The sequence below is a fragment of the Syngnathoides biaculeatus genome, chromosome 13 (assembly GCF_019802595.1).
Source record: "Syngnathoides biaculeatus isolate LvHL_M chromosome 13, ASM1980259v1, whole genome shotgun sequence".
Lineage (NCBI taxonomy): Eukaryota > Metazoa > Chordata > Actinopteri > Syngnathiformes > Syngnathidae > Syngnathoides > Syngnathoides biaculeatus.
In genome coordinates, this window is record NC_084652.1 from 25737883 (window position 1) to 25798830 (window position 60948).

The 60948-nt window shown below is 43.8% G+C and overlaps 2 protein-coding genes across 15 annotated transcripts; one reads left to right on the forward strand and one right to left on the reverse strand.

Moving 5' to 3' along the window:
- Nucleotides 1–3834: 3834 nt before the first annotated feature.
- atg10 (ATG10 autophagy related 10 homolog (S. cerevisiae)) lies at nt 3835–44094 on the reverse strand. 13 transcript variants are annotated; one of them, XM_061838402.1, is made up of 10 exons: nt 41854–42573; nt 24446–24586; nt 24147–24235; nt 23736–23795; nt 20686–20824; nt 20514–20612; nt 9696–9864; nt 4929–5026; nt 4745–4842; nt 3835–4631 (listed from the first exon to the last, which is right to left on the reverse strand). In XM_061838402.1, the coding sequence occupies exons 5-10, from the start codon at nt 20788–20790 to the stop codon at nt 4496–4498; spliced, it is 705 nt and encodes a 234-aa protein (XP_061694386.1). In that variant the 5' UTR covers nt 20791–20824; nt 23736–23795; nt 24147–24235; nt 24446–24586; nt 41854–42573; the 3' UTR covers nt 3835–4495. The 13 variants fall into 13 exon arrangements, with proteins under 13 accessions (XP_061694386.1, XP_061694383.1, XP_061694387.1 ...); XM_061838399.1 differs by lacking the exons at nt 23736–23795; nt 24147–24235; nt 24446–24586 and adding exons at nt 29183–29335; nt 40785–40892 and having other exon boundaries at nt 41854–42576; XM_061838403.1 differs by lacking the exons at nt 23736–23795; nt 24147–24235 and adding an exon at nt 40785–40892 and having other exon boundaries at nt 41854–42571.
- A 36-nt stretch (nt 44095–44130) lies between these two features.
- On the forward strand, nt 44131–46474 carry LOC133510470 (uncharacterized). 2 transcript variants are annotated; one of them, XM_061838387.1, is made up of 2 exons: nt 44131–44210; nt 44362–46474. In XM_061838387.1, the coding sequence occupies exon 2, from the start codon at nt 44432–44434 to the stop codon at nt 46448–46450; it is 2019 nt and encodes a 672-aa protein (XP_061694371.1). In that variant the 5' UTR covers nt 44131–44210; nt 44362–44431; the 3' UTR covers nt 46451–46474. The 2 variants fall into 2 exon arrangements, with proteins under 2 accessions (XP_061694371.1, XP_061694372.1); XM_061838388.1 differs by lacking the exon at nt 44131–44210 and having other exon boundaries at nt 44391–44595; nt 44755–46474.
- Nucleotides 46475–60948: the final 14474 nt, after the last annotated feature.

Here is a 60948-nt window from a genome sequence, read left to right on the forward strand (position 1 = left end):
CCATTTCCTGTTTCCTAGTGAATAATGATATTTTAGGAGCAGGCTTTTTTAGTAAACAACCCTTATGTAATAAACACGTAAATTAATGCCAAGAAGACACAAAATAAGGAACGTCTTTCAATATCTATTTTTTTCTACTCGTAACAAATTTTACACGTGATTTTTCGTGCTCGACCGTGCAGATTTGCAAGCATGAAGCCGCGCGAGCGCAGTCGCGCCCGTCAAATGTGAGTGACTGACGGAATCCTCTACCCCGGGGTTCTTTTGCCCACAATTTGGACACCATTTGGGCCCCCGGGTCAGGACAATGGTTGCGTCAAGAGCGACGTCTACTTGCGATGGAGCACCATGGCAGAAGAGTCTTCCTCACTCATATTAGGACAGTATTTTGAACATTCAAATGAACACCACTGGTGACTGGATTGCCGCTTGAATGTCTGATGTTGAATCTGTGTTAATCGTGCCAGAAAAGAAAAGTAACACACCAGTTATTTCAAACTGTCAGGGGCATGGTCAAGCCACTGCCTAGGCGGAGCTGCCTCTAGCAGCAGTCCCACACCTGCGCTGCATGGACACAAATTAGACCAGCCATTAAAGCCTCGTGTCTTCTGCATTTGCCAGTTGGTTGTGTTTGTGTATGTTGAACACTGCTTTATCATGCGTGAGTACGCATGCGTTTTGTAGTGATTCCCTGCGCCATCATAGTCTTGTTAGGTTTTTGTTCATATTCCCAAAACGTTGACGTTTTCGGACCTTGCCTGTAGCCTCGCGTTTTTGTGCTTCTGCCTTCTGAGACAGCTTAGCCTTGTATGACCTCAGTTTGGACTGAAACCAATCTTACCAATATGCCTTTGCCCGGGAGGTGGTGCATTTGGGTCCAGTCCCTTGCTGCGTGCCCTTCACAGAAAGAAGTGACCATATAGGGACCCAGCGGACTCTAAGGTTCTGCCCCAGAGGGATGACGAGTTGGCTACTATTAATTCAGTAAGTTATTTTAAGGTCTTGAAATTCCATCCCTAATCACAACCGACACTTTATCTGCGAGCATGACTGACAAACCCATACATTTTTCAAATGTGAGTGATGTATCTGGTGAATCAGTCGTCGAGATTTACACAGAATTGTTTGAAAGCATATAAAGTATAGACGCATACAAATACTTTGTTGCAGATAGACACAGGCCTAATTAAAATATACAATCTCCCTTGATCTGTTCTTGATCAGGAATAAATCCCGGGAACGATGCATCCACTCAGATTGGAAAAAAAAAGGACAGGGAGTCATCTCCTCTGTAAACCACTCTGTGACAGTTTATCTTTTTTTTTAATACGAATTGTTCTCAAATCAGTCAACTTGGCATTATAAATAATAATTTGAGATTCAAAAGAATAATTCATACATGGAATGAAATGATTGCTACATAGACGTATTTCATTGGGCACCATCCATCCCATTTAATTGATGAAATCCATCGATCTTATCTGGTCTATTCAGCAGATATTTCATAGCATGATATCTTTGCAGAACTGTATCATCTACTCTGACAACCAACAGAACAACAAGTCTTGGGCATTGTGAAAAATCTGCTCCGGTTCAGCAATAGCTGTTCTGCTGAGCAGCTTTGTTTGACTGGCAATATGGTGTCGTAAAACGGTGACGTCACGCACGATCTCAACAGGTACAGTGAAGAAAACAAGTATTTGAACACTCTGCTATATTGCGAGTTCTTTCACCTAGAAATCATGGAGAGGTCTGAAATTTTTATTGTAGGTGCATGTCCAATGTGAGAGATAATCTAAAAAGAAAAATCCAGAAATCACGATAAATTATTTTTTAACCATTTATTTGTGCGATACAGCTGCAAATAAGTATTTGAACACCTGAGAAAACCAATTGTAATATTTGGTACAGTAGCTTTTGTTTGCAATTACAGAGGTCCACCGTTTCCTGTAGTTGTTCACCAGGTGTACACACACTGCAGGAGGGATTTTGGACCACTCCTCCACACAGATCTTCTCCAGATCAGACAGGTTTCTGGGTTGTTGCTGAGAAACACGGAGTTTCAGCTCCCTCCAAAGATTTTCTATTGGGTTTAGGTCTGGAGACTGGCTGGGCCACGGCAGAATCTTGACATGCATCTTACGGAGCCACTCCTTGGTTTTCCTGGATGTTTGCTTCAGGTCATTGTCATGTTAAAAGACCACTGTCCACTGTGAGAAAGATAATCTAAAAAGAAAAATCCAGAAACAACAATGTATGCTTTTTTTTAATTATTTCTGTGACCCAGCTGCAAATAAGTATGTGTACAGCTGTATATCAGCTCGAATTCTGACCCTCAAAGACCTGTTAGTCCGCCTTTAAAAGTCTACCTCCACTCCATGTATTATCTTGAATCAGATGCACCTGTGTGAGGTCGTTAGCTGCATAGAAGCCTGTCCACACCATACAATCAGTAAGACTCAAACTTGTAACATGGCCAAGACCAAAGACACCTGAGAAAAAATTGTACAACTCCACATGGCTGGAAAGGGCTATGGAGAAATTGCCAAGCAACTTGGTGAAAAAAGGTCCACTGTTGGAGCAATCATTAGAAAATGGAAGCTAAACATGACGGTCAATCTCAGTCGGAGCGGAGCTCCATGCAAGATATCACCTCATGGGGTCTCAATGATCCCTAGAAAGGTGAGGAATCAGCCCAGGACTACACGACAGAACTTGGTCAATGACTTGAAAAGAACTGGTACCACAGTTTCCCAGGTGACTGTTGGTAATACACTAAAATGTCATGGTTTGAAATCACTCATGGCACGGATAGTTCCCCTGTTTAAACCAGCACATGTGAAGGCCCGTCTTAAGTTTTCCAATGACCATTTGGATGATACAGTGGAATCATGGGAGAAAGCTTTGTGGTCAGATGAGACCAAAAATTGAACTTTTTGGTCATAATTCCACTAACCATGTTTGGAGGAAGATGAATGATGAGCTCCATGCCAAGAACACCATGCCTAGTATTTAAGAATGGGGGTGGTAGCATCATGCTTTGGGGGTGTTTTTCTGCACGTGACAGGACGACTACACTGTATTAAGGAGTGTGTGTAAACCTGGTGAACAACTATAGGAAACGTTTGACCTCTGTAATTGCAAACAAAGGCGACTGTACCAAATGTTAACATTGGCCGGCTGCGATGGCTCATCTCTGCCGCGGGAGTGGATCAGACGGGATGCGGTTTGGCCGTGATCGGATATCGTCTGAATATGGCTCGAAACAATAGTGTAACATTGCCCCGGTAACTTCATTCGATTGATTGATTCTTTTCGAAAAGAGCTTCCGCGTCAGAAGGGGCGCGTTTGTCTCCCATAGCTAGGGTGCACCGCATGTTTTCATTGGCAAATGTCCGGTTGACGTCAAGGACGGAGGACGCAGCCACTATGGCGACCACTTGGATATCGTAGAATGACACTCCTGCAACTTTGCACATGGATGACACGCTCTCCGCTTACTTTTTTTTTTTTTTTTGTATAGACATTGAAGTGAATACTGTTATGTATTTTTCAATACAATATCTATTTTAGAATGTTTATAGGGATGTCAGTCCCACTTTAACTACATCTTGATAATATTGATGAGACAACGTGGAACACCTGGACAAGACACGAGTGGGTGGAGGGAGCTGATTGGTCAACACAAGGGAGAAGAGTAAAAGTGAACAGGTGGACACTCAAAATATGACCACACGAGAGATGTCATGAAGACCATGACAATTTTGTTTTATGGGATGTTAAAAAATGTTTAATCAAATGATGTCACTCAGAAAAATAATCATCCACGATAGGTATCAGAAAAACTGACCAATTTATTATTCACCAATGGGTTACACAACTACACACTTGGAATAACAAAGAAAGTATATGTTATGATCTAATATTAAGTTAACCTTTTTCACAGTTTGAAGAATACAGTATCTGTACTGTTAAGGACACGTGGCCTGGAGGAGTTTGATTGACAATGGTCAACAGTCCCTTAGCCAATTGGGAAGCACAACACAATGCGGGTTTTCCCTAAGCTAATCAGGACACAGAACACAATGAGCATTCATACGCTGTTAAAAAAAAAGTCTGCTCCACTAAAAAAAAATATGTACACACATACACAAAAAATCTGTCTCACAGCAAGTGCTGCGTAAAGCATGCTGTAGGGGCTCCAGTGGAGCGTGGAATGGACAAACAGTGCTAAAATCTGACATTTTAGATCATCTCATCCGACCTGATACTTTGAGGAGGGGACATCAAACTGATATCCAATCTCAAAGACTGGATGAGTAATTACAGAATACAATCGCCATAGTGAGTCTTGTTTTTTTTTCCTCAATATTTTCAAGGGTTTTTTCCCTCAATATTTTCAAGGTTAACGACGGCTGACGGATGCAAAACACAGGTTTGTGCACATTGTGCTGGAACGTCACGACACGGTGATTTGCCTTTGTGGCCTCCAAAGTCATGATGGTGAAGAGTGCTGCAGAGCAGTTTCTGGCTCAGTAAGTTGAGGCTGCAGGGTGGAATATTTCAGGGAAATGTCCAAACCCACCAGAGGGCCTACCACACTGAGCCATGTCAAAATGTAATTTACTTGCCTATACATGCACACACAGAGACACACATGCATTAAAACATGAAGAATGTGAATAAAAATTAATAATGTAGAGTTTTTAATTAATTAAAAATGTAAAAACAACTCAATTCTTACCTTTGTTTCCCTTTTCCTAACTGCAGTACTGGTCTCATAAATTCCTCTGTCCTACAGGGGTGGAGCATAAAGAATGGCTGACCTAGCAGAGGATGCTCCTGACAGACACACAAACACAGAAGCATACACCTGATAAAAACAAACTAAAGTCCATGAAAAAACTGTGACTGACTGGCATGACTACCTGCTGCGTGATAGTTGTCAATGGACTGTGCTGCAGTCGCAACCTGAAATTTGGATGAACAGAACTCCATACTTCATCTAGAGAAAGACTCCTCCCTTCTAAGAAACAAACAAAAAAAAAAAAACAATGTCGTGGAACCTCTAGCTGGATTTTACTGTGGTCATACAAATAGAACAAACTCTTACACAAAAAGTATACAAACCCTGTATTTCACAAAACTGCTGACATGCATTCTCTTGGGAAATTTCAGGAGAGCATTAAAGTCATCGACGACCTCCAAATATTCTCTAATTCCTGCTCCCTCATCGTTATTTCTGTTCTCTTCCTCTGTGTTATTCTGAACACCATTCATCACTCCATCCTACTCTGTCACATAATATCCCTTGGCATCCAAACTCTGGTTCACCTTCCACCTATCTGGTATATTCTATAACTTCTCTATCAATAACTATAAATCCCCCAGCATCGTAGTATCACAGGGAGTCCTTTTTCTGTGGCGCAAAATCCCCTCTCTTCCCAACAAATGTCACTCAGCCAACCCCCTTCTTGTTTGCTCACTTGGTATTATATTTCTCTGTCACACATCAACAAGTCATTAAAATACATTTCTTTCACCTCCATAATTTTCATGCCTTAGCCCCACTCTTTCCTCCTCAACCACTGAAACATTTAACCATGCCTTCATCACTTCCAGACTAGACCACTGCAGCAGCATCCGATATGGCATCTCTTTAATTTTCCACAAAAAAATACACAGCACAACCTAGCTACCTCACTTTGCTTTTCCAGTCAAGTTCACTTGCAGCGGATACACACCAAATTAAAGTTTCTATTTATCAACTACAAAGCTCTAGATAAATTCCCCCCTTCCTACCTGACAGATGCCCTCCATTGCCAGCCTCTGAATTGCCACCTCTTCTCTGCTACATCCAACCTTCTCACCTCCATTACCAAGACCTAATAAAGCGCAGCAGGGGAGTCTTCACAATCGCTGCACAAACCCTATAAATTTAAATACTACATTCTATTGCCGTGAATTGTGGTCACGGTGCACAGCACAGGGTCCTTTGCCCTAACTTCCCCACCAGGTAGAAAACACTTTCCACTTGCACATATACAAAAGATGGGTGGATGCCACATGGACATTCTGGATAGAAGTCTTCAATGGTTTTCCAGACCCCAGGGGTGAGGTAGAAATTGTGAATTTCAGGATGATCCATGAACACCCAGTCCTTTCCAGACCTACTTGGGGTGACTATAACAATTTTGGTCTGATTCTCAAGAGAATGTTGCTTGGTGTTTATTTTTTTTCATGAACTACAAAAGTGACTGGATGAACTTATGTCCATTTGTAGACATAGCCTGTCAGGAACGAATGGTGCACGGGGGGACCAAAATGCAGGACTCCCAGACGAATGCCTGTTGGAGCAATGATTAGAAAATTGAAGAAGCTAAATATGACATCTAAATCGGAGAGGAGCCCCATGCAAGATATCATCTTGTGGGGTCTCAATGATCCTTAGAAAGGTGAGCACTCAGCCCAGGATTACACGACAGGACTTGGTCAATGACCTGAAAAGAGCTAGGACTACCGTTTCCAAGGTGACTGTTGGTAATACACTAAGACGTCATGATTTGAAATCATGCATGTCACGGAAGGTTCCCCTGCTTAAACAAGCACATGTCAAGGCCCGTCTTAAGTTTGCCGATGACCATTTGGATGATACACAGGAAACATGGGAGAAAGTTTTGTGGTCAGATGAGACAAAAATGGAACTTTTTGGTCATAATTCCACTAACCGTGTTTGGAGGAAGATGAATGATGAGTTCCATCCCAAGAACACCATAGATGAATGATGAGTTACATCCCAAGAACACCATCTCTACTGTGAAGCATGGGGGTGCTTTGAGGGTGTTTTTCTGCACATGCACATTCTCCACATGACGACTTCACTGTATTTAGGAGAAGATGACCACGGCCATGTATTGTGAGATTTTGGGGAACAACCCCTTTCCCTCGGTCAGAACATTGAAGATGGGTCGTGGCTGGGTCTTTCAACATGACCCGAAGCACACAGCCAGGAACACCAAGGAGTGGCTCCGTAAGAAGCAGATCAAGGTTCTGGCGTGGCATAGCCAGTCTCCAGACCTAAACCCAATAGAAAGTCTTTGGAGGGAGCTAAAACTCCGTGTTTCTCAGCGACAGCCCAGAAATCTCTCTGATCTAGAGAAGATTTGTGTGGAAGAGTGTGCCAAAATCCCTCCTGCAGTGTGTACAAACCTGATGAACAACTACACGAAACGTTTGACCTCTGTAATTCAAAACAAAGGCTACTGTATTAATTTTCTCAGGTGTTCAAATACTTATTTGCAGCTGTATCACACAAATTGAAAAAAAAAAAAAAAAAAAAAAAAATCACACATTGTGATTTCTGGATTTTTCTTTTTCGATTCTCTCTCTCACAGTGGACATGCATCTAACGATGAAAATTTCAGAACCCTCCATAATTCCTAACTGGGAGAAGTTGTAATATAGCAGGGTGTTCAAATACTTATTTTGTTCACTGAATGTACCAATTTGTACTTTCAAGCAATCACTGCAATGTTTTACTCATGATTGTAACTAGGCTTTACACGTTCAGGATTTTTGGGACCGATCAGGGAGTATAAAAAAAACAAAAACCAATCATCGATCCGATCACAAGATGGAGCAATGAGTCTATTGAAATGACTTATTCATTTATTGCAGACAGTCATCCCTCGTTTTTCGTGGTTAATTGGGACCAGAGCCATGCACGAAAAGAAAAAAAGTGTGAAGTACAGTATATGGGGATGTATGTTTACAGTAAATGAGCTCATGAGAGGGAAAGCCAAAGTTCGATGTTTTAGAGACAATGTTCAAGAGCGCAGACTTCGATGGTTTGTTCAGATGCAAGAGAGTGAATATATTGGTAGAAGGGTGTCAAATGTTTGAGAGGAATACCAAAGAGAAGGTTGATAGATGTTCTGAGGGAAGACATGAGGGCAGTAGTTGTAGAGATGAAGATGCAGGAGATATGCTTACATGGAAAAAGATGCGTTGTGGCGATCCCTAACGAGACAAGCCGAAAGGAAAAGACCACATTAAAGACGGGGGAAAAAACCTATAAAAATACTACTACTATATAATAATAAACTAGCTTTTGTATTCAACAAGACGTTGCATGACAGTGACGTCAAGTAAATGTCTTTTGCAGAGTCACTGATCAGATCGCCAAACTTCTCTCGAGCTGTCGCTGAAAAACATGGAGTTTCAGTTCCCTCCAAAGATTTTCTATTGGGTTTACGGCACGTCTAAACTGATTTTAAAAATTGATTTGTTAACTGTATTCTATCAATGAGTAGATCTCAAAAATAAACATTCGACGGTGAAAAATATTCCAAACAAACATAAATGAAAATTTGTACTATAAATATTTATTTCTTCAATATATTTTTGACCTTATAACATCCTCATCTTGGCTTGCGTACACTGTAACCAATTCATTTCTGGTTTTGGGCTGTGTGCTTTCTTTGGAGCTGTTCTATTATTTTTTTCTCCAGTCTCGACACAATTATTTACTTGCTAATGTGCTGTTGTAGTTGCTCTTCATTGTAATGCAGTTAAAGATGCAGTTATGTTAAATGCAGACTATACACACACTGTCAGAGCGTACTTTCTTTGGTGTTTATCTTATCTCTTGCCTGTGAATATTCTTATCATTCAGGGCATTGAATTGATCACAACTGGACTGTTCTGGTCTTTATGGTTCTTATCGCTTCTTGTTACATGCTTAGCTACTCCTCATCCACCTTTGATGCACACAGTTTGTTTCAGAAGTTTAATTTATTCACCAATAGGGAGATGACAGTTATTTAAAGGAGAGAATCTACACTATTGAAGGATAACGTTTAGCTGTGCCAGCAAGTGCTAATTGTAATTGTTTCAGACTTGGAGGGATTTGGCTTACCACACCCCACAGCAACAACTCCTTGGAGCACCCATCCTCAACCGTTGGGAATGGGTGGGAAAGGAGTGAGGATGGGCTGAGATTTTTTGTTTTTGATTGGAGCTGGTTGGTTTGCATGGCCTCTCCTCAAGTACACTGCAGTGAATGAATGGTGATCAGGGTATGATTTTGGATCAGACGGAAACACTGCTTAAAGACGCAAACACATGATCATATTGTCTGAAAGGTCAATTTCGATCTTAAAACAATAAGCCCTAACACTCTTCGTGCCCTTGTACAGCCATCTGTAGCTATGCAGCTGGACAGTTTTCCTCTTCTCCAATTTAAAGGCGCACTGCTTTCTTCTTTCTCTAGGGACACTATAATTTTTTGTTGTTGTGCCGAGGGCCTTGTTGCCCCATTGTCATCTTTACCAATGTACTGAAATGAAGGCAGGCTGGGCTGTGGGTCTGTGTCTTGCAAGTTCGGCTAGTCTCACCGACAAAAGATGGGACATTACAAATAATGCATGTGTCCTCTGTCACTGCTTCCTGTAGGTGATCGGCGTCAAAGCAGCAGTGCCAGAGATCATAGCCCTTCATGCAGCAACAATGCTGAAAGAGGCAATGAAGAAGTAATGGCGAGAAGAATGAGGAACCAAACACATGCTTGACTCCAGAAGGTATACCATCCGACTGCGGTCATGCAGGCATCATAGGTGAACTCGTAGTACTTGACACAAATTTACAAGAGCTTACAGTACTGCCTGGCAATCACTACAGGATGAAATTAAACTCACCTAGAGTGGAGGCTCTGAAATAGAGCACAGGGGCCATATAGCTGCAAGAGTATAGGATGTGATACTCATAGAAAAGCACATGACTTCTGCATCCTGAGATCAAATCTTCCCAATCATGATCACAGTCATCATTTGTGCCATACACATCCATTTTATCAGCTGCAGCACCCTGGAGAGAAGACAGGAAAATGAAGGAGACCTTATACAAAATCAACTTTTTATTAATGAAGAGACTAAAACTTGTGTGTATGTATGTATGTACGTATTCCTTTCGGCTTGATCGCCTCAAAACCTAGAGAAAAGCATCATAAAAGAAAAATGCAAAAGTTTGGTAAAATCTGTGGGTCATGGCCTTGATGCAGTTTTTGCAACCACAGAATATATGTAAATATTAAGTGTTATTTAAGCTCATCCAGAGGAGCCATAGCTCAGTGGTTAGAGCATTGGTTTGGTAAAGCAAGGGTTGAGCGTTCGTATTTCACTGGGGCCGCGTCAGGAAGGGCATCCGGCGTAAAAACTGTGCCAAACAAATATGAGCGTTTATCTAAGATGTCATGCTGTGGTGACCCCTAACAGGACAAGCCCAAAGAAACTCAATTACTTCCTATTTAAGCTCATTCATCGTTTTATCTCAAGTAGACTTGACTATTGTAATGGTCTTCTGACCGGCCTCCCAAAAAGAGCAATAAACAGGTGGAGCTCAGGTTGTGACCAAAGCGGTCAGAGCATATAACGCCAACTCTAAAGTCCTTACACTGGCTTCCAGTCAGCTTTAGAATAGATTTCAAAGTTCTGCTACTGGTCTATAAATAACTGAATGGTTTAGGTCCTGAATACATGAAAGAAATGCTTACGGAATACAAAACCAGTAGAGCTCTGACATCAAGACTCACACTCAGGTCAAATAATGGTGCGCAGATTTAATGGCAAACATGGTGAAGCAGCATTTGGCGATTGTGGTCCACACAAAACAGGTTGAAAACTCTTCTTTTTCCTCATGCTTTTAAGAGTATTTCTGATGAATGTTTCCTTCACTGTATGCCGTTTTAAATTGTACTTTTATTTTTCATTTTATATATACAGTGGTGCCTTGGTTCATGAACACAATCCATTCCAGAAGGCTGGTTGAAAACCAAAGCACGTTTTTCCATTACAATGAATAGAAAATTAAATAATGCATTTCAAGCCTAAAAAAAACGTTTAGCTTTCCTGATAATAAACTGCATAGTAGGAATACATGTGTAGTTTAAATACTTTATATAATTAAATTTAAGAAATATATTTATTTTTTGCTTAAAATGTATGCTTAAGCTGAGTAGCGTATGCTAGGCTGGGAGTGCATTGCCGTATCTGTAGCGACTAGGCCCGCAGCCTTGTCAACCTTTTTTTTTTTAACAAAAGTGCAGAATAACTTTAAAGAAGCAATAATGAGGGGGAGAAAAAACAAACTTTTTATTTTCACAGAAAGTACATAACGTTAAAAACAACTTGCAACTAGAGGTAGGGTTAATGGAACAAAAGAAAAAAGCAATGCAAAACAGTGACTCGCCTCTTTTTCACAAAGAAGGAATCTGTTTGTTTGTACCATCTTTAAAGCACTTTTCTGAAGCTCATAATCATTATAATTTTGCAGTGCTCTGCAACATTCAACTTTATTCAGGTGATGAAGTTCAACAAAATTATGGATGTTGTTCCATTTAGCGCAGATAGCTTTAATATCGGCACTTGAGACATGCTTGCTGCCTTCAGGCTCATCAGACGACATCTCCACCCTTCCTCGCCAACACTATCCCCACCTAACTGCTGCTCGTTCACGAAAATAAGAAGCAAATTTCCGACTTCCTCCAAGATCTGTAGTCTCTGCTTGGTCAACACGGTTGCTCCTTTAGCAACATCACTTGCTTTGAGACCATCCCTGTGTTTCAGAATGTTGCTGATCGTCGTTTTCACCATGCCATACTTCTTCAATAACTCAGAAACACGCACACCAGATTCGTGCTTAGCTATCAAATCCTTCTTGAAGTCAACAGTTTTACACACCACTTTCCTTATTTAAGCACCAGCAGTTCCATTTGCCTTCTTTGGAGCCATGATCGGGGGGTTAATGTTCCTGAATTTAAAGCAAAAAAAAAAAAAAAAAGTCACTACAGTACCGGGAAACGTCCGCGAGCAGAGGACTGTGTGAGTCAACTGGTTGTGCACGGTCGCGCGCGTTACGTTTTCCCAGGGATGGTGCCTTCGAAAATACACTCGGCCTGGGTCAGCTGGTTGGGGTGTTCGAATAATGATTTTCATTCAAAAACCAAAGCAAAAAAAGCTCTAACTTTTCATCCGAAAACTGATTTGTACGAAAACCAAGATGTTCGAAAACAGAGGTAACTACTGTATATACATATTTTTTTATTATTGTTTTTCCATTTTATCTGTAAAACACATTGAGTTACCTTGTGTATGAAATGTGCAGTTTGAATACATTTGCTTTTCTTTGTTATTCAAATAAAATAAAAAAGACTTTAATGTCATTATATGCTGTGCATACAATGTAATGAGTGCTTCTCCACAAAGTGCAATAAAATAGAATACAATAGAACATCTTGGGAAAAACAACAGATGAAACATCAAAGCAGTTATTGTTAAAATACATACATACATACATGCGCAAAAGTGCCGTTGCATAATATTCCATTACAGTACTGTTATGTTCACTGGTTTTGAGTTCAAGGAGTTGATGGCTCTGGGGAAAAAGTTGTCCTTGAATCTGGTTGTCCATGTTTTGTGGGACCTGTATCGCCTGCCAGAGGGCAGCAGGTTAGACAGGTGTTGACCAGGATGTGAAGACTCCTTAGAACAGACATGTCCAAAGTCCGGCCCCCGGGCCAATTGCGGCCCGTGGACAAATTTTTACCGGCCCGCAGCCTCTATCATGAAATCAATAATATGCGGCCCGCCAGCACTGTTGACCACAGTATAAAATACATGTGTACAAAAAGCTATTTTTCATATTTTTCATTTCACCAGAAGATGGCAGTAGCCCTGTGGCCGCACTCTGGCCGCCGTGACCCTTGACCTTGCGTGATCGTTTCAGCCCAGCCCATTTCTAACATGGCGTCTGTAAACAAAAAAAGGAAAGTTGACCGCGAGGGCCACCGCTTCCAGGACAAGTGGAAATTTGAGTATTTTTTCACTGAAATACGAAACAACTGTGTCTGCCCAATTTGCCAAGAGACTGTGGCTGTTTTCAAGGAATTCAACATCAAGAGGCACTACCAGACGAAACATGCTAGCTACGACAAGCTAACTGGGAACAAACGCGGTGAAAAAGTGAAGCAACTGGAAGCTGTTTTAACGGCACAGCAAAGCTTTTTCACAAGAGTCCGTGAGTAATAGTAATAGTGAATAATATGTAATGTTTCACATGAACTTAGATATCCTTTATAGTTGTCTTAATTTTTTGTGGTTTGTGATTTCGGTAAAAACCTAAATGTAAAAAAAAATTTTAAAGTAAAAGTATGCCATTTGTAATTAAATTAAAAAAAATCCCAAAAAGTTAATTTGTATTTAATGTTAATGGTTCAAAGAATGTCAGGCTAAATAGTCGGCCCCCACACATTTTCACCTTACCAAATCTGGCCCTCTTTGCAAAAAGTTTGGACACCCCTGCCTTAGAATATTAGTGGCTCTGCTGTGATAGCAGGAGTTGGCAATGTCCTCTAGGGAGGGCAGAGAGCAGCCAGTGATCTTCTGGGCAGTGTTGACCACTCTTTGCAGAGCTTTCCTGTCCGCTGCTGTGCATCCAGCATACACTGTCATGCAGTATGTGAGGATGCTCTCCACGGTGGTTCTGTAGAAGGCCTGCAGCAGCGTTGCTTCAAAATTGTTCTTCATGAGCATTCTTAGGAAGGGGAGTCTGCTGCTGTGCTATTTACAGTCCAAGTGAGTTTGTCTGTGATGCAGACTGCCAGAAATTTGAAGGAGTGGACCCTCTCCACACACTCCCCATTGATGAGGGAGTGGGACCGGGTTGACGCCGCACTTCCGGAAGTCCAGGATGATTTCCTTCGCCTTTGTGTTGTTCATTGTAAGGTTGCTTGCAGAACACCACTTTCAGAATTTACCAATTCACTTCCACTTTATTATTCACTTCTATTTTAAATCTACTGTGTCTGTACCAATACTCTTCCCCATCTAAACACCCAAAAAAATTGTCACATTACAAATGTGCTATTTTCCACAAAAATACAAAAGTTAGTTTTTGTTTTTTTCAACCTGTCCTGTCCACCAGTTGCGTAGCCTTCCAGAATGGTGTATCTGTATACCTTTGTGTTCAAACAGTTTTGCTGTGCAACAGAGTGTTTGAAATACTGCCTCTATATCCCTTAGTACTTTGTGCTTCACTTTTTGTGGCTTCAGTGCTTTGTGTTAAAAAAAAAAAAAAACGGCAGATTAGCATACAGTATTGTGGGAAGACGCATTGATACAAAGCCCATTAATGGTCCCCGGAGCGACATCGACCAATGAGAGCATGTGTGGATTTATCTCGTGAGCTGATTGGCTGCGCATCATCAAAGTCCCGCCCAGCAACTTCCGTTCCAACCCTTTCCCTTATCCTTCCTTTCCGCCATTTTCTATGCTGTTGACTGTCTGCGCGATAACCTCCTGTGTTCAAAATGCCGCCAAAGCGCTGTGCCGATGCAAAAGCTTCCTACGGAGCGCTCAAGAAGAAGACGAGGAAGACGAAGAGAATCAGCGAAAAAAGTAAAACGTTTGGATATGATCTAAGACGGCAGAGGTTACGCTTTCGTGGCACGCCACAGTATGGCGTGAATTAATCCACGGTGCTCTACATAAAATCCGTAAAACCACTTCAATAACTTTTAAAAAGGAAGCAAAACGTGGTGATGCCGCGAAATATGAGGATTGTTCGAATGGAAGCAGCGTTAGCTTTGTGGACAGCGGATTGCAGAAAATCGGCCCATAGGCGATGATGAAGAGGAAAATGACGACAATCAGCAAAAAAGTATAACTTTTGGATATGATCAAAGACGGCAGAAGTTGCGCTTTTGTGGCGCGCCATTATGGCATGAATGAATCCACGTTGCACGACATTAAATCTGTAAAACCGCTTCAATAAATTTTAGTAAGGAAGCGAAATATGTGGTGACTGAAATGAGAAAATCGTTCAAATGGAAGCTGTGTTCGCTTTGTGGACAGTGGATTGCAGAAAAACGGCCCGGTGACAATGATGAAGAAGCTGAGGAAAGTGCTGACGAACATCAAGCTGCAAGGAGGGATTCACCTCCTTGAGGATGAGGCTTTTTGGTAAGCAAAGGTTGTTTTTGAAAAATTTCAAAAGTGTTACGCCCTAACAAGTGTGCTACTGTATGGTGAGGCTTCCCTCGGCGACAATGATGCTGCTCGTCATTATGTGGAGGAAGAATTTGTGCAAGACATCGACGACAATAAGGTACAAACTGTCGAGTTTAGCAATAGTGTTGGCGGGGTTATGGCCTTGTAAGGGGGAATTTTGAACCAGAAGGAAAAACAAAGACAACACCATATTTTCCCCAAAGTTAAAAATCACACCATCAGCACTGTTGGATGAATTGGAATAATTGTACATAAATTTATCTAAGATTTCCTCCCTTGTTTTGCTTTTAATGCTTGTGATGTAACGAAGAGAGGCACATTGGTGGAATGGATGGGTCATCACAACAGTGAGACGGAGAGGACGTGACAATGGTTCTGCGCTCTACAGGAGAAGACATAACCCGTTTGCTTTGTTTGTCAAGTTTGCTTACAGTTGCTTTGTTTATCGACTCACGCTTGGTTTGTTCATCATGTTTGTTATGTTGTGGACCACCCTAAGGACATAAAAAGGAGGATTCATGGAGATGTGGCCACAACAGGCAGAAGATTGTAACTGTACACATCCCCTATGTTCTCCTCACGAGCAAAGATCACCTTGTCTTCTTTTCTTGAATATTGTACTTTAAATATCCTATGTTGCGTAAACCTGACAAGCAACTCCAGCAAAAAATTCTCAGAGTAAATGTTAATTCCGTACTGCAATAAAAATGTTATTTAATTGTAATTGTTATCTCAAGTTTCCAAAGTATAAATACTGCTGTGTTGACATTTTAAACATTCTGGTAACCCCCCCCCCCCACACACACACACATATACAGTGAAGAAAATAAGTATTTGAACACCTGCTATATTGCAAGTCCTCCCACTTAGAAATCATTGAGGGGTCTGAAATTTTCATAGTGGGCGCATGTCCGCTGTGAGAGAGATAATCTAAAAAGAAAAATCCCGAAATCACAATGTAATATTTTTTTTTAATGATTTACTTGTGTGATACAGCTGCAAATAAGTATTTGAACACCTGAGAAAACCAATGTTAATATTTGGTACAGTCGCCTTTGTTTGCAATTACAGAGGTCAAACATTTCCTGTAGTTGTTCACCAGGTTTGCACACACTGCAGGAGGGTTTTTGGCCCACTCTTCCACACAGATCTCTAGATCAGACAGGTTTCTGGCAGTTTCAGCTCCCTTGAAAGATTTTCTATTGGGTTTAGGTCTGGAGACTGGCTGGGTCACGCCAGAACCTTCATATGCTTCTTACGGAGCCACTCCTTGGTTTTCCTGGCTCTATACTTCGGGTCATTGTCATGTTAAAAGGCCAACGACCCATCTTCAATGCTCTGACTGAGGGAAACAGGTTGTTCCCCAAAAATCTCACAATACATAGCCGCGGTCATCCTCTCCTTAATACAGTCCAGTCGTCCTGTCCCATGTGCAGAAAAAAACCCCCAAAGCATCATGCTACCACCCCCATGCTTCACAGTAGGGATGGTGTTCTTGGGATGGAACTTATCATTAGTCTTCCTCCAAACACAGTTAGTGGAATTATGACCAAAAACTTCAATTTTGATCTCATCTGACCACAAAACCTCCCATGACTCCTCTGTATCATCCAAATGGTCATTGGCAAACTCAAAGGAGAAATCCAGTTCTTTGCATGAACAATGTATCCAATAGGTCATGTCATATGGACTCTATTTTGACAATGTGATCTTAAATCCTCTCTCATTTAATAGTGTTTTGAGAAGATTTTTTCTAAAATGACGAATTTCCGGAGCGCTGCCATTTTCGCGTGTCACATGACCAATGTGCCCGGATGTGACGTGTAACGTGTTGCTCTAAACAAATCCTCGCTGGTTTGTAGCATCTTCACGTGTTACCATCACGATCGGACACGGAGAAATGCCTTACTGTATCGCAAAATTTTGCCATAATTCGGATAAAAATAATCCGCGAAATGTTCGGTGGCATGTTCTGCCCAGTAAGAACAGGAAACATTCACCTGTGGTTAGCGAAGTGTGGTCGCCCTGAGCCGTACAACAAACAAGCCAGGGTATGCGGTGAACATTTTGTGCACCCGGAGGATTATTCTGAGAGTATGGTTCGGTACTCTACGGGTTTTTTGAAGGAACCTAAACTCAATCCAGGAGCAGTCCCTTCAATATTCCTTCATCGATTTGCTGAGTAAGACAAAGGGACACGACAGCCGGGAAGCACTCACGACGCTAGCAGTTCAAGTGCTATGCAACTCGAAGAAAGAGAAAGGTAAGTGATTCTAAGATCTAGCCTGTATAGTTATAGTTTTTCTTTAACCTGTACCTGCTTCCAGATGATGTTTGCCCAGAGTCAAAAGATATATTGCTAGTAATAGTGATTTGACCTAACACCGTAAAACATTGAGAAGGTTATAATAAAAAAAAAAGGCATGTGGAAAAATTGACACTTCGCATAGAGGACCCATAGTCAATGCCGAATTCTAATTTTTCACCAATAAGAAATTTTACTGTTAATTTGTTTCCACTTGTCTTGGACAACTGCATATGCAAGTGTCTGGTGAATAAATCGCTGAGGATTACAAATTAAAGTTGAAAGCGTATAAAATACGCATATAAATATTTATATTTTGTGTGTTCTCTGGCTTCTTCACAGAGCTCAATCAAAATCACTTTTGACAGCCGTGTCCAGTTTACAGCGGCCCCCGCAATAGAGAGTGTGAGCTGGACTGACCAAACAACAGAGAGAATGGTGGGTAATTATTTTGTCCATTGAAACCAATAACCTTAGTTGAACATATTTGAGCACGTATATACAGTGATACCTCGGTTTTCGAACGTCTTGGTTTTCATACAAAACATTGTCCCGAAGTCATTCACCAACGAAAAAAAATGGGTGGCTAAACCTGTCAAAATAGCCAAGGACCACCCATATCGTGAACACATGATGAGGGATGTTGTCCTAATGAGGACACATAGAATACAAAAATGTCATGGAAGCCTCCCAGAGGTGAGCAAAAAAAATCTTCAATACGTTATTACATGAGAGAGGATTTAACATCACATTGTCAAAATAGAGTACATATTACATGACCTATTGGATACATTGTTCATGCAAAGCACTGGATTTCTCCTTTAAGACGGGCCTTGACGTGCTGGTTTAAGCAGGGGAACCTTCCGTGACATGCATGATTTCAAATCATGACGTCTTAGTGTATTACCAACAGTCACCTTGGAAACTGTAGTCCTAGCTCTTTTCAGGTCATTGACCAAGTCCTGTCGTGTAATCCTGGGCTGAGTCCTCATCTTTCTAAGGATCATTGAGACCCCACAAGATGATATCTTGCATGGGGCTCCTCTCCGATTTAGATGTCATGTTTAGCTTCTTCAATTTTCTAATCATTGCTCCAACAGTGGACATTTTTTCACCAAGCTGTTTGGCAATTTCTCTGTAGCCCTGTCCAGTCGTGTGGAGTTGTACAGTTTTGTCTCTGGTATCTTTGGACAGGTCTTTGGTCTTGGCCATGGTACAAGTTTGATTTTTACTGATTGTATGAGGTGGACAGGTGTCTTTATGCAGCTAACGACCTCACACAGGTCCATCTGATTCAGGATAATACATGAAGTTGAGGTGGACTTTTAAAAGGTGGACTAACATGTATTTGAGGGTCAGAATTCTAGCTGATAGACAGGTGTTTACATACTTATTTGCAGATGTAACACAAATAAATCGTTAGAAAATCATACATTGTGATTTCTGGATTTTACTTTTTAGATTATCTCTCTCACAGTGGCCATGCACCTACGATGAAAATTTCAGACCCCTCCATGATTTCTAAGTGGGAGAACTTGCAATACAGCAGGGTGTTGAAATACTGATTTTCTTCACTGTATGTCACATCTCCATCTTTCCAAGAGGACCTTCGCCTTCGGGAGAAACTAAGGGTAGGTCCAAAGATGGATGCGGCCCATTGTATATACTCTGCTGTGGATGGAGAAACAGTCACAGATAAGAGCAGTGATACCAGTGCACACATTCCTGGTGCATTTACAACTAAACAATGAAAGTGTGAAGTCCTGCTAGGGGGGCCCAGGGGCATGCCTCCCTGGGAAATCTTTGAAAAAATGGATGGCTGTGGTGCATTCTGGGGATAACTGTGAACAAAATTCAGAAAAAAATTGAAAGTAAGATTTCTAAGTCCTGACCAAAAAAAAAAATTGGGCAGAAGTTCCCCAAGGGTGAGGGGAATCCATCCCTCTATCACTAGATAGCACAAAATCACATTTGTCATTAAAATATGCCAGTTTATTGCAAGACAAATGAATTCAGTGAACTATTCAGTAAAAAGACATCTAAAATTGTCCTTTCCCCCACAATATACATATTGTAGTATAGATATAGAATATACACTTAAATATATCCTAGAATTTCTACACCATACAGCAAAACATGTTAAAGAAGTTGATCTGTAGTAATTACTTTTAATGTTTAAGTGTCAAACTTGTTACGTCGCGTTGTACTGATACACTTGACCAGATTGCTAAAACATTCCTGTCGCCAATCATGATGTGTTGTTGTGGGGGGGAGCACGCATCGCCACGATTGCCGTAAATAGGAGGCCGGCTGCTAGAACACGCCTTTATGCGCATGCGCTCGATGTATTGGCCACACCTGAATAAAGCGACGAGGTGGATGATAGTCTGTTTTTTTTTTTTTTTTTTTTTTTATAAACGCCGTCACACTCCCTCGCGATCGACGCAATGAGCACCCCTGGTGGAACTGAATTTCCTTTGATATGGCTCATGATGTTGATGACTTTCGACGTAAATGCGCTCACAGTACGTGAAGAAGCTCTGAACATCCGCTTTTGGCCTAACTTCCGAACATGCTCAGTATGGTTAACTTGCGTTTCCTGTTTCTGGGTGAATACTAGTTGTTTTGGAGCAGGCTTGTTTAGTTAACGTTTATGAAATAAACATGTAAATTAATGTCAAGACTACACAAAATAAGCGTTGTATTGAGAAAATGCGAGGGGAGGAGCATTACTGTTACTAGTATTAGTGCCTCAACATAGCTACGCTCGTAAAAGCAAAACAACGAACTCAAACACGTTCATTCAATGTTGTCACATACACATATAACAGAAATTTCGCAATTCCTCAAAGGTGTCAGAGCATGCCACACATCTTCAGAGCATCTTTTGATGCATCTATCCATCTTCTGTACAGCTTACTTTCCTCTTCAGTGTCACAGGTGAGCTGACTTACAACAAACGGTGAACTACACCTTGGTGAAGTTGATAGTCAATTGCAGGGCACATACAGAGACAGACAACCATTCACTCTCACATTCATCGTCACGGAGTGCAAATTGAACCAACGCTCCCTGTGCCAAGTCAGGCGACTACAATACAATCAGTGAGTTCATTATACAAAAATAGTGTGGCGCAAAGTGTGTACCTCTGAGTCGGAACAAAAACTGTCATCATTCCATGTCGGTGAGGAATTGATGAAGACTGATCTGAGGGCAGTCTTTTTCATGTAGCACTCCTCTGAACCCTAATGGTAAACTCGGATTACTCACATATCTACCACATCTTTGTCGTATTGTAAGCAGTGAACAATTCCCCACCTGGATTGACTCCCAAGTCCAGCCATCTCCTAACTGATCAGAGATCATGAGGAGGGTCTGACAGCACCGGCGGAAGTTCTTCTCCCCCTGCAGAAAGGAGCTCATCTCTGCATGGAAGGAATGTCTAAGATGGTGACTTCTAAATAAGGGATGATCACAAGAAAAGCATTTTTGAATCACCAGTTCGAAAATTTTACAGTACAAGTCAGAGAACTTCTATTTTGTGGATTTAATTCATCCATCCATCCATCCATTTTCTTTTGACGCTTATCCTCATGAGGGTCGCAGGGAGTGCTAGAGCCTATCCCAGCTGTCAACGGGCAGGAGGTGGGGTACACCCTGAACTAGTTGACAGCCAATCGCAGGGTACATATAGACAAACTGTCGAAACTCACAATCACACCTAGGGGCAATTTAGTGTGTCCAATTAATGGGATTTAATTCAGATTTTGTTAAAAGATGTCTTGCTTTTACTTTGAATGACTGAAAAGACATTTTTCATTCGAAGTTTGAAGAATATAAACAATACCTCCTTTTAGAATAATAACTGCCAATAATACGAAACACTTTAATATTATTGTATTATTAATACTTTTATTGTAGCTAAAGCATACTGTGTATATATATATATATATTATATATATATATATATATATATATATACACACACACACACACACACCACACACACACACACACACATATTTGCTACTTTGTGTGGACTATGACTCTCTGAGTTCATTGTGAGGACCACCACTCCCACTATAGTTGGAATGATGCAACTCACATAGCCATCACTAGAGGGGTTTAGAAAGCCAGGATATCACTTTAGATTGCAAAACACTCCAACTAAAAACTAAACTAAAAGCCAATCTTTTTTTTATGTAGTTGTGTGGACCAGCCCTTGTTGCTAGGCAGATTTGATGACACACGTTTGATTTTAAAATTTCTCTCAATATTATTCAAACAAAAGACACTGTATTGCTCATATTTTGGAGACTTATTTCAGCATCATATAGTGCAGCTAAATTAAACACCATGTGTTTTTTTTTTTAATTCACCATTGTACGTTTCCCCTATTTTAAAATGAAATTGAGATGTAAGACTTGATAGCAGAATACCTTTTTTAATACAACTGTAGTATTTAGTATCCATTGTTGTTTAAAAAAATATATATATATCTACTTTCCCCTTTTTTTGTGACATCATTGAATTGTGAATTTGATTTTGAATATCCCTCCAATCATGATTGCAGAGAATTAGTTCTGCATCTACAGTCCCGTGAAAAACTATTTGCCCAATTTTTTTTTCGTAGGGGTGGGGGGGTAGGGTGGAATAAATCTCAAACACAAAGGTTTAAAATCATGAAACCTATTTTAATATAACTCAGAGACAACCCAAAGCAATACAAAATGCATTTGTCAAATGACATCTTAATTTATTATAACTCTATGCTCCTAGTTGTCACAATACTGCTCCATTTGCTTCATAACTACAAGGCTTCTAATGACATTTCTCTCTGGGAAAAAAATGTGATCCGGACCTGAAACAGAAATCAGAAATGAAGAAATGTACTGGCATCCTCATTGAAAATTGTTTTGTGTTATATAAACAATAAAAATATGACAATTCTGCTGTGCTATATACATAGCGAAAACAATCTTATAAAGTGAATTTATCCTAATTCTAGTGAAAATATTTTACTCCACTTTTAATCATTTTGCCATTTTACACCTAAGTTTTCTGAAAAGAAAGATCTTGGTCTCTCTTCTGTTTTATGTAGAGAAGTTAAACCTTTCTTAAAATAAGTACAGTAGCTATTTTTCCAACAAGAAATAATGAGAAATAATTCATTGAGTGAGATTTTGTGTTTTTTCAATGACTTGAAATCATGGTTTTTGACACAAATTATTTTCAGGGAGGTTCTAAAGAGACATGGTAACAGAACTATAGACACACTACTGCGATATCCTCTTGACAGTAGTACAGAAATGCCAACGTCAAAGTTCAATACAAATCACAAAATCACTGGAAAAAAAACATCTAAATGTCCAGATTTTTAAAATCATGGCAAGCTGTATTAAAGCAAAAATAAGTCTGAATACTCTTCAATTGCACAAAACTATTACAGTAAACCCTCTCGACTTTGTGCATCACCTATAGCGGATTCAGTGCATCGCGAATATCTGAGCCTCCCACCCAAAAAAGAAAAAAAATAGCCGGATCGCTGCGTACCAATGCGCCATGACATGGACCAATGAAGCCAAAAATAAATAAATGAAACAGCTTGCATACATTAGTTCAGTACTGTAGCGGGAAGCCGTATTGATAGGGTATAATGCGGCATCCCCTTTGAAACAACAAGGACCTATGAATCAAATAAATAAAACCATTTACCCCTACTTGGCGTTTTTTTATTTTTCACGGGTGGGTCTCTAACCACGAAAAACGAGGGATTACTGTACTGTAAAATCAGTCGTTCAGTTTTGCCTTTATCCTTTTAGGCCTCCTTCTCAAATTACTTTTTTTAAGCCTAGTTATCCCATGTTCATGTTTAAGAAAATGTAAATATAGGGAAAATATAACCCAAGTGGATGTTAAAATGCTGTTGGTCCAAATTCTGTACTTGAAATTTATACTTCTATTGCAGAGACTGTGATATCTACTAAAGATGACAGCTTGGAATAATCCCACCTTTTGCATGATTCCTTATGCACATATGAATTGTTGACCACATATCATTGGTATTTTCCCAGATATTGTGGTCAAAGATTCCAAAAGAGTAGCTTTTAGGGGGAGGTCTTACAAATTCAGGCATCTATAGATTAAATTGAATTTACTGTGCAGCCCCAAACATCACATTTTATGCATTATTATTTTCAGACAAATCCAACCAGGAGTTCCTGAGATACAGTATACCATCACTAGTGAAATTTTGCAATTGTGTTACAAAATGTCTGTTAACATGGCAACCAACCTGATGTTTTCAAGTTTTTAATTTTTTAAAGAACATTATGGGTTCATATATAATGTAAAAATTTCAATGTTACCTTTATTATGTCCCGGTTGAAATGTACCTGCTACTCTGGTCTCGTCTTCTTTTTCTTCATCTGTAGAGTAGAGTCATAAAAAGGACGAATTTCAAACTGCTGAGAATAAGGCAAAGATATAATTCTCAAAATCTCTCTTTACATTTATTGACACACCAACTTCTCTATTTTGTGACACTGATTTATTTTTTGTGATGCATCTAAGGACACGTTTAATTAACAATTGAAAAATTGATAAAAAACTTTAAAAACTTAAAAAAGTTCACACATTTAGCATATTTTACGTCCTCGGAATATAAGTGGGGGGAAAAAATAGGTTTGCTGACGTTAGCAACAGTATCATTCTGCCTGAAAATCACACGGACAATTAAAAACTACCCCTAGTATGATGTAATATTAAATATGTCTTACCTCGATTAGTTGTAAGTTGTTTTCATTCGTTTTTCTTCCAGATCGCCACATAAATAGCTTTTCACAAGCCTTGTTGGTTCTGCAGCAAACTAGATTGTGTTTTAGATGATACATTCACTTTCACCAAGGAAATTCAGAGCACCGCAAACCTCATGTTGAAGGGAAATTTAGATAACTCGCAAATTCGACGGTTGAGATTAAAAAATATTACCTGAGGCAAAACAATCATATATAGTTCACACCAACATCACCAACTTGAACAATCATTCATTTTAGTATAAATAAACAAGGTGACTTACATGTCAATCCATGTAGTTCTGTAACTTCGGTACTAATTAAAAGCAACGTCTCATGCAGGTGCATTCCTCTCCCCCACAAGTGTCTACCAACTTCCAAAAGCAGTCACAGCAACTCTCCCCTCCCCCACTTTGGTTTGATGACTGCACAGAAAGTAACCAACAGGTTGCATGTAACAGAAATATAGTTTGAGCAATGTACTGAACCTCACAGTTTAGTGTCACCCTCATGTGATAAAAAAATAAATAACTCTTGAAGTAGTCATGTGAATTCCCGAGAACTTTAGTTCAACATTTGAAATCACTCTGCATCATTTAATTAAAAGCAGGATTGTTAACTGTATGGCATACATCCACTGTGGTATGACTGATTGTCGTGCTTAGTACCTTTTTTTTTTTTTTTTTTGGCCAACATTCTACGGTCCTCGAGTCTGAGCTGAAAAGGGGAAAATATTGTTTGGTCAATCTGCTGCTTCTACCTCATCATAAATTATTGCCCCCACTCCCCACCCCCACCGCACAGAATAACTTTGTATTCCATACCATTTAAATAAATAAAACCTTATTGCTTTGCCTCAATGTTAAGCTTAAAATACATTAAAGTGAACACTGTTTATGTATGTAAAGTCACTCTTAACAGCATATCACAGATCTTAAGCTGATCTATTCTACCTACAAAGGTAAAACTAAGATATTTAGCTTGCGACTAAGTAGTTTTATTTTAAGTATGAGTATTTATGCTACAGGTGGAGCAGCTGTAATGCGCTGGCCTCACAGTTCTGAGGACCGTGGTTCAGATCCTGGCGTCGCCCTGTGTGGAGTCTGCATGTTCTCTCCGTGCCGGCGTGGCTTTTCTCTGGGCGTTACAGTTTCCTCACACATCCCAAAAACATGCATTATAGTAATTGGGCAGGTGTGATGAGTGCGATTGTTGTGTGTCTCAATGTGCTCTGCAATTGGCTGGAAATCAATTCAGCGTGTAACCTGCCTCCTGCCCAATGGCAGCTGGGATAGGCTCCAGCACTCCCGTGACCCTTGTGAGGATAAGTGGTGAGGAAAATGGATGGATGGATGGATATTGCTACATAGCATTAGCGGTTCAGCCACCAGACAACCTAAGCAGCAATTATTCAATTAATCTATAATGATTTTTAATATTGACCATGAGTAGTGTTATTTCCAATTTCAGTCTGCATCAATTAGTTTGCAATGGTCTTGAGAGAGTCATTTTCTCTTACATATGAAATGTGTCTTGACCTCCACCTTGGCAATGAGACCTTTTTGTAGGCCATCGTTTAAGACTTAACCAACTAATATTCATTTGCACTGACAAGGGGCTGCATTGCTGTTTGATTATTGGTGGATTTTAGGTGTTGTATTGGGTTAACATGCTTTTTTGCACCTCCTTTTCTTTATGTGTTCAATACCTTTTGCCTGCGTCATTTCACGTTATCATACACAACTTCTTTTCTGGTCTTATTCTACTTTCTTTGTATGTATGGATTACTTGGGTTGTTCCAAACGGGTAAAAAAAAAAATCTCAGGTCAATAGCACCCTTGAAAGTATATTTTGTGAAGAAAATGGTCACTTTAAATATTTCTTTCAGATGTCTTTCTTTCTCTAAACCCTCATTTATCTACCTTTTCTTAAGAGACATCAACGGACGGCCGATGAATGTACTGCTTGATCGATGGCTCGATATCTCGGATGGTTTTGCGCAACGCTCTGGGGCACGCGTCTTGCCTTGTCATCTCGTGATTAGGATGTCCACCGAGGTAGCACTGAAGCGCGTATTGTTTCTTGAGCATCACATTGTGATCGTATACCGGAAGGAGTTTCAGCTATGTTTCGGGTTTCGACTCGGCGTGTAGGTGATAGATGGAAGCCATTTTGTGGCAGCCTGATGTGGCTCGAAGGGCAGTGTTATAAGGTGCTTGGAGGGAGTCCCAGGGAGTTGGCTTCAGGTTGGGAGTCCACACAGGCGCTGCATAGTTCAGGATTCATCTTCCGATGGCCTTATGCATCGTCAGGATGGTCTCCTTAGTCTCTTAGTCACTTGGTGCCGGCAAAGTGTATTGAGCCAGCGGTGACAACGGACCTATTGGTCAATAGAACTTTCCGTCACCGACAGGTTTCCCTGGTTTGGGAAGCGGCATGACACAGCCGTGTTTTCATATGGTTGAAATGTCCAGGGTGGCCAATGAAATTTTGGAGATGTCGGTGAGGTATTGGATAGCCTTCGGTCCAAGGTGGTTCATCATCACCGGGCATATGCCATCAGGCCCCAGTGCCTTGGAGTTTTTGGACGCTTTGATGGCCGCTCGAACTTGCGGCGTTGTGAAACGAGGATGGTTTTCGCACGGCATTCCATGGAGGGAGTGCAACGTAGATCGAATGGAACGGTTGGAAGGTGGATGTTCAAAGAATTGTCGATTGAAACGTTGACATGCGTCTCTGTCGTTTTTTGATTGGACCCAGTTAAATTCGATGGCAGCGTTGTCTGGCGTTTTTATTGGATGGCTCAAGGCTCTGATGGTAGGCCGGAGATTTTTAGGCCTCTGGAGGCTGGATTTTCCGATTTGTTCAATCCACTGATTTTGCCGGTGCTGGGACACCAGACGGTTAATCTGGCATTTGATGTTGAGAAGTCGAGCATCGGCTGAGTCCGCTTGCCGGATGGTGTCGTGTTCATCGGCAAGAAAGGCTGTTGAGCCAGGGTAGTTTAGGTGGACCTTAGGTCTACGGCTGGAAGGAACGTATCGTTTGGCCACTCGATTCACCATGCTACGGAAATGTTTTTCACCGGAAAAACATTGGTAGGAGCATCTTCCAGGTTGCCTTCGATGAAAGCCATAAAATCATCCCATTTCGCCTTTTTTAAAGTTGAGGTCGGTACGTTTTTCCGACACGACGAATTCCTCTGATCTTTCCAGCGTGATCATTATAGGGAGATGATCATACGCCGGGGAGTGACCGTTCAGGTCGCCAAGGACCAGGTTGTGGTCGCCGGCGAGTAGGTGGCTGATTGATGAGGAGTAGCCAGCCAGACAGGAAGATGCCGACGGGACCTAATAGTTGAAAATGGCTACTTTGAACAACCCAGACGGCCGGACATTGTTGATCGATAACGGGCACGTTTGTGTGGCTGGACGACACGATAGTTCACGCTACGATGGATGATAAACGCCGGGCCCCCTCCAGCATCCTGTTTGCGGTCGTTTTGTAGAATGGTTTAGTTGCTGATCTTGTGTAGATTTGACCGCTGAGTTCGCTTGGTTTCTTGGACAGCGGCAAAGAGGATCTCGTTCCGCGACATATAGTCCGTGCCTTGGACGCTAGTTCATTGCAGTTTAACTGCAAAATGCGGAAAGCGGATGGAACTTGTCGAGGCTTAGTATGGCAGTTTGCGTCTGGTGGTGGACGAGTGGCGCAACATGGCGCTATGTAGCGGTCAGTCCAGTCCCGACTTGAGCTTAATTTCGAGCATCGAGTGAGGTGGCACCAACCGTTGCACTTGGTCTAGCGAACAGAATACTTGACATTGTGTACACCTCAGCAATGTTGGCGTTTGGAAAGCAAACCAAAAAGTCAACACACTGGTTTAAAACTTAAACTGTGGATATAAGACCTGCAGTTGAAGCTAAGAAGGCTGGGACTGCCTTCTGTCTGAAACTGTCATGGTGCTGCCCGTCCAGCCTTGGTTGTGCGGGTCCCTGCGCGGCCGCGCTGACCAGGAGGCGCACACTTGTGCCTCATGCTGGCTGATTGGCCCCGGTGTATATAAGACCCTGGGGACGACTGGTCCTTCGCCAAATCGTTGCAACTAATGCCCCGTTCCTGCACTCCCGTATCTCTGATTGTGAACCTGTGTGTACTAACCTCCGCCTGTTCTCCGACTGACCCCATAAACCAGACTCCTTTGACACTTCTGCCTTCTTTAAATCAATCTCCCGTGTACCGACTACTGTCTGCCCGCGGACCTGCTCTCTACGTCCGACGTCCTGACTACCATTGCTGCACCTGACTGTCTGCCTGATCCCCGACCTTGGAACAAAAAACGTTTTTCCTGAATTACATCTGTGTCTCCCAAGTCCTGCATTTGGGTCCTCCCTCCGTATCGATGGGTTGTGACAGAAACTGTCTATAAATTTAGCCACAGCAAACAGAACCTGCTGACCCGACGGGAAGCCCGCAGAAAAGTCTTGCAGATTGGCCAGAGGTGTGCCAATGTCAATTGCCTCCAGCTCTGCTCGAATATCCAGACTCCAGCTGACACTGGCAACATCAAATAGATAGAGTCAAGCAGCCATTTTTACCAATACAAATGAAAACAGCATCTCTAAAATCCTCTTCCAGTAACATCCTCAAATACTGACCAAAACAAAAGGAACATTGGGTTGAGCATTATTCCCACCTCTACACTAGGGAGGCCATTGTTTCAGAAGATGCCCTCAATGCTCTTGATCGTCTGCCTATGCTAGAGGAGTTGGACAGCGAACCAATCCTCGAAGAACTGCAAGACAACATGGACTCCCTCACCACTGGTAAAGCCCCAGGGAAAGACACTATCCTAGCCAAGGTCCTGATGGGCTACAAAATAACCTGGCTGAAGGGCTGCACCATCTCCTCTGCCTTTGGTTGGAAGGTGGGGGGAAGTACCGGAGGAAGAAGACATGAGGGATGCCAACATCATCACCTAAGACAAAAACAAAGATAACATGTATGACTGTAATAACTACCGTGGCAGCTCCCTCTTGACCATTGTTGGGAAGCTGTTTGTTACAGTTGCTCTGAAGAGTCTTGAGGTACTTGCAGAGAAAATCTACCCCGAATCTCAGTATGGTTTGCGTCCCAACAGATTCACCATCGATGTGGTCTTTTCCCTCAGACAGCTGCAAGAGAAATGCACAGAGCAAACACTGGCACTCTTTGTACCTTCATAAACCTGATGAAGGGCTTACAGTCAGCAGGGATGGTATCTTCAAGATCCTGCCAAAAATATGGTCCCCACCTGGGCTGCTATTACTCATTAAATTCTTCCACAATGACATGAATGAATGACTATAGTCATCTTCGATAGCTCAATCTCCGAGTTTTAAGATCAAGAACGGTGTGAAACAGGGCTGTGTCCTCGTTCCAACACTGTTCAGAATATTTTTTTGGTGTCCTGTTAAAGCATGCCACTGAGGGCATCTATATTTGAACTACATCAGACAGCAAACTCTATAACCTCTCTCGGCTCAAGGCTAAATCTAAGGTCCAGCAGAAATGTCTCCGTGATCATCTTTTCGTGGACGACGCAGCAATCACGACCTAGACGGCGGAAGAGCTTCAATTGCTCATGGACTGCTTGATCTACACACACGAGGCTAAGTCATGGAGCAGGATAACCAAGTAATGTTGTTCATGACTTTGAATACCTGGGTCCTACCATCTCTGACTCTCTCTCTAGACCCAGGGCTAGAGAGATGCATCTGCAAAGCTGTTACTACAATGGCTAGACTCAACAAGAGAGCTTGGAGAAACACCAAGTTGACAGAATGCACTCAAGTCCAAGCCTGTGTCGTGAGCACTCTCCTCTATGGAAGTGACGCAGACAATGACAACCAAACAGGAGCACAAGCTTAGCGCCTTCCACATGTCCTGTCTCCAAAGACATCCTGCGCATCACCTGCCAAGACAAGGTGACAAACACCAGTGTACTGGATGGAGCCATGGTTCCCAGCATGTACAATCTGCCTAAGCAGAAGCGCATGGAGGACAGAGGAATTCTAAAGGACCTACTCAATAGAGAGCTGGCACAAGAACCCGCCCCTCAGCCAGACCAAAACTCTGCTTCAAGGATGTCTACAAGTGAGACCTGAAACCCCTTAAAATTAATTTAGACACCTGGGAGGCCACTGCCACTGAATTTTAGACATAGGAAGGTCACACACAATCGAAATTCAGAACACTAACCAAGCAGAATGTGTTGATGAACATTCTCACATTTAAACCCTCTTTCGAAATACGTGAATGAGATATTGGAAATTAAGTCTCAAAATGGGGCCTTACGGGGGTGACCTTTCACACGCAGGAAGGTCATACATCTTTGAAATTTTGAACCCTCACTGCGCGTAACATGTCGATGCACAGCATAAAATTTCAGTCCCTTGCTCAATGCATTCATGAGCTATTTGAAATTACCCATCAAAATTGGGCCCAGTTGAGATAACCTTTTATACTTGGGAAGGTCACAGGCATTTGAAATCCAAACCCCTGGCCACGCATGATATGTCGATGCACACTCTCAGATTGCAACCCTCTAACTAACTAAGTGTAAAAATAGGCGCTAGTGGCTTGTTAGCGGCGATCTTTTAGAAGTTCTCAGACATTCAAAGCTCGCCACACTCAGCATCCCTGTTGTTTCAATGGAAAGTCTCAAATTTCAACCCTCAAACTCAATGTCTTTGTGAGGTATGAGAAGTTAAGCATGAAAAAGTGGCCTGGTGCTTATTGGGGGTACCTTTCAAACTCAGGAAGGTTGCATGAGTTTGAAAACCGCCACACTTGCTGTGCATGGTGTGTGGATGTGCAGTCTCAAATTCCAGGCATCTTGCTCAATTCGTTCATGAGCAACTGGGAATTACATGTCAAAATACGGCATAGTGTCAGTGACCTTTCATACTAGGCAAGGTCACACGCGTTTGCAATTCGGAACATTAATCGTGCATGATGTGTCGATGCACAATCTCCATTTTCAGGCCCTCTCACTCAATGCGTTCATAAGATATTGAGAATTATGCTTAAAAAACAAGCCTAGTGACGTTGACCTTCATACTTAGGAAGGTCACACGCGTTTGCAATTCAGAACACCCATCCCGCATGATGTGTCGATGCACAATCTCAATTTTCAGGCCTCTATTCTCAATATGTTTTTGAGATTTGAGAATTACGCTTAAAAAAAGGCCTTAGTGGCGGTGACCTTTCATAGTGTTGACCTTTCATACTTGGCAAGGGCACACGTTTGCAATTCAGAACACTCATCGCGCATGATGTGTCGATGCACAATCTCAATTTTCTGGCCTCGAGCTCAATGCGTTCATGAGATATTGAGAATTACGCTTAAAACAGGCCTAATGATGTTGACCTTCATACTTGGCAAGGTCACACGCATTTGCAATTTGGAACACTCATCGTGGCTGATGTGTCGATGTACAATCTAAATTTTATGGCGTCGAGATGAATGCGTTCATGAGATATTGAGAATTATAATTAAAAAACAGGCCGAGTGACGTTGCCGTTCATACTTAGGAAGGTCACACACGTTTGTAATTCAGAAGACCCATCGCGCATGATGTGTCGATACACAATCTCCATTTTCAGGCCTCTATCTCAATATGTTTTTGAGATATTGAGAATTATGCTTAAAAAACAGGCCTAGTGATGTTGACCTTCATACTTGGGAAGGTTACATGCATTTGCCATTCGGAACACTCATCGTGCCTAATGTCGATGCACAATCTCAATTTTATGGCCCCTAGCTCAATGAGTTCATGATATATTGAGAATTACGCTTAAAAAAAACAGGCCTAGTGACGTTGACCTTCATACTTGGGAAGGTCACACGTTTTTGCAATTCAGAACACCCACCGTGCATGATGTGTCGATGCACCATATCCATTTTCAGGCCTCTAGCTCAATATGTTCATGAGATATTAAGAATTATGCTTCAAATACGGGCATAGTGACGTTAACGTTCATACTTGGCAAGGTCACACGCGTTTGCAATTCAGAACGCTCATTGCGCATGATGTGTCGATGCACAATCTCAATTTTCTGACCTCTATCTCAATACGTTCATGAGATATTGAGAATTACGCTTAAAAAACAGGCCTAGTGATGTTGACCTTTATACTTGGCAAAGTCAAACGCATTTGCAATTCGGAACACTCCTCGTGCCTGATGTGTCGATGCACAATCTCAATTTTATGGCCTCGAGCTCAAACTGTTCATGAGATATTGAGAATTATGCTTAAAAAACAGGCCTAGTCACGTTGACCTTTATACTCAGGAAGGTCACGTGCGCTTGCAATTCGGAACACTCAATTCGCATGATGTGTTGATGCACAATCTCCATTTTCAGGCCTCTATCTCAATACGTTCATGAGATATTGAGAATTACGCTTAAAAAAACAGACCTAGTGACATTGACCTTCATACTTGGGAAGGTCACACGCGTGTGCAATTCAGAACACTCATCTCGCATGATATGTTGATGCAAAATCTCAATTTTCAGGCCTCTCACTTAATACGTTCATGAAAAGAATTACGCTGAGAAAACAGACATAGTGACGTTGACCTTCATACTTGGGCAGGTCACACGCGTTCGCAATTCGGAACAATAATTGTGGATGATGTGTCGATGCACAATCTCCATTTTCAGTCCTCTCACTCAATGCGTTCATGAGCTATTGAGATTTCCGCTTAAAAAAGGCCTTAGTGCCTGCCGGTGACCTTTCATAGTGGTGACATTTCACACTTGACAAGGTCACACGCGTTTGCAATTCGGAACGCTCATTGCACATGATGTGTCAAAGCACAATCTCAATTTTTTGGCCTCTCACTCTATGCGTTCATGAGATATTGAGAATTACGCTTAAAAAACAGGCCTAGTGATGTTGACCTTCATACTTGGCAAGGTCACACGCATTTGCAATTCGGAACACTCATTGTGCTTGATTTGTCGATGCACAATATAAATTTTATGGCCTCTATCTCAATACGTTCATGAGATATTGAGAATTATGCTTAAAAAACAGGCCTAGTGACGTTGACCTTCATACTTAGGCAGGTCACACGCGTTCGCAATTCGGAACATTAATTGTGGATGATGTGTCGATGCACAATCTCCATTTTCAGACCTCTATCTCAATACATTCATGAGCTATTGAGAATTCCGCTTAAAAAAAAGGCCTTAGTGCCGGTGACCTTTCGTACTGGGCAAGGTCACACGCGTTTGGAATCCGGAACACGCAATGCGCATGTTGTGTTGATGCACAATCTCAATTTTCTGGCCTCTAGCTCAATGTGTACATAAGATATTGAGAATTACGCTTAAAAAAATGGGTACAGATAGCTACCCAAAACAAAAATATCACAATGTATCACAAATACTGTGTAAAAAATAAAAGTGCAAACGAGAAAAGTGGAGAAGTATCAACACCTTTGTTGTCCTCTCTCATCAGAGGTCCTGTTACAAGCAAGTTCATACAGAAGTATTACTGAACCACCTTTTTTTTTTTCTTATACATTAAAAGCCTTTACGATCATAGTGCATCTCCATTTTATTCCAGGCTAACTCAAAGGTGTCTTACTTTTAATAGGAGCTACAGCATCCATGACATTTTACATTTCCTTGTTTGTGATACAGCTGTGGTCTGCATAAATTTAGCGCTGGACCTCTAGGGTTAGGAAGGGTTAGAATCTGTAATTTAAATTAAAGAACACAAAGAATTATATCATAATAATTTTAATTTAAACGAACACAAACGCAAAGAACACAAATGGCTAAGTCTTTAATGTCCACAGATAAATTGGGAACATTCTTAGAGATTACTATGTCTAATATGTGACTTTGAAAGAGGGTTGTGGTTTTTCCATCTATCTATCTATCTATATTGTATTTAATGACTCACATTTGCAATATTATTATATAGTATATAGTAATATTATATTAAGTAATAAATCAATAATATGACTAATTTATCAGATAAGTTATATTACTTGACAAATGCTTTATTTACACCTTTTATTCAGTTGAAATGTGCTGTCTGCCTCATTTCCTCGTTGTGCAACCTCAATTGACCCCTCCGTAGAAATTGCGTCATCCGCGTCGCTGACCAATCAGAGGCCAGAGATCTGCATAAACCACGCCCCTTGTTGGCGTCCGCTATTACCTCAGACAACGTTGCATGTCCAGTATAGCTTTTGTTAGCGTTTTATCGGGTATTTGGGTTCTTTAACAATAGATATGGTTAAGAGGTGTAGTCACGGACTTTGTAATAGTGACGGCAGGTATCCTGAAAGGCTAGTTGGTGGAGTTCAATTCGTACCCTTTCCAAAACCGAAGACCCAGTACGAAAAATGTCTTCGATGGATCAAACTTTGTGGAAGACGGCATGATCAACTGAATCCATCTAAAATCAACCGGAACAGAAGACCGAGTACGAAAATTGTCTTTGATGGATCAAACTTTGTGGAAGATCGTATGATCAACTGAATCCATCTAAAATCAACCGGAACAGATATGTTGGCACGAAGGTAAGCCCTATATTTGATTTTTAATACATGTCTCATAAATGAATTAGCAGTTCTTCGCTTGCATAACATAGCTACGTGTGAATGATTGACACACTTGATCTGTGTTGAGCGATATTTTGCGATGATCTGACTACACAAACGTGTCTCTGTTCGGCGGCTATCAAGCTAAGCTAAACCGGACTAGCGAGTCCTAAAAGCCTTTGACATGCACCGAGACACCAAGACTGAAGGAAGGATGTTTGAGGACACTAAAGTAGTGATTGTCGTACTCGGTCGGGACTTACGTAGGTTCGGCACTAATTCAAGAATAATTATTGAGGGGAGCGCTACACAAAGAAAACGAGAGAAACAACTCGTAAATCAAGCCTCACCTTCTTCTTTTCCTTCATACGGCGGTTCACAAACGGCTATACAGATACACATACAGTTTCTGAACACAAGTGTGATAGGTAACACAAAAATAGGAAACTGTCAATGACGAATTCGTCTTTGGGTTATAATATATTATATTATGTGGCTTCTAGGTCTTCCTCTGACTCCGGAAAGATCTTGCGCTAATATCAATGGTTTCTCCATCGATATGCAAGGAAATACCATTGAAATACCCCTCGCTGAAATACTTGAAGCCCTGCTGCCTGCTTTTCAACGATATTTCACTATTCGCGAAGAATGTGAGTGAGAAATCAGCTGGTAAATCGGACAATTTCGCTCTAGTCTATTCTTCCTTCCTGCGCCGCTAATTGTTTGTCTGAGGTTAGCACACGTGGGTGACGTAACTTCAGGAGGCCTGGTTAAGTGCCCTGTACGGAGGGGTCAATTATATGGGGCTTTGAGGTCACATGACTGAAACAGCCAATCAGAAAATTCCCTTGCCTTGACCAATCGGAAAATTGGATTGAATTTTCGCCTGTAGTACCCACAAGTGCCACCGGGGACATGTGTGTACTCATAGGTTCAGAGGTTTCTAGCTGAGGACATTCTTTGAAACTTTTACAGAACATTTATTAGGACTAATGGAGCTAATTTAAGCATTATCTTTGTGAGGACCATCCAAAATGTCCTCACAAAGCGGAATGTCCTCACAACAAAGGTGTTTTGCCAAGGGTTGGTCCACACAGGGATAGCAATACAAGTGCACACACACACACGCACAAACACACTACTTGAGAATGAGGTGCCTAAACGTTTCCAAGTTACAACGTGTTGGTATTTCTCTTTCTTATAAACTACGTAACAAGTCAAGATTCACCCACTTTCCATCATCTCGAACTCTGACCAGACACTCAAGGTAATTTAAGGCTGCCATCTACTGCGGTCTTTTTGTCATAGATTCATTCCCAACAGATGGATGGCGAGTAATTGATTGTACAATCTTATATTAATGTGGGCAAACTATAATATCAGTAAACATCAAAAGGAGAAAATGCACCTTTTTGCAAATATACAGGTTTTTATGCAGAATTTGAATCAGAAATTCATTATGAAGGAAAACATTTTTCTTTTTAGATTATCGGCAAAATTGATCGCACACTGCTGTAGTTAATGAAAAAAGACAACCAAGCGGATTTCCCGGTAATTTGAGCGATCAACATGAATCTGATGGGTCCCAAGAAGACGGTGAAGAATATGAGCTTTATATAGGCGTTAACGGTTATTAATTTGAGGGTTAATTTGAGCCAGTTAGACAAGCACGTTCAAAATACCTGCCGATGAAGGTGGCAACGCAGCTGGGAGGACATCCTCGTTTTGGTAACACAGGACTGGTAAAAATTGTGTGAAGTCGTTTTGTTTATTTAGCCATTAATTAATAAATAATATATATATAAATGGTTTTAATACCCTGAATGTATATACAAAGTTCTCAGTCTTGCTTTGAAATTATGCAAATGCCATGTATTTCGGGAATTGGTACGACACAACCGCGAGACCTATTTTGCGAGTACAACGCTTGTTTATCATTGCATGATGGAGCACATGGGATTTATTTCCAACTGAATGCATCGGTACTGGAGGTTGCCTTTTTACAATTTAGGCAACAGTATCAGCAGCGACTGGATTTTCCACGGTACGAGTAATAGCCATTTTAAAAAATATTTCTACTGATCAGCCCAGCTTTTTGACATTCCCATTCAGCCATCCATCCTTTTTCTTCATTGCTTATACTCACAAGGGTCGCAGCTGGGAGGACATCCTCGTTTTGGAAACACAGGACTGGTAAAAATTGTGTGAAGTCGTTTTGTTTATTTAGCCATTAATTAATAAATAATATATATATAAATGGCTTTAATATCCTGAATGTATAGACAAAGTTCTCGGTCTTGCTTTGAAATTATGCAAATGCCATGTATTTCAGGAATTGGTACGACAACCGCGAGACCTATTTTGCGAGTACAACGCTTGTTATCATTGCATGATGGAGCACATGGGATTTATTTCCAACTGAATGCATCGGTACTGGAGGTTGCCTTTTTACAATTTAGGCAACAGTATCAGCAGCGACTGGATTTTCCACGGTACGAGTAATAGCCATTTTAAAAAATATTTCTACTGATCAGCCCAGCTTTTTGACATTCCCATTCAGCCATCCATCCTTTTTCTTCATTGCTTATACTCACAAGGGTCGCAGCTGGGAGGACATCCTCGTTTTGGAAACACAGGACTGGTAAAAATTGTGTGAAGTCGTTTTGTTTATTTAGCCATTAATTAATAAATAATATATATATATAAATGGCTTTAATATCCTGAATGTATAGACAAAGTTCTCGGTCTTGCTTTGAAATTATGCAAATGCCATGTATTTCAGGAATTGGTACGACAACCGCGAGACCTATTTTGCGAGTACAACGCTTGTTTATCATTGCATGATGGAGCACATGGGATTTATTTCCAACTGAATGCATCGGTACTGGAGGTTGCCTTTTTACAATTTAGGCAACAGTATCAGCAGCGACTGGATTTTCCACGGTACGAGTAATAGCCATTTTAAAAAATATTTCTACTGATCAGCCCAGCTTTTTGACATTCCCATTCAGCCATCCATCCTTTTTCTTCATTGCTTATCCTCACAAGGGTCGCGGAGTTCAGTTAGATAACGTAACAAAAGATCCGCGTACAAAATATGTCGATGTGCATGTCGGACGGCTTCAGGCTGCTGCGCAGACGGCGGCGAATCTGAAGAACCCAGCCAAGAATGCCACACTCAGCCGTGTACGCGCAGTAAAGTGCCCCGGATCGACGGCGTTCATCGCGTACTGCGGCGGCTATGAACAACCCGCTAAAAGTAAACACGGCTCGGCTCCATTATGTGCCACCACGGCACAGAAAATCAGCTACTCCGTGAAGGCTGCGCATCGGGCTTTGCAGACAGGAGCGGCTCTGAAGAACCCAGCCGAGAATGCCTCTCTCAGATGAGTGCGTGCAGTAAATCGCCCCGGCTCGACTGTGTTGTTCATCGCGTACTGCGGCGCCTATGAACAACCCCCTAACCAGCACCGTTCAGCTCCGTCATAAGCCACACCAGCCAGCTGCGATGAGCCGCGATGGCTCATCTACGCCGCGGAAGTGGATCGGACTGGGATGCAGTTTGGCCGTGATCGCATATCATCTGAATATGGCTAGAAACAATAGTGTAATATTGCCCTGAGGGCTCGAAACAATCGTGTAATATTGCCCCGGTAACTACACTCGGTTGTGGTGTTCTCCTTTTCAAAAAGAGCTTCCATGTCAGAAGGGGCTCGTTTGTCCCCCATAGTTAGGGTGCACCACGTTTTCATTAGCGGCTGTCCAGGTGACGTCACGGACGGACGATGCAGCCAATATGGCGACCACTTGGATATCATAGAATGACACACCTGCAACTTTGCGCATGGATGACGTGCTCTCCGCTCACATTTTTTCGTATAGACATTGAAGTTAATAATGCTATTTGTATTTTTCATTACAATATCTATTTTAGAATGTTTATAGGGATGACACTTGGGCTTTAAATTTGCCAATGACCATTTGGATGATACATAGGAATCATGGAAGAACGTTTTGTGGTGAGATGAGACCAAAATGGAACTTTTTGGTTAAATTCCACTGACCGTGTTTGGAGGAAGACAAATGATCAGTTCCATTCCAAGAATACCATCCCTACTGTGAAGAATGGGGGTGGTAGTGTTTTTCTGCACATGGGACCGGATGACTGCACTGTATTAAGGAGAGGATGACAGCGGCTATGTATTGTGAGATTTTGGGGAAAAACCTGTTTCCCTCAGTCAGAGCACTTAAGATTGGTCGTGGCCGGGTCATTCAACATGACAATGAACCAAAGCACACAGCCAGGATAACCAAGGAGTGGCCGGGTACACCCTAAACTGGTTGCCAGCCAATCGTAGTGCACACAGAGCAAACAGCTGCAGTCACAATCACACCTAGGGGCAATTTAGAGTGTCCAATTAATGTGTGTTTTTGGGATGTGGGGGTAAATTGAAGTGCTTGGAAAAAAACAACACAGGCGCGAGGAGAACATGCAAACTCCACACAGGCGAGGCTGGAATTGAACCCTGGTCCTCAGAACTGTGAGGCCAACACTTTACAGCTGCCCCACAGTGCTAAAGGTTAAGGCATTCATTCAAAAATCAAGTAAGTGTAGTCAAATGAAACTAGTTATATTACTGCGAGAAAGTCATTGAAATAGTTCCACTTCCATTAAATTTCAACTAGACTAACGTCTAATTGTATCCAACTACAAAGTAATCTCTCTTCCATCACTAAATACAGTGTACTGAATTGTTCTATACTGTACTTAATTCATATGTCCAATAAATCCTCTAATCTGAAGTAATATTATTACATACGTATATTTTGGACACTAAGTGAAAAAAAATTGAAAATAGAAAAATTTTTTTAAATCCACGTATTATCTGGATATGTGCTAACTTTCACAGCCAGACCCAGAAGAAACATCCTTGAACCTGCCCCGTGACGTTGTTGATGGTGCTTAGCATTGCAGACTATCGGTGACTTGCAGGTGACGACACATCCATTTTGATTTTTTTCTGGCTGCCATATTGGGAGGTCTCATTTCGCTGGTTACATTAGATTACATAAAACGCTTTTTGACTTGTGAGACGATGGTGCACACGTGTCGTGTTATTGGCTGCTATAACAAGTTCAGCAAAGAAGGGAACAGACTGTTTTTTCCGAAAATAATTAAGCACCAAAGGACCCCAAACAGAAGAAATGTCGAGCAAAGGGCAAGCGAAGTGGCTCAGTAATATCTCGCATGCAGATCTCACTCGTCCCACAGTTTCAAGTCATGTGTGCAGTCGTCCCAGTTTCAAGTCATGTGTGCAGCGATCACTTCATAAGTGGTAAGTTTAAGCCTAGTATTGCACTTTGACCATATCCTCCTACCGCTATTTTTACATGTATGTGTTGTTTGCTGTGTTTTATATTACAAGACTAACGGTGTTTGATAGGTTTACATGTACAGCCAACTCGGCCGCCGATCGAAATCGGCCGCCGGTAACAGGCTTTTCATCTCCAGTTTAGGATACAAACGTATGGATGTGTGTTGTGCGTTTGCTGTCTGTTTACTGTCTGTAAACGTTAAATTATTTTTTTAGAAGGAAATATGCCGTGTATATATATTAAAAACAACACGAGTATCCATGTAGCACCTACCACGGCATCATTAACGCTAGCCCTAATACAACAGTAGCGGCTTTCTATATGCTGACATTTGAGTAAGGCAAATGTGAATAAATAGAAAGCCGCTACTGTTGTATTAGGGTTAGTATTACTATTAGGGCTAAATTCAGACATTCACGCTATAATTTGTTAGTACTTAGTAATTTCACCTTGTACATTTTAATTATTGTCACATTACTTAATGGTCCTTCAAATAAATTTAAAAGATGGTGTAATATTTGTCATAGATCTTTTTCCCTAATCGGTCCGATTTGTCGGACGTGAAAAGGCCATAATGGCTAAGCAGAAACAACAACAACAGTGAGTTACGCACTCTGTCCCGGGTGATTACAAGGTACTTACTCGGGCAACGATTAAAACCTTTTCTTCAGACAACTTTTTGCAGAGGACACTTTGAAATCACCCGCTTACAAAGTAATTGTAAGCCTCCAAGGACTTGTAGGCCTTCATCTGTTGGTTAGTAAGGCTGTTAGTTGTAAGCACCAAGTAGTTCACAATGTCGGGATATTCCACTCTCGGCCAACATTTTTCAGTCGCAAAATCAGCCTTCGATCGACAATACGGGTCCAGATCCTCACATAGACTGATTTTCTGCCTGTCGTAGGGTTTCAGATCAGCCGACAGATCCTCGAAATACTTGGAAAACGCCATAGACAGTGCAGATACAATGAACGCGATGCTGGTATGTAGACAAACTTTAAGAACTGTTTACAACCTCCCAAAATGGCCGACACACGAAAAATTCTTACCCACAATGCCCTTGCTTTGAAGTTGTGCAAGTGACTTATTCATTCTAGCTAGGCCAAGATGGCGACGTGTTGTGCACCAAATTACAACAAAACTGAGAAAACGCGCCCGAATTTGTCGTTCTTTAACCTCCCACGGGGTTACCCTGACAGAATAAAGCTGTGGCTGTCACAGTTGAGGCTCGTTCATCAACCGGGGAAATTTGCATGCATCTAACCATTACTGGTTATTAACCGCCGAGCTATACCCTCGTGCCGGTACTGTATAAGCAGCAACATACTTTATGAGGCACGGTGGCGCAACTGTAAAGCGATGGCCAGTTAATCCTGGACCTCCCTGTGTGGAGTTTGCATTTTCTCCCCGTGTCTGCGTGGGTGTACCCTGCCTCCTGCCCGTTGACAGCTGGGATGGGCTCCCGCACTCCCGTGACACTCGTGCGGATAAGCGACTAAGAAAATGGATGGGTAGATATGTACGTGTAATCACTTTAGGGAAATCCCAATTTTTGGGGGGAATTTAATGTTCCAGATATAAATAAACCATTATATAGTCCTATGCCGTACTCAGAAAATAAGATCGCATTTTTTTATCTACTTTGGACATAGCCCATAGCATTCATATAGCTCACATAGTATTCCAAAGACCGTTAAAAATGTGTACTCACCGACTTTTCACTGGATGCACAAGTGGTCCTTTCGTCAAACTGTCATGGATCATAAGTAAATTGATATGTAACACGTCTTCGTCTAAACAACTCCGTATCTATCTGAGGAAGTTATGCAGACATGTTCGTGATCCAAGTTAATTCCGATCCACTCCTTTTTTGTTCAACCTTTTCAAAATCACGACAACACTGGAATTCCATCATAGCTGGCATTAGGTCACAAAGAGAACACGGACACCAGTCTTTCGAAACGAGCCTGTCTGGAATATCTCCGAGGTCCATGTTACGTGATTGCTGTCCTCCTTCATCAGCGTCACGCCCACTCTTAAACACGTCAAGTTCCACCTGTGTGTATTTTGGCTGAAAACCCATCGGCTTGAACATTGTACATTGTTATTTTTGTTTTGTTTGTAATTATTTTTCACAAAAATCGGCCACAAAAGGCCAGATAGTGGACGTTCTGTGTTCGAAGAAACGTATCTACGAGCAAAGGGAAGTCAGAACATTTAACTCCAGCAACAAACGCTGATTGTTTTCCAGCCGGTATCATTGGAATGTCTGAGCGAGAAAGGAATTTCAATCATAGTTTTCAAATTTAGAGATGTTTTTAGGTGAAAAGTGTGGATAATTTTGGCATTAAACTAAAAATTAAACCCTCATCTACTAACTTTTAATGTGTGCTCCCATTCCCATTATTTTGGGCAAAGTCCTCCGAACATTTTTTCGGCCTCCAAACGCTAGGGGGCGAAAAAAGTAATTAGTGTAATTTCCGGAGCTTGTGAAATTGCTCATATCAATGACGTCACTGTTTTATACGTCGGGCAGATCAGCAGAAACTCCAATCAAAACGTCACAGATTTTCCTGCTAATTTGATCCCGCCCACAAACAGCAAAGTAACGTGACAAATTGGTTGAACACAATGACGTTGAATCAAACTAGATTGCGCACTCTGCATCTAACATTGGTACCGCCATGCTCAACAGGCTCTAACTTCCGGTCAGGGCAAAAAAAAACCATGGTAAACCATACACACATTATTATGAAAAACTATGCGATAACTAAATATTTGGGATGTTTTGGATCCCTAGAGATATGAATATAATCTAAACATTTGCAGCATGGCCAGGAAGGTTTAAAAGATACATTGACACATCCATGTGTAATAGGAGGTACAGACCGTCATAATATTGTAATATATTTTCCACATTCATAATTATAATAATTAATTATGAAGGTCAACTGAAACACACTTACCGGTGAAAAGTTACTTCTTTGCGCCCATCTGGACGGTTTTGACAGCTAGCAGCCCGACAAGAATTAACCATATTGACACAAAAAAAAGCTAAACTCCAATATTATGTTTCACAATGTTCAATCGTAAGGATATCCAAGGATGTCAACTTTTACGTTAAATGGTATCCAAAGCGATGTTTTGACCTGACCGGAAGTTTAAGCCAAATTGCCACGTGAATGAAGTCTGTGCGCAGCCTAGTTTTATTGTAGTCATTGGTTAAATACGTTAGCTTGCGGGTTCATGCTCACAACATCACGTTCTCCTCTCTGGACGCGGGCCGTAACATCCAATTGTTTCCCTCAGTGTGTTGAGATACACCTCCAAAACTTGCTCTCAGCAAAGTCGTGGCGAAAAACAAAATGTTGTTGCTATGTTGTTCCATGTTCTTTGTTCTGAAAGAATGTCATACCAGGGTACCACAGAATGCCGGAGAAAAACGTTTTCACACACTTGGCCAATAAAACTGATTATGATTTAAAAAAAAAAAAAGATGGATGATTTCACATTTTTTTTGCTGCCTTGGTGAAAGGAACATGGTAAAAACTGTTGTTATTAATGGCTGACGTTTCTGAAATCTTACTTTTGGCCAAAATAGCATTAGTTATCATAATCATCAGGAAGAAAGATGGGTAGAAGGCGGTTTCAAAGACAGAAAGAGAAGAGAAAGAGCACTAAGGCTAGAACTTAATGTGGGGACTTTGAATGTTGGTACCATGGCAGAAAAAGGGAGTTGTGGTTGACATGATTAGGAGAAAAGATGACATTGTTTATCTTGGGAAGTGGGTGGAATGAACAAGATTGAAGTTAAAATTTTTTTTTACCATGGTGCAGATGGGAAGAGAAATTTGTCATGATCCTGCCGCTTCAGCACGAGCTGTGCGGCTGCGCTGATTGGGAGGCACACACCTGTGCCTCATGCAGGCTGATCATCCCCCGTATATATAGGACCCGGTGACGCCTGGTCCTCCGCCAGTTCGTTGAGCTTCACGCCCCGTTCCAGCACTCTCGTTTCCCTGATTGAACCTGTGTGTACCGACCTTCGTCCGTTCTCCGACCAACCCCGTAAGCCTGACTACTTCGATACTTCTGCCTGCGCTGATTGTTTCCCCGTGTACCGACTCCTGCCTGTCCGCTCATCTGTTCTCTTCGCCCGACGTCACAACTACCGCTGCTGCACCGGACTGCCTGCTCGATCCCCGACCTCTGCATACAGTAAACGTGTCTCTTCTTGAACTACCTTGCATCTTCCGAGTTCCTGCATTTGGGTCCTACTCTCGTTTCTGATGGGACGTGACAGAACGAACTGGCCATCACAGGACCCAGCAGGAAAGACCCGGCGTCGCCGGGACCGACGCAAGGTAGACCGTCTGCCGGAGGACCAAGCCTGTCCAATCCGGGTAGGCTCCCTGACGTCCTCCACTTCCGTGTCTTACGCTCCGCCAGCGAGGTATGAATACGTCCCGAACACGACCCGTCCGGCTCCTCATATTCTTCTGGACTCTGACTTTTCGGAATATGAGGAGGACCATGATTTGTTTGACCGGCTGCCTGAGTACGACTCCGATTATTCTGACTATGAATCTGCTCGTCCGATCTTTCATCCCAGTCAGTTTGTTTCACCTCCCCGCGTTTCCAGCACCCGAACATCTTCACCCGGTAGATCAAAGTACACCAATCGGTACGAGGGAACCCGATTGGCCATCTACCCGGGACCTCCGCGGGGCGGCCAGAGGAGACGCCCCGGCCAGGCGCTTCCTGGTGTCTCTCGCTGCGCGGCAACGAAGACACAGTCCTCCCACTCCTCGCCGGTAACGGTGAGACCGGCAGACCCGGAGCTGGCGGCGAGGCTTCCAGCCCAGAGGGAGGAGGTGCCGCCAAATCACGAGGCGTTCCGCCGCGAACTGCGGGCGGAGATTGAACGGCAGAGTGCGGAATTGGCGGCTCTCACGGCCCAGGTCCGGCAAAGATTGGCGAACCAGCCGAGCTACGCTGACGTCGCAACGGCGACGGACTCGCTGCTGACTCAGGTTCACGTTGCCGTGGAAACCGACCCGCCCCCTTGCCAAGTGCACGCCACAGTGGGAACAGACTCGCCACCTCGCCAAGTGCACGTAGCTGTGGAGACTGACCCGCCTCCTCACCAATCCCACGGCGAGGTTTTGGCGATTCCGAGCAGAGCTCACGCGGCAGTTGGAACTGACCCGCTCCCGAGACACGCCCACGTGTCAGTTTTGACTGACTCTCCGCCTACTCAGGTTCACGTTGCCCTGGAAACGGATTCGCCACCGCGCCACGCCCACGTTGCTGTTTCAACGGATGGAGTGCAAGCTCACGTGGCAGTGGGGACCGACCCGATGCCGCCTCACGTTGCTGTCCAGGAGGTGGCGACGTCTCCACAGCCACTTCTCGTCCGTGCTCTGGAGTGGCAGTGGCGACCGTCCCGCGGCCGCTCCCCGTTCCTGCTCTGTCGGCGACGGGCACGCCCTCACGTTCCTGTCCAGGAGGTGGCGACAGTTCCCCAGCCGCCTCACGCTCCCGTCCAGGAGGAGGTGGAGTTGGTGATGCTGCTGCCGCCTTCTCACGTTCCTGTCCAGGAGGCGGCGGCGACGGGGTCGCTGCCTTCTCAAGTTGCTGTCCAGGAGGGGGCGGTACTGGCGCCGCCTTCTCAAGTTGCTGTCCAGGAGGGGGCGGCGACGGGGTCGCCTTCTCACGTTGCTGTCCAGGAGGGGGCGGTACTGGCGCTGCCTTCTCACGTTGCTGTCCAGGAGGGGGCGGTACTGGCGCCGCCTTCTCAAGTTACTCTCCAGGAGGGGGCGGTACTGGCGCCGCCTTCTCAAGTTTCTCTCCAGGAGGGGGCTGTACTGGCGCCGCCTTCTCACGTTCCTGTCCAGGAGGAGCTGGGGAGTTCTGTGGAGCCACCCTGGAGCTGGAGAGACTACAGGAGGGTGGTGGTCATTGCTCTGGTCTTTCTGGTCTCCATCATCCTATTCGCTCCAGATGGCTCCCAGCCGCTTCCTGACCAAGCCTTGGTGGCGACCAGTCCCTGGTCGTCTCGCAACCACGGCGTGGGAGGTTCTCATCCAGAGCAGTGCCCTGCCTCGTTCTGGTTCCTGCCTCGCCGTTTGGTTCCTCACAGAGGTCGTCCGCCCGAATCGCCCCGTGGGGACCCTGGTGCTTGGCGTCCGGGTCGTCCTCCTGACCTGTCCGCCCGGACGCCTCGTGTTTGGTGGCCTGGATGGCCACCAGTCTGGGGTTCGGGGGGGGGGGGGGGGCGTGCCAGTTGTCCACTGTGTCACCCTTGATTGTGCTATATATAATGTAAATACTGGCTATTCACTCCCTAAAGCATGGTGTCAAACATACGGCCCGCGTTCCAGAACCGTTTGATCAGGCCCGCAGGATAATTTAAAAGTGAAAAAATGCATAAAAGACAAGTAATAAATATTTTTAATAAAATGCAATTCATGGATTATTCGATAGGGTACATACTGTTTTGATCAGAGTAGAAGAAAACATTGTTTTGATCAGAGAAGAAGACAACAGCAGTCTCAGTCTGTCACTGAGACAGATCCATCACAGCAGACGGTATCAATGTGCCATCTGCTGCTTGTTACAATGTTGTTTTTACCCTTGTCCCTACCCCTCCCGTCCACCCTCATTAGCCAAAATGTCATTACCCAAATGGAGAAAAGTAGATATGGAGTGTAGAATTTTTAATGAACAATGGACCAGGTCCTATTTATTTATAGAAATGCATGGAAAACCTTTGTGCTTGATGTGTTTGTATAGTGGGTCTAACACTGCGTTGTGTATTTTTTTGCATGATGAATGAGAAGACACACACGTTGGTTGGTCTCAACCTGGTTTAATCCTCTCTGTATTATAAAGGAGACACATTTACAAATGTTCACACAGCTTTTTTCACAAAGGCCCTCAAAGCTCTTACAGTTAGAACCCAGAAACACAAGCGGAAGGAAAAATATCACAAAAACAAATAACATGATTTACATCGCAACAGATGACAATAATATATTAAAAAAAACTTGCATAAAGTCTCATACTTGTATTATAAAGGACACACATTCACAAATATTCACAGAGCTCTCTCCACAAAGACCCTCAAAGCTCGGCAACATTAAAGACATTGTCACTACACAGACCTTGATGTCTCCCCTTCTCCAGCTAGCTAATGTTTGAAATGAATGAAACACATTCAACACTGCGCCTCTGTAACTGCAACCCTTTGCTGACATTTTAAACTAATTTATATTCACCTTTTACAACTAAACAATGAAATATGTGGAGGAGACCAAAATGCCTACCTTACACTTAGAAGCCAGAAATACACGAGGAAGTGATCTCGTCTAGCCACCTGATAAGCGTGGCTTCAAAATAAAACTCGCAGCCGACTTCTTGTGTTTCTCAGATCTTGCACCAACACTTCAACTGCATTTTCCCCCTTACCATGAAAATTTTTAAACACCCAATTACTTATACCAGTAATACCGTTGAAAAGAACCAAAAAAGAATCAGTGGCAAAGAACGTGCTGCCTCTCAAAATAAAAGTGTGCTTCCACTCTCTGTTCCTATTATAGCATACAACATCACACCATTACACATTTGCAAAAAGTTTCGGTATTGAAGGAATATAATATTCAACGCCACTACAAAACTCTACAATGCAGAAAATATGATGGCTTGCAAGGACAACTGAGAAGAGTTAAGATCAACAAATTGCAGGCGGGTCTGAGGAAACAGCAGTCAACTTTCATCCAGAGCCAACAAGTCAGTGAAGCAGTGGTAAAAGCCAGCTACCTAATTGCTGGCGAAATAGCATTAGCATCAAAGGTGTATTCCGACGGTGACTTTGTTTAACAATGCATGATGAAGGCGGCTGAATTTGTATGTCCTGAGAAGTGACAAGCGTTTGCCAATATTAGCCTGATGAGGAATATTATAGCAGAGAGGATTTCGGACCAATCAGCAGATTTAGACAGCCAATCGAAACAGAGAGTGAAGTCATTTATTGCATTTTCCATTGCAATTGACGACAGCACTGCATATATGTGAATGACAAAAGTAAATTGCACATTTGTTTAAGGAAAACTGAGGTGTTTCATGAAATGTTTTATAAAAGAAATGTTAATTAAATTTCAACATTTTCCCAATGTTCTTGTGCTTCTTTACACCACAAAAAAAGAAAGACTTGATATTTTGGTTATTTATACCAGAGGATGGTGTAACTTGAATGGGCCGGCCCACTTGACATCGACCGAGGCTGTAAGTGGCCCACAATGTGAAATGAGTTGGACACCCCTGCCCTAAAGGTAGTATGTGATGTCGAGGTAAAAGACAAATTCTGGAAGGAGCTTGATGAAGTAGTTCTGAATGTCCCAGAAAAAAAGAGAGGGAGAGAGAGAGAGAGAGAGAGAGAGAGAGACCAGGAGAAGAAACATAAATGTGGCAAAGGCCAAAGAAAAGGAATAGAGTCCCCTCCAAAAGTATTGGAACAGCAAAATCAATTCCTTTGTTTCTCTTCTTTAGAGAAGACATTTGGGTTTACTTTGTTGCTCTGTAGAGTATTGTGGTTGTTACTCTGTCTTGAAATATTAAACACTTTTCTGAGATTCCTCTACTCTTGCCTTGCATCCCTGCTTCCCTAACCCGACTGTGACACAGACAATGGTATCTAGACTTCAGAATTCATTCAGCTGGTACAATTGTGAATTACATATTCCATAAAAACGAGTGAGCCCCTTCTATACGCAGACATGGAAGCTCAAGCCATGACATTACCTTGACTATTCTTCACAGATGAGCTTGTGTGTTTTGGATTAGCATTTCTTTCTTTCTCCATACTTTGGCCTTTCCATCAGTTTGGTAGAGGTTAATTTTGGTCTCATCTTTCCAGAAAACTTTGTTTGAAAACTTTCCTGATTTATCTCTGTACTTCTTTGCAAAATCCAATCTGGCCTTCTGATTCTTTTCGCTGATGTTTGATTTACATCTTGTGGCATCGCCTCGACACTTTTCTACGATCAATAAATTATGATACCTTCACCCCTTGCCCTGTGGAGGTTGGGAAACCATTTTGTCTGGCAATTTAAAGAAAATGGATCCAAAATAATAGGGAGAATCTTTATCATGCACCAAGACAATAATCCAAGATATTGTCAACTTTTTTTTTTAATCTGAAACCGAAATGTCTTCAGCACACAACAAAAAACAAATTAATTGACCTTGCTGTTGCAATACTTTTGAAGAGGACTGCATGGCAACATGTATGCCAGGCTGGACATTAAATAAACAGAAAAAGATCTATACAGGTTAGCGAAACAGTTAGATCAAGATGAGAAGGATAAGCAGGTTAATGTGCTTGAGGATAGAAATGGAAACATTACTACTGGAGCCAGTAGTGTGCTGAATAGATGGAAAGAATACTTTCAGGAGTTGAAAAAAAAGAAAAGGTGAAGAGGTATGTGTGATGGACCAGGAAGTAGCAATTATTACTCAAGTAAGTTTTACAAAGGCAGACCGGAGGAACCAGCGGTGACGGACGAGTCGGGCGGAGTCTGCTCATGTGGAAAGTGGGGTGGACCCTCATTGACCTGGGAAGCTTCAGTGATACGGCGACAGGGTTGATGATTATGGTGACGGGGAACAGACCAATGAACCTGGGAGCAAGTTTGCGTGACTCCGTCCGCAGCGGAAGATCCTTAGTGGACAGCCACACTCGGTGTCCCGCCTTGAGCGTCGGCACCCCTCTCCTCTTTTGGTCCGCTGTGGACTTGTAGGAGCTGCCCATGCGCAGCAGCGTCCTGTGTGCTGCCTCCCAGGTCCATTTACAGCGTCGTATCACAGCCAGGGCTGACGGCACCGCGCAGTCCGTGGCCACCGAAGGGAACAGAGAGGGAGGATACCCATGCACGATGTGAAAAGGAGCCATACCTGTAGAGGCAGAGGGCAGGGAGTTTTGAGCGTACTCTCCAAGTGCTCTGGTCCCGGGATGCCAAGCAGCGAAGGCCGGTTTCCAAGTCTTGGTTGACCCTCTCTGTCTGACCGTTGGACTCTGGGTGATGGCCCGATGTCAGAGTCGCCGAGGTGCCGATGAGGGTGCAGAACTCCCTCTAAAACTGGGCGATGAACTGCGATCCTCTGTCCGAAACGATATCCACCGGGAGCCTGTGGTAGCGGACGACCTCGTCCAGCAGCAACTGGGCCGTCTGCTTGGCAGACGGGATCTTCAGGGCTGGCACGAAATGGACCATCTTAGAGAACCGGTCCACTATACACAGTACCACCGTGTTCCCCTGGGAGGGAGGTAACCTGGTGACGTCCACCGCGATATGCGACCACGGGCGGGAGGGAATGGACAGAGGCCGCAGCTCTCCAACAGGGCGCAGTCGGGATGTCTTGTTGGCCGCACACACCGGGCAGGCATTGACGTATCCGCTCACGTCCCTACCCAGGTTGGGCCACCAGAACCATTGTTCGACAACCGAACGCGTCTTCGCCATGCCTGGGTGGCAGACCGTCTTATTGGTGGTGGCCCAGTTGATGACGCCGCCCCGCAGTGATGGTACAATGAACAGGCGGCCAGGAGGACAACCAGTGGGGCCCGGTGTGTCCCTCAGGGCCTCCTTCACCCCTGTCTCGACCACACAGGTGAAGCCAGACACGAAGCACGCCTCTGGCAGGATATAAACGGCTGCAGGTTCAGCGCGATCCCCCTCGTGGATGCACAAGAGAGCGTCCGGCTTGCCATTCTTAGAGCCTGGGCGGAACCACAAGGTGAAGTGGAAATGAGTGAGGAATAGAGCCCACCTGGCCTGACGAGCATTCAGCCGCTTCACGGTCCTCAGATATTCAAGGTTCTTATGATCGTGAAGACCACGAACGGGACTTGTGACCCCTCCAGCCAGTGCCGCCACTCCTCCATCGCCGTCTTGACCGCCAGTAGCTCATGGTCTCCTACGTCGTAGTTCCGCTGTGCCGGGGTCAGCTTCATCGACAGGAAGGCACACGGGTGAATCCTCCCGTCCTTGGTGCTCCTCTGCGACCGGATAGCTCCAATCCCCGAGTCCGATGCGTCCACCTCGACCACAAACTGGCAATCCGGATCAGGCACTATGAGGATCGGCGGGGTGGTGAAACTTGCCTTGAACTTATCGAAGGCCTCCTGACAGGTCCTGGTCCACTCGAAGGTGTTCCGTGGGGATGAGCGTGCAGAGGGGCAGCAACGGAACTGAAGTTCCGTATGAATTTCCTGTAGAAGTTCACAAAGCCAATGAACCTCTGCACGTCCTTCCAGCAGGTGGGAGTGGGCCACCGAAGGAAAGCGTCGACCTTCCCGGGATCCATTGGAATCTCCCCTTCCACCAGGATGAACCCCAGGAAGGACACAGAGGCTGGGTGGAATTGACACTTTTCCATCTTTACGAACAGCTGATGTTGCAGTAGCCGCTAAAGCACCTCTATGACTTGTCGGATGTGGGAGGTCAGGTCCGACGAAAAAATCAAGATGTCATCGAGGTACACAAACACATTTTTATTCAGATACTCCTGAAGTACGTCGTTGATGAAATTCTGGAAGACTGACGGAGCATTCATCAGTCCAAACGACATTACCAAATATTCATAATGTCCTGTGGGGGTGTTGAACGCCGTTTTCCATTTGTACCCTCCCCGATCCGCACCAGATGATAAGCACTCCGCAGGTCCAACTTGGTGAAGATCCGGGCACCCTGAAGAAGTTCGAACGCCGTCACAATCAGGGGCAGAGGGTACCAGTTCTTCACCGTGATGTCGTTGAGTCCTTGGTAGTCGATGCACGGTGCAAGCGTCCTTCTTCTTTACAAAGAAGAATGACGGGCGAATGAGGCCGGCTGCTAGCGACTCCTTGACGTACTCCTTCATGGCCTGGTGCTCTGGTTCTGTTAGAGAGAGAACAATTTCCCTTGAGGGGGTGAGGTTCCGGGAAGGAGTTCAATGGCGCAATCATACGGGCAATGCAGCGCCAGGGATTTCACCTTAGTTTCTGAGAACACCTCCTTGAGGTCGTGATAGCAGGAGGGCACCGCGGTTAGCTCCGGAGCGGTACCCAGCTCCTCTAACTGTACGGGCGCGACTTGGATCCTCCCGTCCTCTCGGGCAGTGAAGCACTGCTTGCGGCAATCTTCGCCCCACGCCCGTGGTCCAATCAATGTGAGGGTTATGCTCGCTGAGCCACGGGCTCCCCAGGATAATATTACTACTTCGTGAATTGAAGATGTGAAAACTAATGCGCTCAATGTGGGTGTCTGGAAAACCCATGCGTAAGGACTGTGTGCGGGGCATGACCCGACAGAGGAACTTGCCATTAGCAACGTAAGCGTTGCGGAACCGCTGTGTCGGAAAGGTCGTCGCGCCCAACGCCTCGAACACACGGGGATTAATCAAGTTAACATCCGAACCTAGGTCGATGAACGCTGACACAGTACACAAGCGGCCCTCCATGCTTAGGATGAGTTGGAGGAGCGAGCGACCTGACTCCGCCGTGGTATACCGCACACACACCGTAGTGGAGATCCTGAGGCCGGGACGCTTTGGTCGGACCGGGCAATGGGGGATCAAGTGTCCCAAGCGTCCGCAGTAAAAACAGCGCCCCTCCCATCGACGTCGAGGCCCTCCACCTGCATGAGCTCCACCGTGGAAGGGAGAGTAGTCAGCAGGGAAGCAGTCGGAACGGACACCCCCATCTCTTCTTCGGCTAGCGCGTCTATTTGTCCCTGGACGACAAGTCTCTGGTCAACCTTGAGGGCCAACGTGATGAGGGCGTCCAACAAGGAAGGGAGATCCACAGCGATGAGGAGACTGCAGATCTGCCCGGATCCGGAACTCAATGGCGTATTCAGAAACGCGATGATGGCAAAGCGTCATGAGCGAAGCCGCCGCCTTGCGTTCCTGCACCGCATACTGGAACACCTGTTTCAGCGCACTGACGAAGGCCGTCCAGGAGCGACACGTCTCCGAGTTGCAGCTCCATTCTGCCGTGGCCCACGCCTACGCCCTTCCCGTTATGTGAGATATGACCAAGGCGATCCGGCAGCTGTCCGTGGGGAAGGGGGACGACTGTAATTCAAAATGGAGGTCGCACTTGGCGAGAAAGGGCTTGATGTTCCCTGAGTCGCCGAGAAACCCCTATAAATACCGAGTTCAATCAGTCGGGATGAGGCGCAGGTGTGCGCCTTCTAATCAGCTGGCCACGCCCAGCCAAGACTGGAAGGCAGGGACGAGACAGAGACAATGTGTTTGCTGATGCACTTTCCAGAGTGTAAAGTTGTGTTTGATGTTTGATACTTCTGTTGTTTTTTTCTGTTTTCCTTTCTCTATTTTCTGTTTTAACATGTTATAAGTGTTGGTTAGTTATATTACAACTGAAAGTTTCTCTGCAACTTTCGGACCTAAGCGCTGTGCCATCCTGCTATCACGACCTGAAGGAGGTGTTCTCAGAAACAAAGTCGAAATCCCTCTCGCTGCATTGCCCGTAAGATTGCGCCATTGAACTCCTTCCGGGAACCTCACCCCCTCGAGGGAAGGGCAGAGTGTTACGAGTGTGTGTGTATATTTATTCATTATTCTCTTTATTTTCCTTTCGTATTTTTAACTTATTATGGTGTGGATCTTTTGTGATGCGGAACTCTGGAATGTTCCGAGGCGTGCCCATACAAGTACTTCTTACCACCGCACCGCTGCTTGGGACAAGTACACGGACACCTCTGCCTTTCATCTTTGGACATTTCTGGAACATTTTTTTCACTTAGAATACTTGCTGGAAAGAACCTTGGTCTGTTTGGGAACATTCATTCAACTTTCGTGACTATTTGTTGTTTAGCTAAATTACTAGGTCTGAAATTCTATTTTGCGTTAGATGTTATATCGTGTTTGTGTTGTATTGTTGTGTGTGTGATTAAATTGTCTTAAATGTAATACAACTGCTTTGTCACACTTTGCTGGTTTGAGCAAAGGGGATTTTAGTCTAAATTCACACGTAACAGTACCCAGAGAGTAACTGTGGTGCTGCATGCGAAAGTCTGAAGTGGCAGAGAAGTATGTCACTACAGGACAAGTACAATATGAGAGCATCAGAAAAGTGGTGAACTATGCTCGAAGTGTGAAAAAGGAGTTCAAGGATCACCCATGAGCCCCTTGTTTTTTTCAATTGCGATGTATAACATGACAAATGAGCTTTAACTTGAATTCCCGATGACTGTGATTTTCGCAGATAGCATTGGGATCTGTAGTGAGAGCAGAGAGGATGTATAAAAACTGCAGTTGCAAAGGTGGAGGCATGTAGTGGAAAGGAGGGGGATGAAGATTAGCCAAAATAAGATATACATACTTGCATAAATGAGAGGTGGACGGGAAAGAGTGAGGGGGTTCAGGGAGATGAGAGAGTGAGGATGGAGGACATCAATACTTGGAGTCAACAGTCCAAAGCAATGGTGTGTGGTAATGAAGTGACGAAATGGGTCCAAGCAGGTTGGAACACTTGGAGGAAAGTCTCAGGTGTGTTGTGTGACACAAGGATTTCGAAGAGAGAGATGAAGAGCAAAGTTAAACAGTGGTGATGCTTGCCATGATGTATGAATTACAGTCAGTGGACTCAAAGAGACAGGAATCTTCTTCTTGGAGGTGGCAGATATGAAGATGCTGAGGTTCTCTCTAGAAGTGATGAGTGTGGATAAGATGAGAAATTAGCTCATTAGAGGGACAGCCAAGGTTAGATGTTTTGGAGACAAAGATAAGAGCATAAAGTAATTATTTGGACACATTCATTGAGACAATATATTGGTGGTTGGATGATGAGCATTGAGGTGTGAGGCAAAAGAGCTAGAGCAGTAGTCTTTAAACTAGCGGGCATGCCCCCTAAGGGGTTGTGGAGTGATGATTGGGGGAGGGTCTACCATGAACATTTTTCATTATTAAGTAACACCCAGCAGATGTAGCCAGTTTTACTATCAAACACACAAGCCCACACCAGCCACTAAAATGACTGCAGGATTTCAAGACATTGGATTTTTGTTTATTTTTGGTGGCTTTATAAACTTGCTAGTCTAATTTTTCAGCTCTAAAAGTAACCACTGCAGTGATTATTGAAAGACAAGCCTTTCAATATTTGCTGAAAATGTGTGTGTTGGGGGACACTGCAAATAATTTGTCTGAAAATTGGAGCACTGCAAAAAAAGTTTGGTATTCTGCAAGCTCAGTGGTTGCCAAAGATAAGGTTGATAGATGTAGTGAGGGCTATTGGTGTGAAAGAACACCAGGAGATAGGCTTACATTGAAAGGATGACATGCAGTGGCAAACCCTCATGGGACACGCTGAAGAGAGAAAAGGATCCATCTATCCATAATTTATATCACTTGTCCTCATTGGATTACATCTGACATGCAGGGCCACGCTGCACTGGTTCAGTTAATCAGGTAACGGCAACTGACACAATCATTGCTTCCGTCAATTCATCTCGCGAATCTATGACCCGTAACCAACAAAATGGATGAACTTCAACTTCTGATCAAAATCATTTGCAAAGTCTTTGGACGTTCTGCCACCCTGTGCTGGCTTTGTGGATGCGTTTCCGACGGAGCCATCACTCTGCCCAGCTTCCATCTTTATCAGGAGGACTGCATCGCGGAGCTAATGTGGAACTCGAAAGGCGGTGGAAAATGCTTCCATCTTCTTTTTGTTTTTTCTTGACCTGTTATGGATCGCCACAGTGTGTCATCTTTTTCCATGTAAGCCTATCTCCTGCATCTTCCTCTGTAACATCAACTGCCCTCATGTCTTCCGTCACAACAGCCATCTACCTTCTCTGTGGTCTCCCTCTCGCTCTTTTGCCTGGCAATTCCATCCTCAGCACCCTTCTACCAATATACTCACTCTCTTGCCCCTGGATATGTCCAAAACATCGAACTCGGCCCTCTCAAACCTTGTCTCCAAAACATCTAACTTTGGCTGTCCCTCTAATAAACTAATTTCTAATCCGATCCAACCTGCTCACACCAAAGGAGAACCTCAACATCTACAGTTCTCTGACCTACAGTTCTGCTTCCTGTTGTCTCTTCAGTGCCACTGTCTCAAATTCATACATCATGGCCGGCCTCACCACTGTTTTGTAAACTTTGCCCCTCATCCTAGCAGAGAGTCTTGTGTCATATAACACACCCGATACGTTAAGCCAGGTGTTCCAACCTGCTTGGACCCGTTTCTTCACTTCCTTACCACATTCACAATTGCTCTGGATTGTTGACCCCAAATACAGCGAAGAAAGTAAGTGTTTAGAGAAATTGCCAAGCAGCTTGGTGAAAAAAGGTCCACTGTTGGAGTAATCATTAGAAAATGGAAGAAACCAAACATGATGGTCAACCTCAATCGTAGTGGAGCCCCAATCAGGATATCTTATATCTTATATAGGTCTCAGTGATCCTGAGAAAGGTGAGGAATCAGCCCAGGACTACACAACAGCATTTGGTCAATGACCTGAAAAGAGCTGGGACCACCGTTTCCAAGGTGACTGTTGGTAAAAAAACCAAGACGTCATTGTTTAAAATCATGCACAGCACGAAAGTTTCACCTGCTTAAACCAGCACATGTCAATGCCCATCTTAAGTTTGCCAATGACCATTTGGATGATACAGAGGAGTCATGGGAGAAAGTTTTGTGGTCAGATGAGACCAAAATGGGAATTTTTGGTCATAATTCCACTAACCTTGTTTGGAGGAAGACGAATGATGAGTTCCATTGCAAGAACACCATCCCTACTGTGAAGCATGGGGGTGGTAGCATCATGTTTTGGGGGTATTTATCTGCACATGGTACAGGACGACTGCATTGTATTAAGGATAGGATGACCATGGCCATGTATTGTGAGATTTTGTGGAACAACCTCTTTCGCTCAGTCAGCCCATTGAAGATGGATTGTGGCTGGGTCTTTCGACATGACAATGACCTGAAGCACACAGCCAGGAAAACCAAGGAGTGGCTCCGGAAGAAGCATATAAAGGTTCTGGCGTGGCCCAGCCAGTCTCCAGACCTAAACCTAAAAAAGAAAATCTTTGGCCGGAGCTGAAACTCTGTTTCTCAACGACAGCTCAGAAACCTGTCTGATCTAGATAAGATCTGTGTGGAGGAGTTGGCCAAAATCCTTTTTCTGCACATGACTACACTGTATTAAGGAGAGGATGTATTGTGAGATTTTGGGGAACAACCTCTATCCCTCAGTCAGAGCTTTGAAGATGGGTGGTGGCTGGGTCTTTCAACATGACCCGAAGCACACAGCCAGGAACACCAACGAGTGGCTCTGTAAGAAGCAGATCAAGGTTCTGGTGTGGCCTCGCCAGTCTCCAGACCTAAACCCAATAGAAAATCTTTCAAGGGAGCTGAAAGTCTGTGTTTCTCAGCGACAGCCCAGAAACCTGTCTGATCTAGAGATCTGTGTGGAGGAGTGGTCCAAAATCCCTCCTGCAGTGTGTGTACACCTGGTGAACAACTACAGGAAACGGTGGACCTCTGTAATTGCAAACAAAGGCTACTGTACCAAATATTAACATTGGTTTTCTCAGGTGTTCAAATACTTATTTGCAGATGTATCACACAAATAAATCGTTACTAATTCATACATTGTGATTTTTGGATTTGTCTTTTTAGATTACCTCTCTCACAGTGGACACACCTACGATGAAAATTTCAGACCCCTCCATGATTTCTAAGTGGGAGAACCTGCAATATAGCAGGGTGTTGAAATACTTTTTTTGTTCACTGTATGTGAGTATTGCTATTATTGTTATTCATTCTTTATCCTTCTCTCATTTTTTCTTTCTTACCTACTTTTTTCTTACTTTATTACTTACGTCAGGGGAGCCCAGACACCGGTTGTCAGTGGAAGGGAGAGCTCCTTTCTATACTCTGCGCCCACCTGCCTCCCCGCCTGACCCACCTCTGCATCGGGGGAAATGACGGCCCGCACGCATCGACACATTGAGCACGTCAGACTTACGTGCTTTATTAAGTTATTATGACGCGGATCTTTTGTTACGTTCTGGGAGAAGGACTCTATTATGTCGTCAGATGCGAATTTTCTACAATGTTCCTATGAGGACGAGGATCGGTGTCTTTGTATTCATACTGCTGCTTTCAGAAAGGTACACAAGTACACGGACGCAACACTGCCATTGCGTCTTTTGGACATGTCGGGAACATTCGCTGGAAATAACATTCATCCATTTGGAACATTCGTTCGACTGTTGTGACTATACGTCGTTTGGCTAGTTAGCTTGTGTTACACAGGACTAAACTGTCTTTGGACTTCTATTTTGTGTTGTATTGTATTGTGTGTGATTAAATTGTCTTAAACACAATACAAGTGCTTTGTTATATTTTGGTGGTTTGACCAAGGGGATTTTTTTCTAAATTCACATTCACACACAAAATATGTTATAAACAGTGAGACAAATTAGTCCTCCCCAACTATTTTTTAACAGCTCTATACACACCTACCTGTCATTTGCAACCCACAAAGTCCTTTGCACCTGTTGAATCGATTTTCCACATGGAATCGGGTGTTTTGGAAATGTGTGAGGCGTGAATCTATCCTCCCGAGTATTAGAGCAAAATCCAACAACACAACAACAACAACACAACAAATCAGAATGTTATCTGCTGTTAGAATCGTTGTTTTATCATGGATTGGTTTCTTTGTTCTTGCTTTGAACTATTCATTGTTTTATCATGCATTTGTTTCTATTATTCTTGCTTTGGTATTGTTCTCCTTTTGTCACGAACGGGGCACGAGGGCGGACCCAAATGCACGACTCCAGAGACACGCAGACGGTGCAGAGGAAACCTTTATTCAGTCCAAGGTCAGTGTTCAGGTAGGCAGTCCAAAGCAGGCAGAAGTAATAGTACGGCAGGCTTACGAGGGTGGTCAGTGGACAGGCGTGGGTCGGTACACGAAGAGCAGAAGTCAGGCAAGCAGGAGTGCGGGAACGAGGCATCAAGGACGACGATCTAGTGAAGGACAAGTCGTCCCCCAAGTCCTATATATACTGGGAGGCATCAGCTGGAACAAGGTGCAGGTATGCTCTGACTAATTGGCTGGCCACGCCCAGCCTGGGCAGGAAGCCAGGAGCATGACAGTACCCCCCCCCCTCAACGGCCGGCTCTGGACAGCCCAGGAGCATCAGGATGAGCCGCGTGAAAGTCCCTGATGAGGGAGCGGTCCACGACGAAGCGGGAGGGGATCCAGGAGCGCTCCACCGGGCCATATCCCTCCCAGTCCACCAGGTACTGGACCCCCCATCCTCTGCGGCGGGAACACAGCAGTCGGTGCACAGTATACACCGGCCCACCGTCCACCATGCGTGGGGGCGGGGGTGTCTTGACCGGAGGAGCCAGCAACGAAGTGCGATTCGGGCGAAGTCTGCTGACGTGGAACGTAGGGTGCACCCTCGTCGACCTGGGCAGTTTCAGCGAGACGGCGACCGGGTTAATGATCTTGGAAATCGGGAACGGGCCAACGAACCTGGGAGCAAGTTTGCGGGATTCCGTCTGCAGCGGGAGATCTTTGGTGGAGAGCCACACTCGCTGTCCCACTCTGAGCTCTGGTGCGGCCCTTCTCTTGCGGTCCGCTGCGGACTTGTAGGCGCTGCTCATGCGCAGCAGTGTCCTCCGAGCTGCTTCCCAGGTCCGTTTGCAGGGTCTCACCACGGCCAGGGCCGACGGGACCGCGGAGTCTGTGGCCAGTGGAGGAAACAGGGACGGAGGATAACCATGCACGACATGGAGTGGAGCCATAACTGTTGAGGCGGAGGGTAGAGAATTGTGGGCATACTCCACCCACTTGATGTGCTGGCTCCACGTGCTCTGGTCCATGGATGCCAGACATCGAAGACCGGTCTCCAACTCCTGATTTATCCTCTCAGTCTGGCCATTAGACTCCGGGTGATGACCCGATGTCAGACTAGCTGACGCGCCGATGAGGCTGCAGAACTCCTTCCAGAAGCGGGCGCTGAATTGCGGACCCCTGTCCAAAACGATGTCCTGGGGTAGCCCGTGGTAACGGACGACCTCGTCTAATACCAGCTGGGCTGTCTGCTTGGCCGACGGGATCTTCGGAAGCGGCACGAAGTGGACCATCGTGGAGAAACGGTCCACTACAGACAGCACCACTGTGTTGCCTTGGGAGGGCGGCAGGCCGGTGACAAAGTCCAGCGCGATGTGTGACCACGGACAAAAGGGGGTGGACAGGGGTCACAACTCACCAACGGGCCGTAGGCGGGAAGTCTTATTGGCCGCACACACCGGGCAGGCGTTGACGAACTCCCTTACGTCCTTGCTGAGGTTGGGCCACTAGAACCTTTGTTCGACCACAGAACGCGTTTTTGCCATACCCGGGTGGCAGACCGTCTTGTTGGTATGGGCCCAGTTGACAACGTCTCCCCGCAGAGATGGAATGACGAAAAGGCGGCCCGACGGAAAAACCGTGGGCGGCGGTGTCTCTCCCAGGGCCTCCTTCACCCGCGACTCGACCGCCCAGGTGAAGCCGGACACTAAGCACACCTCTGGCAGGATAGGAGCGGCCTCTAATTCCGTGCGCTCCCCCTCGTGGATACACGAGAGTGCATCCGGCTTGCCGTTCTTGGAGCCTGGGTGGATGGACATAGTAAAGTGGAAGCGAGTGAAGAACAGGGCCCACCTGGCCTGGCTGGCGTTCAGCCGCTTCGCGGTCTTCGGGTACTCAAGGTTCTTGTGGTCAGTGAA

Excerpts from the sequence above, each read along its gene's own strand:
- atg10 (XM_061838396.1), bottom strand. The coding sequence starts at position 41,906 with ATGATCCATGACAGTTTGACGAAAGGACCACTTGTGCATCCAGTGAAA. Across the intron at positions 20,613-20,685 it reads GGACTTGGGAGTCAATCCAG|GGTTCAGAGGAGTGCTACAT; the intron begins GTGGGGAATTGT and ends GTTTACCATTAG. Across the intron at positions 5,027-9,695 it reads TTTCAGAGCCTCCACTCTAG|AAGGGAGGAGTCTTTCTCTA; the intron begins GTGAGTTTAATT and ends TTTGTTTCTTAG.
- LOC133510470 (XM_061838387.1), top strand. The coding sequence starts at position 44,432 with ATGGGACGTGACAGAACGAACTGGCCATCACAGGACCCAGCAGGAAAG.